The sequence below is a fragment of the Dromiciops gliroides genome, chromosome 2 (assembly GCF_019393635.1).
Source record: "Dromiciops gliroides isolate mDroGli1 chromosome 2, mDroGli1.pri, whole genome shotgun sequence".
NCBI classification, from domain to species: Eukaryota; Metazoa; Chordata; class Mammalia; order Microbiotheria; family Microbiotheriidae; genus Dromiciops; species Dromiciops gliroides.
Genome location: NC_057862.1, coordinates 31,464,543 through 31,524,314, shown reverse-complemented (window position 1 = coordinate 31,524,314; position 59,772 = coordinate 31,464,543). Strand labels below are relative to the sequence as shown.

General features: G+C 41.5%; 1 protein-coding gene and 1 non-coding gene across 2 annotated transcripts; both read right to left on the bottom strand.

Moving 5' to 3' along the window:
- Positions 1-8,156: 8,156 nt before the first annotated feature.
- CCAR1 (cell division cycle and apoptosis regulator 1) lies at positions 8,157-59,380 on the bottom strand. The gene is given in 28 exon segments (XM_043984102.1): positions 8,157-9,559; positions 12,662-12,867; positions 13,824-14,009; positions 14,634-14,754; positions 15,016-15,162; positions 15,638-15,720; positions 16,881-16,989; positions 17,327-17,447; positions 17,449-17,564; positions 20,368-20,559; positions 22,011-22,039; positions 22,042-22,159; positions 22,162-22,197; positions 26,086-26,169; positions 26,992-27,202; positions 27,942-28,108; positions 28,603-28,716; positions 29,280-29,505; positions 32,827-32,988; positions 33,120-33,249; positions 35,266-35,458; positions 35,548-35,662; positions 38,266-38,459; positions 39,706-39,738; positions 41,104-41,148; positions 41,992-42,164; positions 57,956-58,072; positions 59,251-59,380. Coding segments are annotated over 28 exon segments (3,522 nt in total). The 5' UTR covers positions 59,285-59,380; the 3' UTR covers positions 8,157-9,499.
- Positions 28,259-28,324, bottom strand: LOC122745117. Its single transcript, XR_006355404.1, has one exon. It is a non-coding gene; the product is annotated as a small nucleolar RNA SNORD98 (small nucleolar RNA).
- Positions 59,381-59,772: the final 392 nt, after the last annotated feature.

Below are 59,772 nucleotides of genomic sequence, written 5' to 3'. Positions count from 1 at the left end.
TTTGGCTGGGAGACATCACCATGGTGAGAGAGAACTTCAGAAGTGGGAGATTAGGAAGGCTAGGATTGCAAGGTTATAGGAAATCTGTTCTCAATCTTTCTCGTTCTTTTACTATCTTTCAATAAACCCTTAAAAAAACCTAAACTTGTTTATCAGTGATTTTAGTCAGTTTCCCCCCAAAACTGGGGGGACAGATTAGAACCTAAATTTAGAAATTTTAATTACACACATTTAACCAAAAAGGAAACCTAGACCCTGATCGGGAAGTGACTTGCCGAACGTCATACAGGTGCCAACCATCAGAACTGGAATTCAAATCCAGAGGGTTTTTCTGCAACATAATAGTCACCACCACTGCGATTTCTGGAGCACCCTAAGGTGTGCAAAGTTTCTTCGTCTCATTTGATGCATGACAATTCTTTGGTAGTCCCATTTATGATAAACAGAGTCTATGACAGCTTGGTGGCACCATAGTACACAGAGTGCTGGGCCTGGAGTCAGGAAGACTCATCTTCCAGATTCAAATCTACGATCAGATGGTTACTAGCTGTGTGACCCTGGGCAAGTCACATAACCCTGTTTGCCTCAGTTTCCTCATCTGTAAAATGAGCTTGAGAAGGAGATGGCAAGCCAGTCCAGAATCTCTGCCAAGAGATCGAACACAACTGAAATAACAACAAACAGATGCTCGAGAGGCCAAGAAATTGAACAAGTTATCTCCTTACTACAACTCTTTCTAACTCCCACTTAGCCTTTCTAGAAAACACCAACTCCTTTCTGCTCTAGGCCCTCCCAAAAAATTCCAGAGCAGCCTCACAGTTCTGCCTAATGCTCTTCTCTCCAATTCTTCCTTCCCATAGATGCCGTCCTAGCACACAGTACAGCTCTAACCCGAGTGTTCCTCTTTACAAACCATCTGCAGTTCCCTCTGATAAAAGAGGCTCCACCCAGCATTTGAGGGCTCGCTCCTAGGAACTGGGTGCCAGTCTCCCATTGTAGGTTTATGGCATTCCATTCTCATCCACCTACTATATTCTAGGCAAACCATAACATTTCCATGTTCCTCGGGTCTGTCCAGGTCTTTCCTGGCCCTGAGCTTTCACCTGGGTCATTCTCAATGCCTGCAATAAATTTTCCCCATAGCTGGGCCTGTTGAAATCCTCCTCTCCTCTCCGTGGAGGCCCAGAAGCAGCACCGGTTCCATCTTCGGCCTGATGCCAACCCTCCCCCCCCCCAAGCTGAAAGTGATCTCTCCTTTGCATAGATCACATTCTGCTCTTTTCATGATGTCTGTGAACACATGGACACAGGATTGATTGCAAGACTTGGAAGTGAATGAGACCTCAGAGGTAAGTGAATGGAAAAGGGCTATGTACCAGGCATTATATTAAGTACTGGGGATACAGACTCAAAATGGAAAACAATCTTTGTCCTCAAGGTGCTTATATATATATATATATATATATATATATATATATATATTTTTTTTTTTTCAGGGCAATGGGGGTTAAGTGACTTGCCCAGGGTCACACAGCTAAGTAAGTGTCAAGCGTCTGAGGCCAGATTTGAACTCAGGTACTCCTGAATCCAGGGCAGGTGCTTTATCCACTGCACCACCTAGCTGCCCCAAGGCACTTATATTTTAATAGGGGAAGGCAACACCAATAAGGCTAATTTTTATATAGAGCTTACCATGTGCCAGGCACTGTACTAAGTGCTTTACAATGAACTCATTTGATCTTCACAATTCTGTGAGGCAGGTGCTATCATCTCCGTTTTACAGATGGGGGAACTGAGGCAGATGTAAAGTGACCTGCCCGGGGTCACGCAGATAGTAACGGTCTGAGGCTGGACTTGAACTCAGGTCTGTTTGCATCCGTTTTCTCATCTGTAAAATGAGCTGGAGAAATGTCCAAACAAGCCAGCATCTTTGCCAAGAAAACGCCCAACAGAAAACTGACTACAAATTCCTAACTCTAGAGAGAACGCTCTATCCACTGCACCACTTCCCTGTCCTTGCCAGGAATGGTAGTGACCTAAATCTCTATCCCAGAACAAGAGGCGGAAGGGTGGTAGCAAGACACGTCATGGCATTACGATGCCTGGAATAGCCCTTCAGCTCCCTCATTTTAGAGGTGAGGAAACCGGCCTTTGCTATTGATTCCAGCTCAGCTCAGCTTTGAGAACAAAGAACGTCTCTTGGCATCTGTTAACAGGAGGGCATTTTGGAGGGCACTCAAATGAGCTGGGTTTTAAATCCCACTCAAGAACTTAAACATTTACATGAGTGGGCAAGTCATTTCATCTGGAAATGTGGATTTCAGTCATCGTAAGAGTCAGACTACTTGCTCTCTGAGCGCTCTTCTAGCTCTGCAATCTGTGGTCTCATGAAGCACAGAAAAATTCCTCAAAGTGTCTGGGGCATGTGTTCAGTAACAGAAACATGTGTCACGATTTTATGAAGTAGCATCCATAGAATGTAGCATGTGGAACCCACCAGAGATAGGTTTCTTTAACCTAATTTACTTTCCTGCTAAAGTGTAGCATACCCAATTCTGCTGGAGGTGGTGATAATTAAGACAATCACAGGGACCTAGGGAGGAGTGAGTGGGAGTGCTCAGCCCCTACTGAGAAGAGGGGAAGATCTCAACCAGGGAAGCAACTAATCCTAAAATCAAGGCCAGTACTGAGGTAGGAGCAGGGATTTTCTCTGGAGGACTAAAATCCACCAGCTGAGATGAGACAGGGGTCCAGGTCCAAGAGCAGAGATGAAAGCTAGGGAGATCATCCCTTCCTCTCCTTTTGTGGTGTGGGTGGTAGGGAGGTCCATGGGCAGGGAGCATGGGATATAATATATTGACCTGTTTTTCTATAAAAACAAAAATAGGAATAAAATCTATTTTTGTTGTTGGTTTTGTTTTTGATTTTTGCTGGGCAATTGGGGTTAAGTGACTTGCCCAAGGTCACACAGGTAGTACATGCCAAGTGTCTGAGGACAGATTTGAACTCAGGTCCTCCTGAATCCAGGGCCGGTGCTCTATCTACCAGCTATTTTTTAAAAATAGATTTTAAGCGCAGTAGATAGAGCACCGGCCCTGGATTCAGGAGAACCTGAATTCAAATCCATCCTCAGACTCTTGACAATTACTAGCTGTGTGACCCTGGGCAAGTCACTTAACCTTCATTGCTCCGAAAAAAAAAAAAGTTAATTAAAAAAAAAAATAGCTGGGAAGGTCAGGTTTGGATGGGGAGACAAGATAGGAGTGCTGGTGACCTAACAGGTAGACTAAAGCTCTGAGAATTTCCCGTCTCTGTCCCCTGCCCTTAGGTATCAGTATGGTCACTTGGCAAGATCCAGTGCCACCCGTTCAAGGCTTTCAGTCACACCAGCAAGGCTGGGAGTTTGCACAAAGAACGACCCAAGTATGCCCAAGAAACCCCTCAGTTATTAAATACTGTTTAAAACTGGTGATGGGAGGTGGGGAAAAAAGAGGGGAGGTTCCCCAGCCTCTTTTCTCTAAATCGGCTCTAAAAATACATCCCAATCCACCAAGTCACTGTTAGTTATGAGTAGCCCAAGAGAATTTCCCACAGCATCCATAGCACAGCTGACCTAGAGAAGTGGCTTAAAAACCAGAGCTGCTTTCTCTTCTCTGGCCAGATCACTGCTTCATTTCCTCAGAGGGAAGAAACAGCTTTACTTATTTCTAAGATACACTTACCCCAACTGCCCACAGGTGCAGATGGCCAGAGACCCAACTGTGGATACTCCTTTCCCCTGGCTTTCCCCACACAGAACTACATGGGCAGACCTGCCCAGCCTGAACTCTCTCCAGCTCAGCATCATGATTAGGTGCACATCTCCTCATTAATGAGGTGGCAGGGAGGCCCTTTGGAAGGACTGACTCAACCGTATAAATATGGCCTTTGACTTAGTATCCCCTGTACCCACGGACACCCCTGGGTAAAAACTGTCAGAGGGGACACCACAGATGTCTAAATCTATATCTTCCTTCAAGCAAGCCCAAGTCTTGCTTCCGCTAAGGCATTTTAAGGGGTCGCAGCACCAAGCGTTGGGATGCCCACTGGTTATGTGGCCCTGGGCGTGACCTAACCTCTCAGTGTGTTTGGCAACCAAGGCTTTCAGATGTAAAGGTGCCGACCAGCTGCTGCTGGAGGGAGTTTCCCTGTAACAATGAAATCACAGGCTTAGGCCCTATCCTGAAAATACCAAGAGCACATGGGTAACAGGCAGGAAACAAGCAGGCAAATGAAGCGTCCTACCTCTCACAAGCAGACCTCTGCAGAAGAGCTATGATATGGAAGCTCCCAAGTCAACCGGTCATTTTTTTTCTTTTACACAACTCCAGCTAGTAAATGGCTATTTAAGGGCAGGACTTCAGACCCTAGAGAGCTGAGCTCTCCCTGATCCCGAGAGCACTTCCTTAAGCAGCCCTGGATCTGGTCCAGTCTTCTTGGGCTCAGTTATTACCTGGAGTCAGACCTCCTGGGGACCCAAGTAGACAACCAGTCAGCCAGTAATTATCTGTTTCCCAAAGGGTAATCACAGACCTGCTAGAGATTTGCCAACAATTCTACTACAGTGATTAGGGAGATCCATTATCTTCTGACAAATGGTGGCTTTGCCTTTTACCTAGGACTTTTATGCACACACATCCTGAACTTGAGTGTCACCCCTGAATTCTGGTGTTCTAGGTTGTCACCACCATGGTAGTCTTAAAAGAGTCCCCTGGGGCAGCTAGATGGTGCAGTGGATAGTGTACCAGCCCTGGAGTTAGGAGGACCTGAGTTCAAATCTGGCTTTACTTGACATTTACTAGCTGTGTGACCTTGGGCAAATCACTTAACCCCAATTGCCTGCCTCTGTTCTCTAATGAGGTCTCCCAGGTCAGTTCTATGCTTTTGATCCTGAGACTAGACCTATGCATGAACATGGCAGTTTCAATGCTAAGTCCCCAAAGCAGTTTGACATAAATATGAGGTGGCAGAGGGAAATCATTCCCAGGATGGCTTCAGCTCCTCCATCTCTGAAGGACTGAACACATGATGGGTACCTATCCTTAAAATGCAGGTGTCTGAACACACAGCACAATACTAACCTTCAACATGGCTCTTGGAATTTGCTGCTCTTTTCAGAAAACCCTGTCCTGTTGGCAGCTGGTCTGCCCTGCCAGTCTTCCTGTTCCATGATCTTCAAATCCAGGAGGCACAATGTCTTGCCACAGCACCCCCATACTCATTAAAATGATAGCCATAGGGGGCAGCTAGGTGGCGCAGTGGATAAAGCACCGGCCTTGGATTCAGAAGGACCTGAGTTCAAATCCAGCCTCGGACACTTGACACTTACTGTGTGACCTTGGGCAAGTCACTTATAACCCTTATTGCCCCACAAAAACAAAAAACAAAACAATGATAGCCATCATTGCCCCATTATCATTTTTTTTTTTTAGTGAGGCAATTGGAGTTAAGTGACTTGCCCAGGGTCACACAGCTAGTAAGTGTCAAATGTCTGAGGCTGGATTTGAACTCAGCTACTCCTGACTCTAGGGCTGGTGCTCTATCCACTGCGCCACCTAGCTTCCCGAACCCCCATTGTCATTTTCAGTGGTTTAAAAAGGGGGAGGGGGTGAAGGGAAGTCCTTTCCTATGTTCTGGTTAGTACTGAAGACCAAAAGTAGCTGTGATGCAGTGGCGGGGGAGCCTCCCAGCAGGGGGGGAATTCACCTCAGTGACAATGTTTTATGACTGGCTGCCAGGCTCTTTATGTGAAACAGTGGATGCTTTGTTCATCACTACCTACCAGTAGCCAAGAAAGGTAATAGATTCTGGGGTTTTCCTGCATTTATCTTCTAAACAGATGGCCTTAATAGGGTCAAACAGTGTACCTCAGATAAAAGAGGCCCCCTAAATATTCAGAAGTAACCTACTTTTGAACTAAGTGCTCCGTGAATGGTGCACACACAATTAACTCTGGGCCATCTTCAGCATCAAACTAAAGCATCCCTTTTTTTAGCTAGTGGCTTTCGGATTTCTTATGTTTCACCAAGTCTTCCTTCAGAGGTCAAAGGTAAAGCAAATTCATCAACTTTTAGCATTAGATATGCAAGTCCTAAATTATGAAGTTTGTACCTTGGGGACAGGGGGGAAAAATCCCTCCTAGACTTGTCACTGTAGAGTACAGATAGGATCAACATTAAGGTAATCCTAGGGGCAGCTATGTGGTGCAGTGGATAAAGCACCGGCCCTGGATTCAGGAGGACCTGACTTCAAATCTGGCCTCAGACACTTGACACTTACTAGCTGTGTGACCCCAGGTAAGTCACTTACCCCTCATTGTCCCGCCCCCCCATAAAAGGTAATCCTAGCAACCTGAGGGAGCCAGAGAGATAGCCTTACCAGACCCGTCACCATTGGGTATCCCAACACTTGGTGCTGTAAGTCCCATAAAATGCCTTACTGAAGTAAGCCTTGGGCTTCTATGTGAAGGAAGACATAGATTTAGACATCCTTGGTTCCCTCTGACACAGTTTTTATCATCAGTGTGTGGAGGTCCTGGTGTGGAACTACCTCTATGAGTGCAGGATGGCACCTCAAAGAGCATTAGACAGTTGGCTGGGCACTAAGATGACAGGTGACTAGCCCAGGGCCACACAGCTAATGCCTATCAGAGACAGAATGTGCCCAGGCCTTTTTGACTGTGAGGTGTAAGATATAATGGGCTTAGAGGCAGCTAGGTGGTGCAGTGGATAGAGCACCAGCCCTGGAGCCAGGAGGATCTGAGTTCAAATCTGACCTCAGATAGTTGACACTTACTAGCTGTGTGACCCTGAGCAAGTCACTTAACCCCAATTGCCTCACCAAAAAAAGATATAATAAATAGGCTTTTTGTCAACGCCCAAAGAACCCAACTAGAGGAGATTAATCTAGACTAATTGAATTAAGTGAGACTGACTAACTGCTGATTAACTCACTTAAAGTTGACTTGACTAAAACCACACCTGCCTGACTCCTGAGAGGGAGTGTTCTCAGAGGCTGTGGACCAGACATCAATACCAGACCACCCTCAATCAATCAGCTTGAAGGACCACCCCTTCTGGGGGAGGGAGACAGGCTGGCTCCCTGGGTCCATCTCTTTTGGGTCTGGGACCTTGAGTTGGTGGCTTTAGAGAAGGAGTCCAGTCTGAACCCTAGGGTAGATAGGCTTTGCTATCTTGCTGAACTCCACGTGTTCTCTCTTTACTAATCCCTAATATACTTTAATAAATGCTTAATGCCTAAACTGTTGCTGAAGCTTCTAATTTATAAGTAAATCCTAGCTAGTTCCCCCACACACACACACTGGGGACAGAAAAAGGCGACCACACACACATTAGATTTTACTCGTCACAGAGGCCAACTCTCTAACCACCAAGCAATATTGCCTGTGTCACAATGACTAGAAACTGATCAGGTGTGTACATGTCAGCCTAGTGGACAACAGATGGATGATCCCAATTTACTGCCATTTTCACTGATGATTTGGGTGCCTTTGTGAACTGGCCATCATCACAAAGGTGCCATGAAAATGAAAAAGAACAAAAGGGGGTTTAAGCCTCTGCTGAACTGTAACAATTCTTTTTTTACATGTCTGCCTGAGAGTTTCTGTGCCTAGGCTTGGCATCAGTTTGGTCCACCCCCTTTTGGTCTCTAAGAAAGGTTATTAAAAAAAGAACAAACAAAAACTTTTGAGTAAGAATCTGATGGTCTGGGGCAGCTAGGTGGCACAATGGATAGAGCGCCGGCCCTGGAGTCAGGAAGAACTGAGTTCAAATCCGGCCTCAGACACTTAACACTTACTAGCTGTGTGACCCTGGGCAAGTCACTTAAACCCAATTGCCTCACCAAAAAAAAAAAAAAAAAAAAAGAAAAAAAAAGAATCTTATGGTCTAAACTTCATTTTCCCTTGCTTTATTCTTGTTTTTATTTTACCTAGAAAACTAGAAGCCTGACACACCTCCAGCTTTTCTCATTGGTTCTGAGACACATTTTCATAAATAAACATGAAGTTTGATGTTTATACAGAGACGAGAGGATAAGAGTTAGAAACAGTAACTTAATGTTCAAGAACTACAGCATTAACTTCTTGAGTCAAAAGCTCATCTTCTTTTAAAAAATTATTTTAATTAAAAAATAAAGAAGAACATTTTTCACCTACACTCTATGTTGTTTAATCTCTGCTCAGAGAGAAAGAAAACATTTCTGTACATGAGCTGGTCTTTCAGAGAATCCCAAACAAACACAACATTCAGCAACTTCAGACAAAAACAGATTGGAACAGAACAGTCTGGGGGCACTGGAACCCGTCTCTGGGGAGTGAGAGCCACTGTGTGGCTCCCCTTTGGAGCACTGGTGTTCTCACAGTCTATCACCTGGGACATCAAGACTAAAAATTCGTCGTTCTAGCAAAAAAGAAAACTGCAAAGATCTCATTAAAATTTTTTTTTTCCTGGAAATATGCATCACTAAGTATTTTTAAACTTAAAACAGGCCTTTTTGTTTAAGATGGTAAATCATCTCATGGCTTTGTAACAGATTTAACCTACTTTTTACAATTAAGAGCTTATCAGATCCTAAACATCCAGTAACACTCTGAAGGAACTAGAGGAAAAACTATTTTTTAAAAAATCAATCCTAATTTAAGGAGTTTAATTTAAATTACAGTATTTTTTTTCCTTGTAAGGCATTATGCTGACATCTACTGGCCTCAAATTGAACTATACATTTCAATCACTGTGTTTTTACATTATAAACACTCTTGAGGAAAGCAGGACTCTTGATAAAAGAGCACAATGAACACATTCAAATAAGCTCAACTTCATTTTCATGTAAACCCCATCAAGTTACCCCAAGAATAATGGTGGCTTACTATTGCTTTCCGAGTATTTGATGGGGCTTGAATTTTAATAAGCAGTTTGAGAGGAGGAATATGATTAGAAGGAGGAAGAAGCTTTTTGTGGTGAGTAAAAAATTTTGGGTTCCCCAAAAAACTTGCAAAATTATGTAGCATGCTATTTTATGATTTACACTGGATTTTTTAAAAAGATGGACTGAATTCAAAATAAAAACCTAATAATGATAATTCTATAAATAAAGAAATTTCGACTTTACTAGACCTTTTTTTTATGAAAGACATTTGGTAATTAAATACTTGCTACTATCCATTAAATTGATGAACTTTATTAGGGTTAAAACTATAACAAAGTTCATCCTAAAACATTCTGCAAAATTATTTCACTCAAAGAGTGTCTAATAAATTGAATGCTATGAATTACAAGCAATTTTCAAAAGCAGAGACTCACATTCATAAAACTTTATACATCTTTCAAACTAAACAGATATTTATACTACTAAAATCAAACATGCGTCACTTTCAAACATTCTGGTATCATGATTTATATATTACATTATGTAACACCATTCTTCTCAAAAACAAATTTTATCATACATTTGCACCATTTTCTTTGGATTTTTGATCTCTGTCTTCATTCTTCATATTATCCTACAAAGAACAAGGAAAGATGCATTTATTTCACTGAAGTTTTCCTTAAATATAATTTTCAAAAAGTGAACTATAAAGGAAAAGCAGATGCACCTGAACACGGCACTCATTCACTTTCTTTGTATTTTTGGTGAAACAATGAGGGTTAAGTGACTTGCCCAGGCTCACACAGCTAGTAAGTGTTAAGTGTCTGAGGCCAAATTTGAACTCAGTTCCTCCTGACTCCAGGGCTGGTGCTCTATCCACTGCGCCACCTAGCTGCCCTGCTCATTCCGTTTTTAAAAACACATGTGGCCATGCTGGAAAACGCTTTTATTTTATTTTTATTTAGTATTTCTTTTGATAAAACAAAACAAAACCAAACCTGAAATATCAAAGGGAGCCACTTGGGAATGATGAACACCAAATACATTAAAAAACCCAAAACTATTTTCACAGTGGCAGGAAATGACTCAATAATACAGACGCTGGATGTCGTTGCATCAACCTGGGAGTCAACCACAAGAGTTTGGTATGAATCTTTTCCGGGTGCCCGTCTAAGAGTAAAAGGGGCAGTGCCAGGGATTTCCGGCCAAGATGGCGCTTGTATGGAGACCGACTTCCCAGCTCCTGTGGCATACGTACTCCCATAAAAACCTGACAACCATGCCAGACTGGATAATGATCAAGAAGTCCAATGAGCAGGTGACTTCTTCCACACCAGAACTGTGCAGTCGTCAGGAAGGGGATGGCCACGGAAGCCATAGCTAGTTCAAACAGTAAAGGGGAAGCCTCCCGATCAGCGTGGCACTGTAGGCCCAGGCTGAGGCACTCTTGAGTCTCCTGACCCTGAAGAGGCAGTCTTCTGAGCCTCAACAATACAAGAGGGCCTAAGCTAGGCAGGTGTAGGTCAATGGAGTGTCAACCATCCCATACAAAAGTGCACCGAGGAGCAGAGCCCTAGTGAAGGCATCAGTGATGGAGATGAGTAACCAAAGACCAATTTAAAATATTTCAGATGACAAGACCAGAGCTGAGTAGGAGTTTTGAAATCCAAACACACAAGAGTCAAGTGAAATCTAGAAAAGTAAACTTGTTTAAGCAATTGGAAGGAGCTAGGTGATACTAAAGGGGGAAAACACAAACAAATCTCCCCTCACAAAGGGTTTTGAGAAAGTTAAGTTATTAGAAGTACATGAGATTATACAGACAAGGAGGATGGGGTGGGAAGGGAAGACACTGGATGAAACTTTGATATAAGAATACCAAATGAACAAAGAAGGGTTGAACAACATACAATCTGATGTGAAAATGCATTAAAATCAATGAAGGGGGCAGCTAGGTGGCACAGTTAATAGAGCACCGACCAGCGATTCAGGAGGACCTGAGTTCAAATCTGACCCCAGACACTTGACACTTACTAGCTGTGTGACCTTGGGCAAGTCACTTAACCCCAACTGCCTCATACCCCCCCAAAAATCAACAAAGAAACATGAGGAAAGGAAGGAGTAGGTCAAGAGGGAGGATAATAAGGGGTGGGGGGGAATACTCACAATAAAAACAAAATGCCTGATCCTGAAGGGGGGAATTAAAAGGAAAAAGAATTAGAATCTAAGGGGCTGCCCATTGATTTGGGGAATGGCTGAACAAATGGTGAAAAATGAATGTAATGGATACTATTGTGTCATAAAAAATGATGAAAAGGGGGCAGCTAGGTGGGCAGTGGATAGAGTACCGGCCCTGGATTTAGGAGGACCTGAGTTCAAATCTGGTCTCAGACACTTGCTAGCTGTGTGACCTTGGGCAAGTCACCTAACCCCAACTGCCTCAAACACACCCCCCCATTAAAAAAAAAAATTTTAAATGATGAAACTCAGAATATTAGGCTGTATGAACTAATACAGTTAAGCAGAATCAGGAGAAAAATTTGTACAAAAGCTGCAAGAGTATAAAGCAAAACAACTTTGAAGGACTTAAGAACACTGGTCAAGGTCAATGACCAACCATGTACTCCAGAGGCCCTCTAAACAAGCATTTGCCCAGGTCTTGACAGCTAGGTGATGGATACAGGGTACAGAGTAACACATTTTGGGACATGGTTGCTGGGTAAATTAATTTTGCTTGACTATTCTTGTTACAAAAAGGTCATTTTTCTTCTCATTTTTAAGGTGATTGAGTTAATAATAGTGATGCCAAAAAAGAGGTCCACTGAAATTTTTCAAAAAATGCACAGAAGAGAACATAAGGAAGCACGGACATGGACATGGTCAGCTTTGGATATAACACAGGATTTATTACATTTCTAAAATCTGTGGTGCTATATGAACTAAAAAGTTTTGCAAGCATTGTTCATTTGCAGCTACTCTTCCTGGACTTTGAGAAACTGAAGACCCAGGTAGGGACCAAATTGGAAGGGACCTCACATGTTATCCAAGCCTAACTCTCCAATCAGACTGAAATCTCATCTCCAGGAAATGATCAGCTCACATTTCCTAGAAGAACTCTAATGACTGGCACCCCTGAACAGCCCCTTCCCTTTAAAGCAACCCACTCTCATTGGTAGCCAGTTTCTTTCGCTCAGGGTGGTTTATTTCTTCTTGATTTGAGTGAGATGGTTTATAGGGTACAACTCACTGCTTGGTTATTGAGCTTGAAAATTTTACAAGCAGTTTTTATGTGCCACAATAATGAGAAATATCAGCATGTTATCCACACTATAAAATTTAGCACTTAATTATATTGCCTTTAATTGTTCATTGTGTGTAAATCTCATTACTTAACCCAGCAATAACTATGTTGGGGAGGACAAGGACCACCTTCATGTTTCTTGTCTCCTAACATTACTGAGCACATTATAACAAGAAGAATGGAGATGGGTCTGGGGGGAATGTGGAGAAGGGGAGGGGCAACAGATGTATTTGCCTTATATGTGCTACCTAGGAAAGATTAATCTGAAGGGTCCCTCCTGATGGGCCCTGTGATGGGCTGGTATGAGAGCATTAGAATAGTAGCCAGAGCACCACAACACACAAAAATATACACCAACCAAGAGATGACAAAAATGCAGCAAAGTACAAAAACTGCAATAAACTACAGAAAGGAGAAAAGTAAAAAACTCCTCACCTTCTTAAGAACAGTATGAATCTCATCCATAACTGTGGATAAATTTTTGACTGTCTTATTAAGTTGGTTCTCATATTGCAAATTTGCATTTTCTGAAGTCTTCAGGTTTTCTTGTAGTTGACTAAGGTCCCTTTTGACTTCTCTGAGTTCACAAGTTAGGCTTTTGTTAGAATTTTCCAAATGTAAAATAGTCTTCTCGTCCTCACCTGCAAATAAATAAGGCATTCCAAATGATCAATCAATCATCACCTGCAATTTCTTTCTTTCTTTCTTTCTTTTTTTTGGTGAGGTAATTGGGATTAAGTGACTTGCCCAGGGTCACACAGCTAGAAAGTGTCAAATGTCTGAGGCCGGATTTAAACTCAGGTCCTCCAGAGTCCAGGGCCAGTGCTCTATCCACTGAAGCACCTAGCTGCCCCTATCACCTGCAATTTCACTAGGAAGCATAAGCACTCATTTGTAAAGCTGCAAGAGTTTAATACAGTGTGTTAAAGTGGTGATAAGTGGTCACACTTAGTAAGTAGGGAAGGGAAGAGAAGGGATTGTGTATATTGGGAGGGGTCTATGCAAAAAGAGGAGTTGGAGCTGGGAGACCTGGGAAAGTGCCTGCACCTCAGTTTCTTTAACTGTCCACAGGGACTGTAACAGTACCCAACTCCCCTGGTTGTAGTAAGGATTAAAGATGAGAACAATCACAAGTGCTTAGGAATGTATCTGGCACCTAGCTTAATAAATGCCTGCTGAGTCCCTTTCTTTCAGTTTCACAGGCATGACCTTGAGCAAGTCACTTGATGTCTCTCTTGGTCTCAGTTTTTCTCATCTGTAATGAGTGGGTTTGGACTATATCCACCTAAGTTTTATTTCTAGCTCTAAATCACTAAACCAAGTAGGCAGCATTTCTAAACCATGTACAGCAACAGAAGAGGTTATAAGGCAAACCCTTATCTTTTGATGGTGTCAAGAACTGTTCCAAGTAACTTTGTGTTCTAGATTATAAGAGATCATAGTTTTAGTAGACAAGAGCCCCACACCCCTGTGTGTGAAGCCCGTACAGATGTCAGAGGGGCCGAGCATAAGGACTAAATCAACCCACAAAGTTCTCCCTACATTTATACAAACACCAAACTGTGAAAGGGGGAGACACACTGACTTTCTTTCTCACCTGTTTTATCCTCTAGTAACTGGAGCTTCTGCTCAATTTCAGCTCTGACTTTTTCACTCTTCTCCAGTTTTTGCAAGAGACTCCCCACATCCACCATCGCTCCATTGTACACGATCAGGCCAACATTTTCTTCCACAACCTTTGACTCCTGTTTTACTGTTGGTGTTGGGAGCAGCAATCTGTTTCCTATATTACAATTAAAACATACAAATTTAAAAGTTTTTAGTTATTCACCCTTTTGCCCCCAAACATTTTTTAAAAACCAACTACACTAGGGGCAGCTAGGTGGCGCAGTGGATAAAGCACTGGCCTTGGATTCAGGAGGACCTGAGTTCAAATCCAGCCTCAGACACTTGAAACTGACTGTGTGACCCTGGGCAAGTCACTTAACCCTCATTGCCCCACAAAACAAAACAAAACAAAAAAAACAAACCAACTACACAGTCTGAAGACCCAAACTTTGAAATAAAGTATTTTCCCCCCGTTACATGTAAAGATAGTTCTCAACTTTTGTTTATACAAGCTTTCCAATTTCAGATTTTTCTCCCTCCTTTCCCCCTCCCCCAGACAGCAGGTAATCTGATATAGGGGTGTGTGTGTGTGTGTGTGTATATATGTATATGTGGTTAATGAATGTATATGTATATATATATATATACACACACACACACACACACATATATATATACACACATATACATACATATATACATACACACATACATAACATATATATGTATATGTGTGCGTATATATATATACACACACATACATAATAACATTAATCATGAAATATTGAACTTTTATTACCTAGCATATCTTCCTGCAATGCTTCTGAGTCTTCATGGTTTTCTTCGTCTTTTGAGGTATCTGTTAATTTTCTGTAAAAGCAGGACTCTCGGAGTACTACTTTATTAAGTAGTTTTTTAACCTGTTAGTTAAAAAAAAAAAAGAAATACTGGCATGACATTGCAAGAAAGATAAATTTCTGCAAGATTTGCTATGAGAATCACTTTGCATGATCTATTACTACAAACTGAATCTTTAATTTGGCTAAAGAGAGTCAGGCTATTTGTTCAACTAACACTCCAAGATGTGGAACATGTACAAAAATGTTTACAAGAGTCCCTTAAAAACATTTCTGAATGTCAGCCAAGTAGATATATTGTTAAATATTTCTAGAACAAATTACCTGAGCCCGGGAAAGATGAAGCCCGAGAGTATATAGTATTTCTTCCATATCCTTCTCAAGCAGGTAACCACAGTGGCTTTGATCAAAATAAACAAATGCCATCAAAAGATCCCTGTTAACTGTAATCATCTGTGTCTTGTCTTTTTCCTAAAGAAGAGGAAGGACAAGTGAAGGTGGCAGTAGATACCTGTTTTGCTTCGCAATGTTACGAAATGAGTGTTAACGAGAAAATCCTTTCCTTAACATTCTGAAATCCTTTGGACATTCAATGCCCAAATTCTGCCTCAGTGCTTCAACATCAAAAGGGGTTTAAGGGTTGGGGGGGCTGCATAAAGTTCACCTAGGGTTCTTGGCTCCAACTACTGAGATGCTTCATGTAGTGCCCCCTAGGCCAGAGTGGCGGGGATGGCCACACATGTGGCCAGACAGCTGAGGAATGCCCTACTGATCTTTCAAGAGAAAGGTGATATTATAATTACAGAAAATTTTAAATGCAGCCAATAATCGAAATCTGCAAATGTTCAGGTTAGCATGTTCTGCTGAAGTGACAGCTGTATATAAAGACAAGATGACCTTGAAGCCAAACAATTTTTAAATGAGTACTGTACTCACTAAGAAGTACCTTATCTTTAGAAGCTCTCTCTTTGCCATATCGATTAACCTCTCTTTTGTCATCTCGTTTATTCATCTCTTCTTCATCCCGATCTATTAAGAAAAATCCAAACAAACATTAAAAGCAATCATAGCAAAAATGAAAGAATATTTAACAGTAGGATTAGAAATGACTTTTCTGTTTTCCAAATATTAAATTAGAAATCATTTTCAAAAAGATCAACTATGTAGAAATATGATATTGATGATTTCTTTGGAATAACATGGTACCAGATTATTCCTTTTAGTAAAAACACTGGGAAGATAAATAGGAAGACATGCTTGCAATGGGGAATGAGAAATACAGCATCAAAAAATGCATAAGAAAAATTTTGTATTCAATGTAAAATTACTTAATCCACATAAACCATTTGATGAAGATATTTAAAAAGCAAGAAATTTATCATAGCAAATAGTCAAAAAGAGATTTCAGAATTTTAAAAGTTCACTACAAATTAGGGTCAAATACCTATAATAAAAGAAACAATAATTTTTCTAAGCCAAGATGTGATTTATCTATTCCAGATACTGACATAAAAATCACCAGTGGAAAGACCTAGGCTCTGGTGCCAGAGGACAGAGGATAAACCATGTCTCTGGTTCTCAGTGTCCTGAAAAGGAAGAGGTTTGATGAAAAGGTTTCTCCAGCTCTAAGACTTATGAACCTAATAATTTTAGGAAGAGTCAGAAAACCTGTGTTCTGATATTGGCCACATGATTGAATACTGGTGTGATGTTGTATGAGTCTAATAGAACTGCTCTGAGGTTTAGTTTCATTGGCAAATCACAGGCTGTTTCTAATTGTTATATAGTCAGTAGAAGGAGAGTTTATTTTACATAAAGGTAATCTAATGTATAGGCATTTATTTAAAGTATCATTCATTTGTGCTATTAATCTTTCCAGGAAGTAAAGTATAATATGGGAGCTAAAAAGTAAACAATATGAAGAATATAGAATCAAATTTATGGAAGCTCTTTCTTGTGCAGCAAGGATTTCTGTGATAAACTTCCTATAATCTAATCAGTTTTTCAAGACAGATTTTTTCTCATTATGGATAAGGAAAAAATTATATGTAAAATATGACTTTACACAAATAATCTTTGCCATACATTATGAAATCTAAAATACAGAATTTGCGTATAGTCCCTTAAAAACATGCAGAAAATATTTAAATACTGAAATTAATTAGAAATGGATAAAGAAGTGACCATACCATCCTCTTCATCTTCAGCATCTTCGGCTTCCAGCGGGTCATATTCTTCTTGGTTATTATCTTCTTCAGTTTCATCATCATCTTTATCATCTTTCCTTTTATCTTCTTTCTATAATTAAAATGCTTTAAAATTAAACAAAGGGCATCTTTCCAAATCCTAAACAAGTTACTATTTTACTTGGGGAAGAAAAGCATTCTTTTCCTAATAAATTTTAGGGGACAATACAAATAAATATACTAAGAAATCAAGATAAGATTGTTAGGTGAAAGAACAGCAGTAAATATATTTTTAATAAGATGTTCTGAAATTTTCTACATTATAAAAAATATAGGAAGAAAGCAAAATAAAAAGTTTTCAAGATCCTGAAAAAGATACATTGGACAGGAAGAAGTGCACAATAGGAATGCATGAACATGTTTTGCTAATTCTGGAATAGATGACAGACCTTTCTGTCTTCTCGGTCATCTTTTCTATCTTTATCATCTCCCGATTTTCTCCTTTTTGGTTTTGGCTCGTCAATTTCATCATCCCTGTCTTCCTTTTTCTCTTTTCTCTCTTCCTTTTGCTTTTCTTATCCTTTTCTTTTTATCCTCTTTTTCGGGAAGGGATATTAAGGATTTATATATCCGGACACCAAAGTCTCTTTGAAGCATTTCATTGAAGAGCTCTGCAAATAATGAAACCTACACAAAGACATAAAAAATAAAATACCTTTAAAATGTCTTCTCTTTTGGACATTAAAACAAAGAATATTCAACTAAAAAGAGAATAATCTTAGTTTTCAGCATAGTAATACCTGCTCATCCAAGAGTCTATCAAAAATAAATCCTCATAATCTAGTTCTTTCCAACACATCAATTTCAATGACAGCTGATTATGAATATGACCTTATGATCTTGAGATTAGATATGTTTCATTGTACAATTCTTTTCAAGAATTCAAATATTATTCAAAGGTTTTTAAATTATTTGGACACTGGAGATCTAGCTACAAACATGGAACTCATAACAACATCTGATTAGCCAGAATGTCTATCCTCCCATAACAGAGAATTTAATAAAATAAAAAGAAATCTAATGTATCAGTTAAAATCTAAAGAGAGAACATATATTCTAAGTTCATTAACCACAAATAAGGCCTATACAAGCTACAAATACCTTATTTACATGAAGAGAAACCAGCATTAACCACAAAAAAAGAATGGTTAAGCATGATAAGCACGAAGTAAATGTATCTGAGAACTGGATTAATGTGGTTTCTCCTTCAATGATGAAGCACTTATGGGGCAGCTAGGTGGTGCAGTGGATAGAGCACCGGCCCTGGAGTCAGGAGTTCCTGAGTTCAAATCCGGCCTCAGACACTTAACACTTACTAGCTGTGTGACCCAGGGCAAGTCACTTAACCCCAATTGCCTCACTAAAAAAAAAAAAAAAAGATGAAGCACTTAAAGGAGATGCAGCATGTTTTAATATTAAAGTGACCAAGACTATGACACTTATAGCTAATTTTGTGGTATGACACTGGTCATTTTTAGTTGGAGTAATTTGTTTGACTTATCCCAGTAATGGGATTTCAAAATAACCAGGATTTATCAAATTTAAAACCCCTCAAAAGTAGGAGTTGGTATCCAAGGGGAATGTAGAAGAGATCAGACATCTCTTTTTTTCTATTCTATTAGAAGATGAATTCACGGGGGCAGCTAGGTGGCGCAGTGGATAAAGCACCAACCCTGGAGTCAGGAGGACCTGAGTTCAAATCCAGCCTCAGACACTTGACACTTACTAGCTGTGTGACCCTGGGCAAGTCACTTAACCCTCATTGCCCAGCAAAAAAAAGAAGAAGAAGAAGAAGAAGATAAATTCACATGGTCATAAGATTTAGAGTGGAAAGAAGCTTAGAGATCATAATGAAATCCAGAAGTCAAATGACTTGCCATTGGCCATAATGGATGTTTCCCACTTTGCCATGATGAATGTATTCATCTTTGATCTTGGAACAGCTTCTAACAAAAGGGATCTTGGACATCTGTGATAAGAAATGCTATTAAGAAAGTAATCTGGGGCAGCTAGGTGGCGCAATGGATAGAGCACCGGCCCGGAGTCAGGAGTACCTGAGTTCAAATCCGGCCTCAGACACTTAACACTTACAAGCTGTGTGACCCTGGGCAAGTCACTTAACCCCAACTGCCTCCCCCCCCCCCCAAAAAAGTAATCTAATGGGGCAGCCAGGTGGCGCAGTGAATGGAGCACTGGCCCTGGATTCAGGAGGACCTGAGTTCAAATCTGGCCTCAGATACTTCACACTTACTAGCTGTGTGACCCTGGGCAAGTCACTTAACCTTCATTGCCCTGCCCCCCCAAAAAAAAAAACACAAAAAAAGAAAGTAATCTAACACTCTACAGCAAAATTGATATTCTCTCATTTTGATTCTTTCTTCTCCTTGAAGAATTCTCTATCAATTTGGAAAACAAGTTCCTTTTCTAGGTTTTTCCCTAATTGCCTCCATTCTGCCTGGTAGAACAAGATTCTTATAGTGGATCAAATACAAACATGGATGATGAAAGAGACGTTGTACAATAAAGACTTCTTTCTGGAGCTGATTCTGCCCAACGATGGATAACATCTCAGAATTCTGACCTTGTTGCTATTCCACAAATCCAAAATAGAAAACTACAGTGGTTGAGCACTTAGAGCAGAGGTGTCAAAACTTTCAGTTAATGGTACACCCCAAACTAGATTAAAATATAATTGGGAAATGTTCAACAAAGTAAACAAAAATATAATATAACATAAATGATGTTAAATTGAGGTTTTCTAAAGCCAATATATAGCCTGCGGGCACCCATTTCTATGTGAGTTGGATACCACTAACTTACAAGGACACTATACTTATGCCAAGAAGTCTGAGAATGTCATTCCATTTTGTTTTAATTAAGGAATACCATTCTAATTTAGGCATGAAAAATTTCAAATTCTAGAAAAAGGACGTATACTAAGTATTAAAGTTATGAGTGAATTTTTATGTTAAAAAAAGGATGGGGCGGCTAGGTGGCGCAGTGGATAGAGCACTGGCCCTGGATTCAGGAGGACCTGAGTTCAAATCCAGCCTCAGACACTTAACACTTACTAGCTGTGTGACCCTGGGCAAGTCACTTAACCCCAATTGCCTCACAAAAAACAAACAAATAAACAAAAAAAACATATGCAAGACACCTAATATTAAAGTTTTATAAGCTAAATCACATAACTGTACAATTCTTCAGCTCTGGTACTTCATTAGTAAAAACGAAACTGAATGTTACTAAGTTGTTTAGAATGACAAACAATGTAGGACAGTAAGAAATACTAGATACAGAGAAAAGCTAATAAAACCAACCCATCAGTACGAAAAGTTCTGTGTGTAGAGCAATAACAAAAACTTTTCTCCCCTCGACCTATTATCAAATAATGTCAGTTTTAAAAAGAACAAGATCAAAGTAAAATTACCTCAAATGAATGTTCTTTGTTATCCTCTAATCTGTAGTCCAAAAGTACGCTCAAAGACATGATGCTACAGTCAAACTTGCCACTCTTTGCAGCCCAGTTAGGGTGTACAATAATGGCTGGCTCATCGGGTAAAATATACCGCCTTTCTCGGCGCTGGCGCTCCATTTCTTCCTGACGTTTCCTTTCTTCTTCCTACATGTTTCAAATTTCAAACCGTGTTTGTAAACTTATTTTATTTTTAAAAGCCAAACATGCAATTATGTAACAAATGAATGTTACCCAAAAAGCCAGTCTTTAGGAAAAAAACTTCATGAGCCAAATGACCCCAAAAGACAAAATGTAATTTTCTTATTATTCTCTGTTGTGACCAAACCAACAGTTTGCTATGGGAAACCAACTCACAGGAGAGACTAACAAAAGATAGCAGTTATCACAGTTCTCCTATATTTCTCCAGCCAAACAAATCAGCCAGCTTCTAGATTTCCCCACCTATTTCAGTTTCACTCTTTTTGCTGGTGTTTTGGTGTACATCTCACTTCCCATACATGAAAACCTGTATTAATTAATCAAGGCTAAGCGGCAGGTACTACTCTACACAGTGCTAGGGAGACAAAGGCCAAATGAAACAGTCTTTACCCTCAAGGAGCTTACACTCTGCATTGGGAAATAACACGTATACAGAAGAAGAATCAAGGGATTCAAAGTCACTTTCAAGAAGGAAGACAGGAGATGAGAAACCATCAGCTAGAGGGAAAGGTCTTGTGCAGGAGGGGGATGAGCTGAACTTTGGAGAAGGGAAAGGGTTCTAATAGGCAGAGAACAGAAGATGGGAAGTCTCCCAGGCACAGGAGACAACCTGTGCCAAAGCATGGAAGATGGAAGATGGAGCAGGTCAGAAGGTTGAGCCGAACGAGAATGTGTGAGGGGGAATAATGAGGACTGTCTAGAAATGTAGGCCAGAGTGAGATGGTGAAGAAAAGACTTAAGAGACTAAATAGGGAAACCTGTACTGCATTCTAGAGGCAATAGGGAGTTACTGGAACTTCCTGAGCAGGACTGCATAGTACAACCTAAATCACAAATTCAAGATAATGGAAACCAACCAAAATTATTTCTCAAAAGCCATATTTGTATAAGAGTTCGATTGTCTTGCCATGTTTTATTGAAGTATCACTAAGGTTGAGAGGGCCTGACCACACTCCCCTGTAGACCCAATCTAATCTCCTTATTACAATATAATCAAAGGCAATGAAGACTGGAGTGGAACCCACTCCCTGAGAGGGCAGGTGGGTGGTAGGTGGGTGGGACAAAAGCTCTCCATGATTAGCCTTCTACCCCTGAATTTGACAAATCCTAGATCTTGGCCTGGGAACCTAAGGTTCTGCCAGCACAGCCCAAGCCCTGTTGTTTCCTTCTCAAGCAGAGACTCTGCCTACTCCAGGCTCAGCCTCGATATATGTGGGGAGGCTCATCACCAAAAGACTGGCTACCAAGAGATGCCCTAGCGTGACACTTCTTCATCAATGACACCAAGAAACAGCAAGGATTAGAAATAAATGCAGGAGTGTACAATCCTCTTGGAGCACCTAGGGAGTGGATGGACACACACACCCTAGACCCCAACACTGCACCATGGCCCATACCTCTTTATCGTCTTCAGATTTCCTGTCTCCTCTTCTTCCTCTTCTTTTTCAGATTTCTCCAACTCCTTCTGTTCCTCTTTCGGTTCTTCTACTTTAAGCTGTTTTGTCAGGCGGGCTATCAACTGGGATTTTAATCCTTTAGAAACTAAGAGCCTCGGCTTTCTAATTCTTTACGGAGGTCATTTACCTAAATGAGCATATATTAAGCATATAAATTAACACAATCTAAAAGCATAAAATCAAAGTATGGAACCAACTCAATAAAGGTCTAGAGTTTAGTAAAAACAGAAACAAAAACAAAACAAAAAAACCAAGCAACTAAACAGTGAAACAAGTGAATAAAATCATAGTCTTAACTTACTTAAAATAAAACTGATTAACTGGAACTCAATTATCTGAAATCAATTGATTTTTTAAAAAAACACACTAGTATTCTCACTTTTGAAATGGTGGTGGGAGACCAGTGATTTCACTGGTGAGGAAACACTGTAGGTCAGCACGGGTTTCTGAAGCCTATTCGGACTTGCTCAGGGACACACAGCCAGTTCTCTATCCACTACCAATGCTGTCTTCCATTTTATAAGAAATAAGTCCCAAGGGATGAGATTAAACTCCTGTTCTTCAAAGTTCCTCATTCCGTTTATGCGTTGAAGCTGCTCACACCCACAAGGCATTTCTCCGGGACCTATTTGTGCTATTTTTTAATTCTTCAGAGATTGGTGTATTCCATATCTTGCTGCCAAGTACAATATGGGCCTTAAGATGAACTGTAGTTTCCATGGGAAGAATGGAATCCTTAAGAGGAGCTCTGCAATTTCCTCAAGGTAAATTCAGCCTGTTTTCCTGCTATTCAATTTGATGAGACCCAGTCATTGTCTATCTGTTTCATCTGTCATAACTTATGGACAAATGGGGAACTTCAAAGAAGAGGTAAAAGAATGGGATCAAAGCAATGTGTGAGGAAGGGCAGATGGGCTGGTTCCATGGTACCCTTTTGAAGTCAAAAGAAAGTGAGGCCTCCAGCAGGCTGGGTGTACCCTGGGTAGCACATTTATGGACATGGACAAGAGGGGTCTAGCTCTACATAGTTGTAGAGAGCTTCCAAGTGAATAAGGTCAGAGATCCACTGGAGAAATGAGTGATGGTTTTTTTTTTTTAAAGAATCGTATTTAGTCCCTTCTGTAAACTAAAAGACCTGATGGGTGAAGATGATGAAGCAAGGAAGCTGCAGAATTATAATGGGACATGTAACAAAATGGGAAGAAGCCCTGGCTCTTTTCCCCCTAAACCTGCTCTTCGAAATCTTGATGGCAGCACCATTCATCCACAATCAATGCTCCTGTGAGCCATCTATGGCTACCCCCTCCTCAACTTGCTTGCACAGCATGTACTCAATATCTTCACTGTCTCTAAATACCGCCTCCCCTCCTCCCCCTTTCACTGCCACCACCTTTATTACCGTCTCCCTATGGATTGTAAGAAGAGTTCCAGCTCTAGACTCACCATCGCATCATCCATACCTTAGAGGAAGCACTTTCACTTTTCATCTCTACAAGTCGTGCCATGAAGCCTCAGTCATCCACTCCATTTAGACCTGGCTCCAGTCACCCTTCTTCACTTCCTCCAAACCTTCACCCTCCCTAATCAAATCAACTCTGTCGTTCACTCTGGTCTTTACTATCCCTGTACCTTTCCAAGCCAAAATCCTCATTCCTGGCCTGCACTTCTCAATGAGTGGGCGGCTCTCCCTATCTGAACACAAGCTCCTTAGGATATGGGACTGTCTTTGCTTGTTGTTATTTGTAGTCCAAGCAAGTAAACACACACGTCCATTCATTCATGTTCCAACTCACTTTGCACACCACTGTTAATATTCCTTAATGTTTATTCCAATACTTTTTTTCCTCCTATGACTGTGCCAATCCTTGTCAAAGACCAGGAGTGGCCTTTGATATGAAGTAATACACTTCTTTCCTCAAATTTATGGCCCTCTCTAAGTCAACTCTATTCATATACTCTAAGCTATAACCAAACCTGGACCTTTGCCCTTCAAACAGGTTCCACTATAGTATACTTTTTGGTCCTATGCTCATGGATCCTTCCAGATCCAGCTCTCAAGGAAGCTCATACTGATCACCTCAACCGAAATCAGCTCCCTCATCCAATCTTGTCTCACTCCTGGATCCCTCTTATTGCATGACCATGTTCTAAATCTGTATTATATTTATTTACCTGTGTATGTTTCTTACCAGGACTAAGAATTTTTTATCTTTCTATCTCATCTCAGAAGCTAGCACATGGTGAACCCATTCATTAATAAATATTGGCTTGCTAAAAGACGCTTTATAGATACACTCTACTGAAATAAGATAGCCAAGGGGGCTATGACACTTAAGGAAAATTATAGAAAACAAAGATTAAAACAAAACAAAACAAAAAAAGGTTTGCTTAATTTTTCACTTAGCCAGTAATATAAACTAACCAGTACATCTCCTTCAAAGGCAAAGCGATGGTTTTTAGGTGTTGCTAATTTCTACTTACAGAGTGTGTCCAAAGTCTTGGTGTAGTAGTTTGAAGTTATTAGAGACTTAAAGTTAAGACTTTTGGGGCACCTTAGGTTTTTTAATTAAGAAGTTTGTAGTGTCAGTTCATTACTATGGCCACTAACTCGTTCAATGTTGGGGAGAAAGAGCCAGACCCCGAGGATTAGAGAAACCATGCCAGCTAACTAACAATTATCAAGATTTGCTCCTTTTTGTATTATTTCATTTTCATTTGGATGTTCTTTTGTTCCTATTTGTTCCTATGATCTGTGCAAAGGGCACTATATTATTTGCCTGGAAAGAAATGTAGGAAAAAAACCCTTAAAATGTTTAGGATCCAATAGAAATTTCAAGGGCAATTTACCTGCTGTTATCTAGGAGTTGGTCTGTTTGTTCTTCAAGACCAAAGGTATTCTCAAATAAACTAGAATGACTGAAGCCAATTTCAAATATAAAGGTACCTAACCCTTATCTCTTCTATTCTTCTGCATAAAACCTCATCTTTATGGGCCTCAATTTCATCATTAAGTAGAATGAGTGCACTGAATTACATGACCTAAGGTCCCTTCAAGCTCTAAAACAAAATCTGTTTCTATGAAGATATTTCAAATTTTAGCAAATTCCATAATCTCCCCAAAATGTAAACAGATCACAGAGATCACATTATCAAAATTTGTTTTCACTCTATCACGTCCAACTGCCTCTAATGTGCCAGGTGGTGCCTGAGTTAGTGCTCATTTTCCCCTTTGGTCGGGGTACAGCATTTGTCCTCTACAGCAGCTTTCTTTCCACAGCTCAAGACCAAGAGTGCCCAGTAGGACAAGTCTGATTGGGGCTGAGGCAGGAGGTGGTGATGGAAGCTAGCAAATGGGGAGTGGGAGATGCCAAAATCTCACTGCTGGAGTCCTTGGACTTTCTAAACAGATGGCCCTGCTCCTCTCATTGGAGTTTTCCTGATCCTTGGGCTTTTTACTTCTATTTCTGTTTGAATCTGGGAATACCTGAAGCTATGTATCTTCTGAAGAGGAGGTTATGATTTTCCCAGAACACAAGCTTATGACGTGGCAGCTTGGTTAGGGCCCATGCCCAGGAATAATATATTTTTTGAAATGGGCAGGGAGATTTAGAAAGAAAAATAAAGGTCTAACTTGAACATGACCATAATTTTGTTTTATATAGAAAATGTAAAGACAAATAAAATGATGAGCACATGATCGACTTTTGCTTAATTTGTGTTCAAAGTTACACCTTAAAGTGGTGTCTCTTTCTTTAGATCTTGAACTTGCCTGCCCATCTTACCTTTCTTAGATCCTAAGATCTTTGGGCAACCCCATTCTTTTCTTTGTATCTAACAGAATTTAGATTCTAACAAGAGACTATGATGAAATGGCTAATCAAGAGCATTTTCTAGTAAACCTCCCCCATGGCTTTCTTCCTAAGTGGCGTTCCATCCAGATATTATCTTATCAGTAAAGGCCCTTCAAGGCCTTGGGTGCCAAGATCCAAGCCAAGTCCCACCTTCAGAAAGTTACCTTCATTGTCTTTGGATCAAGTTTAGACCAATGGGTGGGTGTGGAGATTTCTTTCGCCTCACCGTCATCCTTCTCTTCTTCATCCTGACATACAAAGTTAAGAGTATAATTATTATTCTGAAGCCATGAAAAATATGAATTTACTCTTAAAATTCTGTTGCTGATCTGTGCAAGGTCACAAGTGTTTCAGATTGTCTTCTCCTAAAGTTATTGTTTAGGCAAGTCCACGTACACACATTCTACCACTTTAACTGACCACAAAGACACCCATCAGCCAATCAAAGCCAGATCTGTGAAACACAAAAGGGTGATAAATTACAACACAAAAGGATATCAGGGATGCACAGACACTGATGGTCTCCACTAACCACACAGTGTGTGATCTTGCCCCAATTTTCAAGCCACCCAAAGTTAATCTCGATTTAGTCAGACCTTTAAAATGTACCAAAGACGTTGCCACATAGCCTGAAATTTCAAAGTTCTCAGACTTGTGGTTGTCCAATTTCAAATATCCATGATTAGAACTGATGACCGTGAAAAAGAAAATTTTTTATAATTTTAGAAAATGGCAAAATGTTTAAAATGGCTTAATACTGAATCTCGCTCAACAACTGGTCCCAGATTCCAGCAACTAGACCTATGATGAAAACAAAGCTTTGTGCAATTGAAGCACAATTTACTTTCCTCTGTGGTCTCAGCATAATTGACGAATTGGTATTGGTATTGGTTTTGGGTTTTTAGAGAGGACGGAGCGTACAACTACTCTGCTGAAAGCTGGATTGCCAGTCGCTGTTACCAGTTATGTTCCTCCGTGTGTGTTTATCGTGTAGCATGTGATATGCATTTGTGCCTGTGTTCCTGTGCCTGTGAGAAGCGGAAATAGAAAAAGGGATTAGCGTTCAGTGCCTGTTCTCCATCAGCCTCCTTGCGTTCACCCTGTAGCTTCTCGGCCAGCTGCTGCTTGTATCCTCGGGAGAGGGTTTCCCACTCTGAGCGGGTGGGAAGGCAATGCCAAACATCCGGGAAAAATAAAACCACTGTCTCCACATGAGCTGGAACCGTACGCCCCTTGTGGGTCTCCTCAGGGCGATGGTAGCGAATCTCTGCAAAACGGTACCTGTTGCAAGGGAAGAAGCATGTTGGAAAAAAAATTCTAAAATACACTTTAAAGACCCTAGTTCACTTGTAGCACATCAAGTAAAGAACTTTTGCTGCCAGAACCTCAGGCTGGTCTAAAGAAAAAAAAATTACAGAAGCCATAGTTGCTCTTTGGTGCGCTTGTCCAACTTGGCTCCCTTCCATGGAGTGGAGCAGGCTCACGGACAGTGGTGAGGCCCCGGGCCTGCGTGCTCGATTAGTCACCGACACTCCTGGGCACCTTCGGAGAAGGCGCGCAAATCGAGTGTGGGAAGTGAGAGCTTTTTCAAATTAGGTCTGAACAATAGTACAAGACGCACAAGACAAATTAGCCTCAAGAGAAAATATGGCTGGGCAGTGAGTCAGCAACTACAGCGTTTACTTTATGACAAAAGAATTATAATGAAAGAAGTTCTCTCTTGTCGGTCTTCTCCAGCTACGCATGAAATGAAAAACATTTCCAACATACATTCCCTGCAGAAGTACAGCGTAACAAAACACAGTTCAGTTTGCAATTCATCATGATTAGTCCTGAACACTTTTGGCACCAAACAAGTTTTTGCTACAAATGGGGCTTTCCTTTGAGTAGTTTACCTGCATCACCAAAGCTCGCTGAATGAATGAGATGGGGGGGAAAAAGGCTGGTTGACAGACACATCTAAATAAGCTATTAGCACATTTCTAGTCATGCCAGTCATATGGAGAAGATTGGTACTTACCATTGAGTGCACACACTTAAATCAATGCCTGTCAGAGCCTTACAACAACGAATAGCAGTCTTTATCAACACAGAGGGATCTTTCTCTGGGTCTGGTCCATCCAGTGAAGGAGACCAGTGGCCTCCAATAGCCATGGCCTCATCCTTGCCTTTCATGCCCACTAAAAACTAAGTCAAAGACAAAGAACGGATTAAATGTTTTGTTACATTGCTTGTGTTCCAAATGTCAGATGATGCAAGTGCCTGAAAAGGAAACGTGCACACACCCCCTTCACAAAATCCACTTCACTATCCCTCGTGGGTCTACAGGCCAAGGAAGAGCTCAGTACATCATGTTCCACACTGTATTTCAGCAATGGAATAGGATTTTACTCATCACAACTCTTCTTTGAAAAAAATCTCATATCAGATTTATTCTCAATTATAAACTCAAGGTACAACTTTAATGATGTGAAAATACATTCCATTTCATCACCACTGTTAACATGCCGCACACAACTCTATGTACCAACACCTTCACATTCTACAAACAACATGATGATGCCAAGTATGCTATGTAAACTCTGGAAACACCCAAAATTAAAACCTGGTTTTTCCCTTTTACATATGGGAAATTGTAATTAAACAAAAACAAAACCCTCGTCAATGGATAGCCATTTTACCTTAACAAGTCTAGCAGGATGTTGGAATCCATCTCGAAGTTCTTGTGGATCTTCAGCAAGAGCGCATGATTTGTGATATAAATCTTCCATACTAGGGCTAGCCATCAGCATTACCTATTACATAGTCAAATAATTCAATCCTGTCAAAATAGTCTAAAGTGGTAAGAAAGAAAATGAAAGTGGCAAAACTACATACACCCTCAACTTTTAGATATGCAAATTAGTATCTGAACTCCAATATACAAAGGCACCCCCCACAGCATGAGCTACCACAATGGTAGTGAATCATAAATACCTTACATTTGTATCGATTTCATCTTTTTTCGAGGGATGCTATTAATAGTGTTTTGCAAATATTACAAAGCCATGTGCAGTAACCAGTGTCCCAACTGCTCCCCCTGACGACCATTGGCCAAGAGGTGGGCGCCCTCAAGTTTCATTTCTGGGGCCCTGAAGGCAGAGACCCAGCAGCGCCTTTCTTTCTTCTAGGCGCGTCATGATGTCATAACTGATAGCATTTCTTTCATCTTCAGATTTCTCCAAACTATGTAAGGGACAAGCATTTGCCTCCCCAATTTGAGAGTAGAAGAATGAAGGGCAAAGAGAGGCTACTTAAAAACCATCATCTCTTTCTTTCTGATCCAAATAACTGTCCAAGTCCCCAGTGGAATACAAACCTTGGCACTATACAAGTGATCGGCATCAGGCGGGTCAAGAATAGCCACATTTTTCTCCAAAGGATCTACCTCTCTGTGCATGACATAGAAGTTACAGTAGTTTCCCAGTTGGAATGGTCTTGACAAAGGAAAAGCATCAACCCACATAAACTGAGCATCAAAGAAGTCACTAGGGATGTATAGATTCTGATAACGACGTCTTAGTTCCATCATGTCACAACTAGGGCTGCAAAACAGAAACAAAGGATGAATAAAGTAGCAAGGTGAGTATGGACATGGTGTAGAGTCACACAATACTGGAGAACAAATGCCAACCTCAACACAGTTAAATCCACATGGTTACTGACACAGTAACAGATTGAAATAATGCTTTTAAGTTTAGTAATAGTTACACCTTCTAAAAGGAGAGGAGAAAAAGCACTTTCTAGAAGGGGAGAAGTTGGATGTACTGAGAAATAACCTGCTGTAAAAAAAAAAGAATCACCAATTTTGACAAGTTACTTGCTACCTCAGCAATCCCTCCACTGCGTTCTTCGCCTGGAAGCCTACAGTGCATAAGGGAAGTTCCTTTTGAAACCAAAGCCATTAAATAAGGTCCTTCTCCCTCCATCCTAGTTGGAGATACTAAGAATTGTATCAGAACTGGTCTGAGAAAAAAGCTATTTTCTGTATTGCAATCTTCGAAAGGAGATGAGCAAAGTGAATAAGAAAAGTACGCAGTTCCTGAGCTCCTCAATCAGATTATTACATAATCAAATTCAACCTTTAGTCTGCAGTGAATTCTCAAAAAAAATTAGATACTTTCATATTCAAGTAATTAAGTACAACAATCTATTCCAAAGTAAAATATCCATACCTTAGCTCCCCTAATCAACCAGAAATCAATGAACGGTGAATATATATGATGACACTAAGTAGAAGAGGTATATATAGTTATACAAGGCTTATTAATTTACCAAATTTATCTTCAAAGTAGGCTATATTTGAAAAAAGTTTCAAAGGGTGAGAAAGTATTGCCTACCCCCTATACCAGCAGAACTCTATAAGTGCCCATATCAGTACCACAGATTTAGGAAAGTACAGAACTCTACTGGGAAATACTATTTGTCCAAACTTGCAGCAAGAAAAAAAAAAAGGAATCTGACATTAAGCACAGGGGACTATCACAGGATGGCAAAGACAAGTATAAATGTAGAAATGCATCTTGCGGTGAAGAAAAAATGTAGAACTAAGGTCAAGAGTAATAAATGTGAAGAAACAGATATTCATGAATGGGGTCATCTATATCTCAGGGCTTCTTAAACTTTTTCCATTTGAGATGTCTTCACCTGAGAAACTTTTACCTAACCCCAGGTATGTATAATTTTTAACTGTTGCCAAATTTTTCATGATCCCCATATGGGGTTGGGGCCCACAGTTTAAGAAGCTAGGATCTGCCTGGAAGGAAAGCTATGGCAAATCAGGACAACATACTAAAAAACAGAGACGCCATCTTTCTAACAAAGGTTCATGTAGCCAAAGCGATAATTTTTCCAATAGCAATGCATGGCTGTGAGAGCTAGACTATAAGGAAAGTTGAAAGCCACAGAACTGATGCTTTCAAATTGTGGTGCTAGAAGACTTTTTTTTTGTGGGTCAACTGAGGTTAAGTGACTGGCCCAGGGTCACACAACTAGTGGGTGTCAAGTGTCTGAGACTGGATTTGAACTCAGGTCCTCCTGACTCCACTGTGCCACCTAGCTGCCCCTAGAGAAGACTTTTGATAGTCCCTTGAACAGCAAGGAGATTGTGAACTTGAACAGACTTTGAAAGATACAGGGGGGATAAAAGGGCCTGGTGTGCAATGGTCCATGGGGTCAAAAAGAGTCAGACATGACTGAACAACAACAAAAAAGTAGGGATAATAAAAACCTGCCTTCCAGGTTGGTTTAAAAAAAAAAAAGAAGCAGCAGGTAGGATCTGTTTAAGGCCTATCAAGGCCTTTTGTTTTCGCACCAATCATTGACCAGTAAAAATCCTATCTTACAACAAAAATTAGTTCAGCAAAAACAACAGCCCCTGGTGCTGTGCTCATAATCCCCACCCTGCTACAGAGAAGAGTTCCTCATGAAAACTAAGAGTTTACCAATCAATGACTAACATTACTGCAGAGGGCTCAGGCTGCCCATCTCCTCTAACAGAGATGGGGCAGATACACTCAGGGTGCAGAGTAAGAAATAGCTGTTTTTGTCACCACAATTTTTTTTCCTCTCTTTTTCAATGGAAGGGTGTGTGGAGGGAAGGAGGTAGGAGAGTAAGTAAGAAGGTGTATTTTTACATGGATACACTTGCACAAAATAATGAAGAACAAAATGAGCAGAACCAAAAAAACGTATACTATAACAGTAATATTGCTTTAAGAACAACTCTGTGAATAAGTCATTTTGACTATTGTAAGTATTTAAATTAACTACAAAGTACTTATGAAGATGTATCCTGAGAAAGAACTAATAAATGAAAGTATGTTTAGAATGATATTACATACATTCATATAAGTGTGCATACATATTTGTGTCTAATGGTAGCCATCTCTAGGGTGCAGGTAGAGGGAAGAAAAAACAAGGAAAAACTATGTAACTTTATATGTAAAAGAGCAGCAAGTTTTACATGACAGATTTGCAGTTTCATATGCTAGTATCTTTTTAAAAAAATTATACTGTTATGGAAATGCTTGTTTTATTTCATAATCTAAAAATAAACATTTAAAAAGTGAAAAAAAATGGATTTTTGTTAATTAAAAAAAACGGAATTCAACTGCTTTTCACTGTTGCTTTTGTTTATCTTAGTCACTGTCTATACAGTTCTCCTGGTTCTGCTTATTTCACTACATCAGCTCATATAAGTCTTTTTATATTTCTCTGAATGCTTCAGATATTTTGTTTCTTACAAAGCACACTAAGTAAATGCTTACTGGAATTTATATGCCACCAGTTATTTAGACTTTTTTTTTTTGGTGCTGGGTAATAAGGGTTAAGTGATTTGCTCAGGGTCACACAGCTAGTAAGTGTCAAGTGAGACTGGATTTGAAAGCAGGCCCTTCTGAATCCAGGGCCGGTGCTTTATCCACTGCGCCACCTAGCTGCCCCCCTAGTAAGCTTTTAACAGCCAAAGCCTCTCTCCTCCTCTCCTGTGAGGCTCCTGCCCATCAGGCCCAGGCCTTACTGAGCTCTGCATCACAAAGCCCTATACAACAAAGGCTCTCACCTTAAGAAACAGACTTTTACACAGGAGCATCGGATCAGGAAAATCAATACCACTATTTTCTGAATCAACTGCACATTGTCCAGTGATGTGCAGTGTTTAGAAGGTGGCAAATGCAGAAGTAACAGGGTTACATCATACCATCAATCCTTCAACAAATTCTAATAGTGCTGTACTCTATACAACCAAATTAAATTTAAAAACAATCTTAGCATGCAAAAGTCTGGCCAATTATGGTAATAGGGTCTGTTATAATAAAGATTCTTAATAGCTCAATATTGAAAAGACCAATAAAGGAAGGACCTACCAATCAAGTGAAAACTTTGAGAACTGAACAGTGTAACGAGGAACCACACGCCGGGGCCTTCGAGGTGATCGTTCCCTCTCTCTTCGGGGAGATCTCTCCCTGGAACGCTTTCTCTGAGGTGATCTTTCCCGAGATCTACGTCTCTCTCGTTCCCTTTCACGACTTAAAGGAAAGTTTAGTAAAAATTACTTTTGTTTCTGGCATGAGAGAACAAATCTTTAAAGATAAACATTTTAACAGGTCAAAAGAAGCAACAACCAAGAGTCCCTGCCACGGTTCCTGAGACACCGTACCTTCTGTCATCTTTTCTGTTAGGAACTGGGTCCCCTCTGTCATTTCTCCCTGAAAATCTGGACGGTGGATCTAACCTTCGTGCTGGTTGTGGCTGTGAAACTATACGGACAGGGGGCTGTAACAAACCAGCTTAAAGAGATACAGACACACTTTAGGATATATTTTTACAAATGACAAAACCATCACCTAGCTCAATTTTCTATATAGTTACCTACATATATACAGAATAATTATGAATTGTTAAATGGGTAAAAAGAAAGGCATCATCAACATAATAATTCAGTGTTAAACACTAAATATTTTCTGGATGATAGTCTTCATAGATTGGTGAAGAACCGAAAACCATAAAAATAGCCATTAAAAACCTATTTTGAGCCCAAAACACATACTATTCAAATAAGAAATGCTTTTGTTACAATGCAGACATTTATAAACTTGAACTGTGGATATAGGGAATTCAACTCTTGCACCTCAACTAAATAAAATCACAAAAACAAAGACAATCCCTCTTCATAGACCAGAGAGATTTCAAATTTTTCTTTTTTCCAATTAATAGCACAGGCCAAACAGTACCAGGCAAAATTTACTGGCCTTGAAATATTTGTACTATGTGTTCAGGGCTAAAAGAACCTTATTCATATTATTGAAAGAAGAGATGAATGTATCTAACATTTGAAAACCCTAATTATAAGTTGGTTTTACAATCATTAGTTCTCGACCACAGTGGAACTATGAGAAGGAGGAATCAAGAGTATCAAATTTTTGCAATTTCAAGATATGAAGTGATGAGCATGGAAAAGCAGGAATCTTAGTCAGGGTTTGGCAAAAAGCATTCAATTCCAGCCTTGCTGGTGGTTCAAGATACATGGGAAACTTGCCAGTCCTGACCAGGGCCATGCTTTTTTGAAACTAGTCTATGATGGATATAGTAAATTACAGACTAATGCATATACTGTTAACTTCAATTATATCTCTCTAGTGTCTAGGCTGTAGTGAAAAAGCAAGTCAACACCAATCTTGCAAAAACACTCATATGACAAATTAGTGCTAGGGTCACATGCAGTCTTTCATTAAGAACACAAGTTAGAGGGAGTGGGTGGCTTGTATGGAATGTTAGCTTATCATCAGAACTCCCTTAAAATATGAGCACAAGGAAACCCCAATTTACCCTCAAATAGGAATGGCCCAAGGACTCAACTATCTGGGTGAGAGAGAAACATCTCAGCCTCCCTTTCCAGAGCACCCGCCTGCTCAGTGCAACATGGACACACTGCCTTCTTGGCTGGGGTAGCAGACTATCTTCTAGAGATTAGGACTGAGGCTCTGGACTGAAATTTGGTACCCATTTCCCCATTAAAACATTAAGAAAAACCAAACTATAATTCAGCTATATTATGGAGTCCACGTATACCTAGAGACCAAGTGGGAACCATCACCATAAAATATTGTCTCTATAGGAAAATAGGTTGCAAGTTTTTGGTATACCTCAAATAGAAAAATTTTAATATGGAAAAAAACTGTCCAAAGCTTTGGGAAATTTAAGTAATAATTATCACATTGCATTTAAGGGGCAATTCATTAATTAAGCACAACTCTAGAACTAATTCAGAAGCTGGAATGATAAAAAGTGGTGCTATAGCTAGCTTCAAAAGGTACACTAGAGCTTACTGTTTAAACATTTTGTCTTTGTCTATCTAAATGTTACGTCACAGAAAAGCAGTGGCTTTTCTCTCAAAGGTAAATAGTAAGCACAACTACATACCTTAAATCACACTCAGAAAGTACAGGTGGATACAATCTCATTTAAATCAGCACAAAATAGTAGGCAAACGCTTAAATAAGGAAATGTCATTTCATGAGTCCGTTAGGAAAGGCAAATCAATATAAGCCATGGTTTGCACTATGAAATCATTTCTGATGAAGAAGTGGTGAGTTGTGAAGCCTGGCTGGGATTTACTGAGGAGTAGAAGAAATTTAAGGAAAAAAGAGTGTCTTTTCAGTTCCTCTGCTTGAGTCGGTTCAAAGCAAACACAAACGTTCCCTGTCCTTTTACAATGAGCTGCACGTTTCTGGTGCTGGCTCTTTAAATAATGCATTACTAGTTTGAACCATTCCCAAAGGAGACAGATCTCTTTAACATGATACCTTTCTGTTGCGGCTGCTGTAATAAAGGCTGCGGCTGAGTCTGAAGCAAAGGTGTAATTGATGCTGCTGAAATCTGGGCTTGCAACAGTGACTGTGGTTGAGGCTGAGCCTGAACACCAAACGCAGTAGGCTGGGCAAGTGGCTGGAGCACAGCCGGGGGCGTCTTCAGTAAAGGCTGGGTCTGAGACTGATTCTAGAAAAAAACGAAAAGAAACCCTCAGGAGCTGAAGATATCTGTTACGGCATCCCAACTGTCCTTTTGCAGTCCATCTGCACACATACCTGATTTGGCAGGGTCTGAATTCTTTGTGCATTCCATTTGAAAGGCATGCTGGGGTTGTAGGTGGCTTCCACCAACACTCTGTCCCCTACTTGCGGGGTTTTCCCCTTGACAGCGCTGCAAACAAAAAGCAAACTGAGACCTCCAACTAGAAAGCCATTCCCTAGAAGCAGATCCAAGTGCTTGAAGGCAGGCTATTATCTACTATTGGACTGGTGATGTCATTAGCATAGGGCACTCCTGATGAGGAAACTCCCTCTCTCAATGCTGAGGGGTACAAGTTCCACACCAGAGTCCTGAGGAGCAGCCTGGGTTCTATACATCCCCTCTAAAACACTACACTGACATTTAAAGAATGCAGAAGACTAATGTCAAATGTCGAAGGTGACTATGGGGAAAGAAACAGCAATAGCTCTGATTTTTACTCCTACAACGATCCTCATTGTATTGCTCTGGGGCATCCTCTTTTCCAGTTCATCCCCCCAATATTTGTGTCTCTGCTCTTAAAAGAGATGAGAACAGAATGAGGGCTGGAGGGGTTGTGGTGAGGCTGACTGCAAACCAACCAAAGGACACAAAAATGAAGTTCTCTCCCTGGCTTTTCACATTAAAATATTGATTACATGTGATCACCCATCATAAAAGTGAATACATTAGTATTCTCAAACTCACAAAGTGAGTCTGAATTGACCAATTTGTACCTGTTCTGAGGTCACAAATCAGTCACTGTGTTATGATCTTGATGGATAGTTTATTGCATTTCCATATTACTTATTCTGATTTCCTCTCACCCCAAACAAAAGATCTGACATGTCTACTCCCTAATCTCACTGCAAGGCAGTCCATTAATATAGTTAAACTGTCAATTAACTGGGCAGCTAGGTGGCGCAGTGGATAATGCACCAGCCCTGGATTCAGGAGGACCCGAGTTCAAATCCAGCCTCAGACACTTGACACTTACTAGCTATGTGACCCTGGGCAAGTCACTTGACCCTCATTGCTCCGCAAAAACAAACAAACAAAAAAAACCCTGTCAATTAACTACTGAAGAATCTAATACTAGTAGTTGACTAGAAGTGAGTTAACAAGCTTCTTGAACATTTACTAGGACATATTTCATTCTCAGAATGTCTGGTTCCAGTCTAACTTTCTAAGATCACTGTATTTCTCCCCTTCCTGCACTCGAAGTTCCATCCAAAACAGCCTACTGTCCATGACAATGCATCTCCCACCTCCACACCTTTACACAAGCTGTGCCCTCTGCCTGGAGTACTCTCTCCCCTTATAATAGCAGATCCCTGCTAGTCATACTGTATTTTTGTCCCTCTTTTGTGTTTACTCCCTCCAGCAGAAAGTCAACTCCCTGAGATCACCTCTTTGTTTTTGCCCTTGTAGCCCTCGTGCTAAACACAAGGCCTGTTAGAGCTCGGGTGCTTGCTCAGTGTCTGCTGAATGAAATGCACTATTCTACCATTATTAAGTTTAATGGGCAGAAATCCAGTTCAATAGGTGGCACAACGGATGATCACGATTACTTGTCTCTCATCCCCAGCTGCCTCTCAGACATGTCCAAAACAGGACTTTTTCTTTTCCCCCCAAACGCACCCCCACACACACACACACCTTCCCTATCACTGTAATGGGGACCATCACCCTCCCAGCCACCTGGGCTCTCTCACAGCCTAGGAATCATCCTGGGTCTTCACTACCTCTCACGTGTTGCCAAAGCTGACTTCCCCTTCGTAACATCTCTTGAATAAACCCCCTTTTCTCCTCTGACACAGCCCCCACCCTGACGTAGCCCCTCAGCCCTTCACACCTGGACAATTGCAATAGCGGCTGGTAGTTCTGCCTGCCTCAGTCTCTCCCCGTGGCAGGCCTTCTTCCATTCAGACTCCAGTGGCTCCCCCTCCTGTTGCCTCCAGGATCAAATACAGAATCCTGTTTGGTGTAAAAAGCCCTTCTGGACCTGGCTCCCCTCTGCCTTTCTAGACTTTCCCCTTACTTCTAGACTTCGCTCACCTCACTCACCTCCATGTACTCAGAGACATAGTGACACTGAACTCCCTGCTTTTCTCTATCTCAGATCCTGGCGTTTTTTGCTGGCTTCCCGAATGCCTGGATGGCCCCCTCTGGCTCATTTCTGTTTAACTGCCCTCACATCCCAGGTAAAAATCCCACCTTATTAGAAGCCTATCTATTCTGATCCCTCATAATGGTGGTGCCTTCCCTCCGTTGAGTCTCTCATTTTTCCTGTATATATTGTATGCACATAGTTATTTGCATGTTGTCTCCTCCCTTAGACTTTAAGCTCCCTGAAAGAAGGGCCTGTTTTGCCTTTCTCTAGCATAGTACCTGATACATAGTAGATATTTAAGAAGCTGACTGACTGACTGATAGACCTACTGGTCAGGAAGATCTGAGTTCTGGTTCTGCCTCCAACATTTACTAGCTGTGTCACCCTGAAAAAGTCACTTAATTGCTCTCTGCCTCAGTTTCCTCATTTGCAAAATGGGGATAACAGAACCTACCTCAGAGGGTGGTTGTTGTGAGATAACACATGGCTAAAGAACCTTCTAGAACTATATAAATTGTTAAGATAGGAAATAAAAAGAACTTCTTTTTATGCCCTGCATCAACAAAGGCAGCACTTAAATCCTGGTTTTCCTAGAGCTTGTGACAGGCGCTTGTTCACGGCCATGGCCGAGCACACAGCTTACCTGAGCTGAAAAAACACATCCTCATCCACAAAGCCGAACGTATCATGTAGCTTGGTAACAACGCCTGTGAAAACTCGCTGCTTCTGGGGCTGAGTTTGCGGCTGACTTGACCGCGGTGTTGGGTACGAGACAGTGATTTGTGCTGCTGGCTGAGGAGTGGACAGGCTCAGGCTCGTAGGCAAGGCGACAGCTGGCTACAAACAGAGAGACCCGCCCCCAAGTAAATTGTCTGGGGTGTGCCTTGTTCGGCCCCTTGGAACTGTGTCACGCCCTATCTGTCCTTTAAGATGGAGTGTGTGTGCTGACACGGTCACGGACTTTTTCCAAGTATAAGCCGGAGTAAAAACTATAGGAACGATTTAGAAATAAACAAAAAAGGTGATTTCCATCCCCAATGTTCCCCTTAACTGGACTGGAAGGATCGAGGCCCCACCCGGTTCCACTTCTCTCAGGATTCACAAAAGCCAAAAACAGCCCCCAGCACCGGAGGCAGACAGTCTGGGGTGGTCTGAACCATTTCTTCCCAAAAATTAAGTGAAAAAGGAAATAACCAGAGGAGCAGGGGCCCAGCTCAGGAGGATTGCTTGCTTTGGGAATGGAGAGCCACACTTCGTATGAAGAAATACAGTGAGGCAGGTCCACAAACATTGCTACTCCCATCTTGCAACTAAAAGCAAATGCAGTTTTGTGGAGTAGAAGTCTGGCAGACAAGGCCCAGTGAATGCATCTCTTTGAATGAGAGGACAATTTCTCTGCTAGAATTGTAATCTCCACCATGTGAAGACTGAAAGCCCTAAGATATTCCTCATGACCTGCAAAAGAAGGTAAAGTACAAAGAAGAGTCACATGCGGAGGATCTCTTCCACAGGGACTCTCTCATGCACTGGGACAGAAAGGGTAGGAGCCTGCTAGAAATGGGGGCATCAAAATTCCCTTGTCAGAGTACTCTTATCGGATTTTTGCGCTTTGATCTGGAATCGTCTCAATTCTAAGCACCTTGAGCACATGAAAAAACATGTAGCTTCTCTACTACACATGTTAGCTCTGTTGGATATTACTGCGTTTTCAACTTGCATCCCTTTAAAATGCAACTGACATATAAACTATGCACACAATCTACTACATCTCAACTACTTGTCCAAAAGAAATCCATTGAAAACAAAAATATAATACGGTGATAAGCTGCAAATACAACTAATTCCAGTACTTCCATGCAAAAGTGAAATAGATCTAAATCCTCTTTTTTTTTTTTTTACTGTTAGAATTAGACTAAAAAGATTTTCATCACCAGAAAACATTAGGTAATGAGATGACATATTTCTTTTTCTAGCATAATGGACATTATCCAACATCTATTTGTGTTAAGTATGGAATGAAAATAAAGGCTCATTTATTTGTCATTTTGACCTCTGAATAAAGGAAGAATGAAGCCAAACTAACCTGTGTTAACAAGGTCTGCTGAGGTTGCTGCAACTAAAAATAGAGGGAAAAAGTGAATCACATAGCTATAATAGATATATACATGTCTATGCAGCAAAGAGAAAAATCAAATGGTAGTGATATATACATATGTATGCCTTTAAAATGACAAAAAGTTTTACCCATGATTAAATTTTCATTTCCACTCCAGTCACAAACAACCCAAGTTCCTTACTATAAACTGCAACATACACGTGTCATATCTTTATATTCCTATGAGCTCTGTCTTACTGCTTCATCCAACAATTCTCGCTTAGTATCACTCACTAGCCCAGCCCCTTAGCACCCCTCCTCAGGGCAGTGTGACACTGTGGCATGCATAGCACATGTTGGACTTGGAGATAGCAGCACATGGGTTGTTCAAGGCTCACCTTTGACTCGTACTGGCTGAGGGACCATTTAACCTCACTCAGCCTGTTTCCTCATCTGTAAAATGGGTGTATTAATACTTGAAGCACCAACTTCATAGGATTGCTGTGAGTCTCCAATGAGATGTATGTTAGGTATTCTGAAAACTTTACTCACTCCATTGTTTGTGACAATTAAGTTCCAAAGAGCTCTGAATGGTTACTTTATCCTTCCAGTGAAAATACTAAAGAACAGACTATGCCAGAAGGATGAAGGGCCACAAAGTCATGTGCGGTGACAACAACTTAAGAGTCACCCGGGCATGAGCAAGGAATAAAGCAGTGGAATGGAGGTCAGCACTCAACCACTACAAACAGGAACTGAACATGGGGCAAGATAGGAACAGTCTCTTTGCAGAAATGGTTTGCACCCCTGAATTTAAATGGAAGGCCAGGGGGAATGTATATTAAGCATCAAATTCTGTTTTGTTTTTCTAACTGATGAAATTTGTCCATAGGTATTTCCATGATAAATCTTACCTTAGTTTAAGAATCAACCTGTTTGGGGCAGCTAGGTGACACAGTGGATAGAGCACCGGCCCTGGAGTCAGGAGTACCTGAGTTCAAATCTGGCCTCAGACACTTAACACTTACTAGCTGTGTGACCCTGGGCAAGTCATTAACCCCGATTGCCTCACCAAAAAAAAAAAAAAAAGAATCAACCTGCTCCATAACTTTAGTTGATTAAAATAATAACATTTCCCTATAATATATTCTGTTCATACCCCTCCCTCTAATCACCCCCAAAAGAGCTCAAAAAAAACCACTCAGGACCACGGAAAAGGTCACATAAGACACCTAATTCAATTCCTTCATTGTGCAGGTGAGCCCAGAAAAGAAAAGTGATTTTAGCAGGTGGAAATTAAAATGCTAATATATCAAATTTCAAACTACACAGCTATCTTTAAAAAGTCAAGTATATATACTTTTATGTAAGAAAAAAGGAACAAACCTGTTGCTGCACACTATATAGGGCCTGTTGAGGTTGTGAATATTGCTGGAAAAAGAATGAAAAACAACAATGTTCAAAGCAGTATCCAAAACTTTAACCAAATTTTGAGAAAATTCTACCCGAACTTTATATCTAGTAAGAATTACATTTAAAGAAACTGCAAATCTCACCATTCTCAAATGAAGAAAATGGTGATTGTTGATGTAGTAAAGACCTTCCATATGGGCTTGAATAACCAAAAAATCATTTTGTTAAAAACTTACTTCTGAACTTATGTATAGTGAAGAGAGCAGAACCAGGAAAACATTGTGCACAGAGACAGCAATACTGTTTGATGAAGAACTGTGAAAGACTTGGGATTGTCTCTGATAGTTAATCCCAAAGGACTGTCAATGAAGCATACTACCCACCTCCAAAGAAACAACTGATACTGATGGAACACAGTCTGAAGCACGCCATTTGTCAACTTTCATTTTTTCCCCTTTATTCCAGTTTTCATATACAAGATGGTAATGTTTTACCATCATGACTAAAATGGTAATATTTTACATAATTGTACATGCAAAACCTCTATCTGATTGATTACCACCTCAGGGAGGGAGGAGGGAGGATAAACATTGGAACCCAAAACTATAAATAAAAATGTTTATTCCTTAAAAAAATAAAAATAGAAAATAATTTAAAAAAAACCCATACCCTTAAAAAATAAAATAAAAACCATACACTTCTCAATTTTATTTAAATGATCATCTGTGACCTTGCCCTAAGAACCATTAAAACCATATCTGAATGTGTAAATCCCTCTTTTCTCATCACTCTCATTTTCTTTGGAGACTCAACTGGGCATTTTCCATTCTAAAGCAGCTACATTAACTGCTGAAGAGATACCTGTTGTAGGGCTGCGGCAGCAGCTGCTGCTTGTTGCTGCAAGGCTGCAGTCTGAGTGAGCTGATAGTTGGCAGGAGTGGGTGTAGTCAGGCCTGCCGCCGCCAGTGCTGTCTGCTGAGTGTAGATGGTAGGGGACGCTCCAAGTAATGAGGGCTGCTGAACTCCTAAAGCAGCTAGGAAAACAAAAAGAAAGCAGATGATTTAGGCTCCTTCTAGGAAATTTCCACGGGTGTATAGTTGGCCCCTCCTACCAGGGGAGTTGCTATGAGGAATTCCATAAGCTGTAAAGTCTCAGAGTATGTAAGCGTGGGGATTGGTGGCTGCTGGGGCTCACGGCTACACATCATTAGCTGGTAAACTAAAAGCAGAACCTTAGGGATTCACAAAGCATTTCAAGACCCCCAATGATTATAAATGCACAACTTTGTATTAAAGCAAGACATGGAACATTCAAGGCCACTGAAAGTAAAATGTCCCACTGTCAACCAGGCCAAATGCCTAAAATGACATTTATCACAAGGAAAGAAATGTGGAAGAGAAAGTCTAGACTCCTTTTATTAACTTGTACTTATTGCTTAAATCTTCAAACATCTGAAGGGGAATGAATGACATTTTAATCTACTATGGTCTGGAAGCACTACTGAGAAAAATCTTCCACTTCCACAGGATAATTTTTTTTTATCTTAAAAGTATTTTATTATTTTCCAGTCACATGTAACAGTTAAGAATTCTCTTCTATTTCTGTTTTACTTATGGCAAGTTTAACAAGAGTGCAAAATATGTGTATATCAGCACAGTAACTTAAAATTACAACAAATTTTAGAGATTTTAGTGCTCTGCTATAGGAAGAATGAGAAATAAGAGGAATCACCTAGTATCCAGAGCTTTGTTTTTTATTTTGCTGATTTTCCCAAGTTAGATGACAGATTTATATATATTTAACATTTATAATATTAGAGGATGTTGAAATGAGAGATTGCCTGCCTGGAAATAAAAAGGTACCAGAGCTAGGGTTCATTAAGAACCAAAAAAAGAGAATTACAAAGCAATGTAAGCTTTTGTGCAAGTCTATTAAATGCATACAATTAATAAATGAAATAATCAGCTTAAAGAATATAAGACACAAAATCTTTCACAACTACCATCGTGATGGTCCCAAGGGATAAGCATCATGTCATACTGATGTTCTATACAGGATACAAACACAGACCATGTCAGAAGCTCCACAATCTAATGCAGTGCTTCTGAGATTAGGATCACCAGACCTTTGAAAACTAGTTCTACATTTACACAGCTTACAATGGTTGCTGAAGAGTATTGCTTTTTCATGTTAAAAAGTGGCAAATACTATTTGAAATGTTCATAAATTCCAATTGACCTCTCTGATGTGGAAGGAATGGTTGATTGCTGCACTTCAGGCCAGAATTGTTTGGAGGGATTTTTTTAATTTTTCTGGACAGAAGGGTTAAAAACAGGAATAAGGGGAAAATACAACCCAAGACAAGCCCAAAACTTACAGTCTTATAAGAACTGCAAGGACTTTTAAACTGTCCATTTTTTAAAATGTCCATTCCTTTTTATTCTGCTTTCATGTTAAGTCAGAAGCCTCGGATGAGTAAGAAGTAGATGTGCCTGCCTAGGATGGAATGTCTATGTCTCCCATAAGGTTCAAGAAAAGGCTAGTGTATGTCAGGGGGTTGGGAGGTACAGCTTGGCACTCAAGCCAGGCACTGTGAAAGCCTTGGGAATACAAAGACAAAAAACAATGCTCTCAAAGAGGTTACATTTTGTTGGGTGAAAAGCAGGGACACATGCGCATATACAAAACGATACAAGATAACTTTGAGCACTAGCAACAAAGGGTTCCAGAAAAAGCCTCTTGCAAGAGGTGGTGACTGAGTTGAGTCTCAAAGGAAATCAAGCAGTCAGGGTTCTAATTGGGGACTGTGCACTCTAGGCACAGGGGACAGTGAGGCTGAGGCTGGTATGTAAGGGCACCAAGGCAAGAGGCCAGTTTGGATGAACTGTGTAGAGTGTGTGAAGGGGGGAAATCTGTAATAAAATAGAAAAGGGAATGAGGAACCAGGTCCAGACTCTCAAATGTTGAACAGAGTAAAATTGAGTACCTGATCCCAAAGTAACAGGGAGTCCCCCTGATCCTAACACAGTTAGGCCGGCACTCTAGCAGTTATTTTGGCAATGGCAAACCATTAAAAATAATAATGATGAAGTCTCTGTTCTGTTTGTCCCCTTTCCAATACAATGTTGGGGGCCAAGTGGTGGGAAAGGAGGCAGAGGGTGCTAAGAATCACATGGTTTTTAGACTAGAGGTGTCAAACAAACAACACTCCCAAGGGTGACCTGGCCCTCATTAAAATAGAGTCCCTATATGTTTTGCATGATGGCAACATGCATAACCTATATCAAACTGCTTACCATCTCAGGGAAGGGGGCAAAGAGAGAAAATTTAGAACTCAAAATCTTAATAAATGAATGTTTAAAATTGTTTTTACATGTAATTGGAGAAAAAATTAAATATTGAAAAATATAGTTTGTCTTGATTTTAATTTTTTAAAAATACATTAAAATGTATTGTCTTCTAAATCAGGATCTTTATGTACAGTTGGGTGACCCCTGTTTTTATTTGAGCTTGACACCACTGTTTTAGACAATCTATAAATTTTACCTTGGCTATTATTAGCACTCTAAGTATGAGGTTTGTTTAATGACAGACAACATACAACTGGAAAAACCTAATCATATCGAACTTAACATTCTTGCTATAAATGAAAACTGATCACACGATATGAACAAAGGATAACTTATGGATAGCCCTTGTGCTCGACCGATAGCCCTGACACGTCAAAAGGAAGCAAAAAAGGCTCCTAACATGTGGAGTGGACCACTGTACTGAACTTAGGGGAGCATGTGGATGAGAGTCTCATAAAATAGGCACGGATGGGCAACTTCTGATTTGCATGAAAGGAATAACCACATGGATGAGACCATGGTTAACTGAATCCTGAAGTGAGATGCTTTTTTTTTGAGCCTCCTTTCTAAGGTTGTCAATGTTTTCTTTATTTGTCTGTTCTAGATACATATACAATTATTAAAGGCCTTAAGCTTATTTCAAAGAGGAACGCAATGATATGAAAAATGGACACATGCCAGGATATTGCAGGTGAACCAGTGAAATAGCCCCTTACTAGTCTGACATGATCTGTATTGGTAACATTCATTTTTCTTAAATTACTACTACTTCAGGGGGCAGCTAGGTGGTGCAGTGGATAAAGCACTGGCCCTGAATTCAGGAGTTCCTGAGTTCAAATCCGGCCTCAGACACTTGACACTAGCTGTGTGACCCTGGGCAAGTCACTTAACCCCTCATTGCCTTGCAAGAAAAAAAATACTACTACTTTCCATTTGTCCAGAAAAAGTTATTTTGTGCACTCAAATTCATTAGCAAATATTCAAAACCAGTATAATAGGCAAACACAAAAGGAGAAAAAAATCTTTAATTCAAGGACATGATCTCTTCCGCCTGATGTTTGTGTACTTGTCTACTTTATTTTTTTTTTTAAATTAAGATGATCAGTCTAAAGGATGGGTTTCTTCTACTGCCAATAACTAATTAAAGCCTCAAAATAATTAAATAAAATAAGCGCTATTTTCAATCTTAGCAAATGCTAACCTTAGTGATTCAGAGGTCAGTAGAAAGGTATATGGTGGATGTATATAGGTAGAACTAGGTGACCAATAATGATCTGTACATGATAAATAATGTAAATGACATTACAAAGGATTTTTAGGACCAAAAAAGGAAGAAGGGCAATCATGTAGCAAGAGATACAGTAAGTGAACAGTCTAAGTGCTACTTGGTATCCTTAAGGTATTAAAGGAACAAAGGAAAAGCCTTACCTAGTAAGCACTGAGTGGATTTTTTTATGAAGACTTTTAAAAGACATTTATGAGGGGGCAGCTAGGTGGCGCAGTGGATAAAGCACTAGCCCTGCATTCAGGAGGACCTGAGTTCAAATCCGACCTCAGACACTTGACACATACTAGCTGTGCGACCCTGGGCAAGTCACTTAGCCCCCATTGCACCGCCAAAAAAAAAAAAAAGACATATATGAGAGAAGCTTTATAAGGATTATGATCTGCACTGAATGTATTTTCCAAACTAAAATGACAGATACACAAGAGCAGGCTGTCAAACAATTCAAGCACTGTAGCCTGTAACACTTCTGAGTCAAGTCTAAGCAGATTAAAATATAATTGGGAAATATTTAACAAAATAAATAAAACTACAATAGAACATAGAGCTTGTTAATATGTGGTTTTCTAAGTCAATTAGCAGGCCTACCCCCTGCACAAGAAAGTCCAGATGTCAAACTGGAGTTGAAAACTTCATTAATCTAATGAGAAGAGCTCACATTAAAGAAGGGGAATGTTTCCCTGCAAAAGACCACTGCTTCACTACTGCTGCCCAAGATCTGAGGTCATGAGCAAACATATAACACAGTCTCTCTTTTCCTCATAATCAAGAAATCATGGCCAGAGTATTAGCCCATTTATACAACCAATAAATGGAAATAGTCAGTGACACTCATTTAAAGAACAAGAAAGCAAAAAGGATGTCTTTAATATCTTTTTTTTTTTTGGTGAGGCAATGAGTGTTAAATGACTTGCTCAGGGTCACACAGACAGTAAGTGTCAAGCATCTGAGGCCACATTTGAACTCAGGTCCTCCTGAATCCAGGGCTGGTGCTTTATCCACTGCGCCACCTAGCTGCCCCATAGGATGTCTTTAATATCACATCTTCTAGGAGTGGGTAGCGTTTCTAAGTGGCAATGCCAGGATTCAATAACTCATTCTAATCTAAAGCCTCATGCGCCAGTACTTTCTTCACTCGCCAAATTTGTGTAGATTGGGAACTATTATGTTTGTTGGAGGACAGAGGAATTTCAGTATAATTGTATTCTGTACAGGCATACCATGTTTTATTGCACCACTTTTCTAACAGCATCATGTCTGTCTCCTATTTTGGCAAAAATAATATTTTTAGCTTTTTCATTCTATCTGTTATGTGATCTGTGATCACTGATCGTTGGTGTTCCTATTGTAATTGTTTTGGGGTACCCCAAACTGCACCCTCCCTATAAGACCCAAAACTTCAACTAATGTGTGTTCTGAAGGCTACTACCCACGTCTCTCCCTTTCCTTAGGCCTCCCTATTCCCTGAGACAACAATATTGAAGAATATTACATACGCTTGGTATGTAAGCAGCAACAGGGTTTGAGAGGATTGACTCCAATTTTAAAAGAAGTTCCAACAGCATCACATGCTATACGGACTTTTTTTTTTTAGTGAGGCAATTGGGGTTAAGTGACTTGCCCAGGGTCACACAGCTAGTAAGTGTTAAGTGTCTGAGGCCGGATTTGAACTCAGGTACTCCCGACTCCAGGGCCAGTGCTCCATCCACTGCGCCACCTAGCTGCCCAGACATTTTTCAAGAAAGGAAGAGTCAATCCATGCGACAAAACTTCATTGTTGTCTTATTTTAAGAAATTGAAGGGCAGCTAGGTGGCGCAGTGGATAAAGCACAGATCCTGAATTCAGGAGGACCTGAGTTCAAATCCGACCTCAGACTCTTGACAATTACTAGCTGTGTGACCCTGGGCAAGTCACTTAACCCTCATTGCCCCAGGAAAAAAAAATTGCCACAGCCCCTCCAAGCTTCAGCAATCACCACCCTGATCAGTCAGCAGCCATCAATTCCGAGGCAAGACTCGGCACCAGCAAAAAGATTACAACTCAGTGAAGGCTCAGATGATGGTTAACATTTTTTAAGCAATAAAGTATTTTTTACTGAAGGTATATACACTGTTCTTAGACATATTATTGTGTACTTAATAGGCTATAATGTGATATAAAAATAACTTTTATATGCATTGAGGAACCAAAAAATTTGTGTGACTCCCTTTACTGTGATACCCACCATATCTCTGAGGTATGCCTGTATGTTATTTTTCTGAAGGCCTGGAAAATACCACTCTGCCATTCAGGAACAAGAAAAGAGGCAGGGGCTGAGAAATTAAGGACTTTCCTAGAGCAGTTAGATAAACTCTGGGTTCATAGGTTGAGGAAGAAATAAACCTGGCAGCCGGAAGAGACTAAAGTTGAATAACCTTGAGGGTCAAGAAGAAGGAAAGAAACTCTCCTCTTCTCCTGCCCTGAGACTCAGAACTCAAAGTGGCCGTTCTTTCCTTTCCAGTATACACTGACAGCTCAGGAAGAACAATTCAACTACAATTCCCAAATCATCTACATCACAGTAGCCACCTAATCATGAAAGATCATCTTGTCACAGAACAATCAGATATCCGATATTTACAGTACTAACTCCATATGCCTCACCAGGACTACTGCAATAGCATCCTAAGTGATCTTCCTGCTGCTAGCATTTGTACAGCACTCTACATACATACAAGGGCCACCTCTTCCAGGGAGCTTTTCCTGATCTTCCAAGTGGCTAATGTCTTCTTCCATAAAACCCGTCCTGTGTTTATTTTGTATATAATTGTTTACATAGACATCTACATGGGGATGTGTGCATATCTGGGTCTCCTCCAAGAGAATAAGCTTCTTGAGGGCAGGATCTTCTTCCTGGCCCAGAGAGAACACTTAATAAATGCTTATTGATTATTATGAGCCAGTGCATTTTTGCTACGGAAGTCCTGAGCCTCCTGTTTCCCCTCTGTGGAGGCTCAGGCCAGGCCACTGTCTCGGAGGGCCCCAGTCCCCCAGACTTCTCTCCCTGCTCTTCCACCATCTCCTAGTGCAACTTAAGGAGTCCATTTGTGGTTTTTGGACTTTGTCTACACATGAGAATTCAATTTCAACTCAACCAATCTCCATTAGGTGCCACTTAGCTACATGCTGTGGTGAAAAGATGTCCAGCCTCTGCCCACAGGGAGCTACAGTCTGGCAGGGGGAGTAACCGACACCCATACAAGGATCATGCTACACAATACCACCTAATTCCACAGAGAGATGCACTACGTGCTACATCAATTTGGGGGAATCAAGCAAGGTATCATGGAAGGGGCAGCATTTGAGATGGATGAAGGAGAATATCAAGGAACAGCAGCAACCAAAGCAAGAAAGCAGGACAGCAGATTGCTAATGCACTTCCAGTACTATGAGGATGGCCAGAAAAAAGGAAAGGTGCATTTATTAGGCTGCTACCATGTGCCAGGCTTTGTGCCAAGCCCTTTGGAAAGCACTGTCTCATTTCACCCTCACCACAACCCTCTGAGGTGGGTACTATGATTATCCCCATTTTGCAGCTGAGCAAATTGGTTAAGTAGAAGCTCCTGTTATGTGCCAGGCACTGGGATGGGCACTTTACAATTACTGTACTCACTATCTCTCACAATCCAAGCCTTTGAGGTTGGTGCTAGTACAATCCTCATTTTAACAGTTAATGGAAACTAAAGCAAATAGAGGATAGGTGACTTGCCCAGGGTCACACAGATACTAAGTGTCTGAGCAAATTTTAGCGTCTGTCTTCCTGACTCCAAGGCCCAGCAGTCTACTTTGCCACCTAGCTGCATTTCTTCTTTGATACCAATGCCATAACTGACGTCTGCCCCAAAGGGTTCTTACTTTATAATTAGTTTGAAGAAGCATCAGCATGTTACCGCTGAACAATAAAGGACTAAACAACTAAGTAGCACTAACTATAAGGCAGGGTGGGACAGCAGTAGGACTTGAAGTCGAGTTCAAAACGTGGCTGTTATTTAAAAGCAGGGTGACCTTAGGCGAGCCACCTCTCTCTGGAGCTTGGGCTCTCCAAACCTAAAACAAGGAAGATGGATCAGGACTGTAGCTACCATCTCAGCTCTAAATTCTACAGATCTGGTATATCTACTAGTAATAGTCCAGAAAAACTTCCCAGAGGCTTTGGGCCTTGCAAGATGAGTAGAATCGGGTTATGGGTAGAGACTATGGGCATTCTACTCTGGGGAGAAGGGGGTAAAGTTATAAACAAAGGTGGACATAGAAGGGGATTGGGAATTCATTTGCTAGGTGCCTACAAAGTGGTAGGTTTCTATGCTAAACTTTGATGGAATATAAAGAAGAAAGATGAGTAAGAGACCGGCCTTCAAACTTAGTCTATGAAGTCTCAAGGCAGACCATGACAAAGAGCCAGAAAAGGAATGCCAAATTGCTCTAGGGGCTCAGAGGGAGAATTCAGGTCAATTCACTTCAATTTTGTGCTCCACCCTGGCTTACAAAAACTATCCCCTTATCTGACTAGAAAAACCAGGGTATCAGAAGGGAGGGCAATTGAGCTTACTGTGTGGGGTGGGCAGGGCTTGGATAGGAGACATGGGGAATGCACCTGAGTCGGAAGGGACCAAGAGGGAAGAAGCACAGGAAATGTTCAATTACCAGCCAGCTGTTACTTCTGGTTAGGATGGCAATGGATAGGATGCAAGGCTCTGGGGGCAGACCCAGTTTGCCTGAGGAATGCCTATGAGAAAATGAACACACACACAACGGACACCAAATAAAAATTTCAAACTGAAGAACGACCTCCATTTCATAAAGAGCAACACAAGGAGTTGGAAAAGAATGGAAGCCAGAGCTGCTCCATGGAGTCCTGTATTACAGAGGAGGACAGAAAAAAGGAAACTGGGCCCAAGGATAGCTTGCCTTGTGGGGTCTAGGGACATGCTGGGGGACATCAGCCTACAACCAGGGCCCAACTCTGGTAGGGGTAGTTCCAGGGTGAAGGACCAAACCAAAGTTCCTCAGGTGTAAGACTATCCAAGTAGGTGATCACGAAGGGAAACCTGTTAGAACTAGTCAAACATGGGTCAGGAAACTCTTCAAGGTGACCAGACTACAGCCAGCAGAGCTGAGTTGGAAGCAGAGCCCCAAATCCCTGGGCTCAAGATGCCCAGTACTTGAAGCCCCATGATCCGGATAGAAGCCTACAGGCTGGCACTGGGTGGAGTGTGGTACCAATGCTATATTCCTGCTAGCTCCAGGCAAGTCCCTGGAAGAAAGGCAGGGCCTGGACCTGGCACTTTCCCACTCACAGACTACAGGGGAAACAACACCCAGACAGAATCCAGATTGGGTGCAACATGGCCAATCTATGAGACTTGGCTGGGAGACAATACATGGGCTTACCCACCCCATGAAGGGACATAGCCTGGCCCTGGGACAAAGTCCTAAATGCAAGTAACAGCAAGGAGGGCTGCAGGCTGTGCGAAGTTGAAGTGATAGATAACTAAGGCTGGAAAGGTAGGTGGGGGCAGAGGACAGGTGGTGGCGAGTCTGAGCGCCAAATGGGAGGAGCTTATATTGTTTACCTCGGGAGTAGTGGGTAGGTAGGGACCCCAGTAGTTGGCCAAGGAGGAGAATGGCCATAATTAGACTTGTACCTAAAGAAAACCACTTTGGCAGCCGTGTGGAAGGACTGAGTGAGGTGAGATGTGAAGCTGAGAAGCCAAGTGGAGAGCTGCTGCAAAAGTGCAGTTCAGGAGGTGATAAGGGCCTCAATGAGGGTACCGAGAAGGAGATAGATGGCAGAGAGGTGGTGGCTGTGGAATCAAGATGCTGAAACTGAATGTACAAGGGATGGGCAGAAGCAGGCTGAGGAGTTTAGGATACGATACGGTTGCACATCTGGGTGGTGGTGCCCCTGACAAGAAATATGGGATGTTTGAAGGCAGGCTGATTGGGGGGGGTGGGGGGTGAAAGTTTTGGACTTGTGAAATTGAGATGGCAATTAGGTTTGAAATGTCCATTAGGTGATAAGCAAAGAAGCTCAGGAGTGAGCTTTAGGGCTTGTTAGGCACCTGGGAGTTATCCCTAAAGATAATAATTAGAACTCTTGTGAGCTGATGGGATCAATGAATCAGCAGGTGTAGAGAGAGAATAGAAGAGGGACAAAGACATAGTCTTAGGGAACAACCACAATCAGGCAGCAATATATGAATGGTGAACCAGAACAGATATAAAGGGAAGTGTGACAAGAAAAAGGAGAGCATTGTCAAGAAAACCCAGGAGACAATATCTAAGTGGCGTGATCATGGGGTCCAATGCTACAGAGGTCAAAGATGAAGACTGAGAAAAGGCAACAGATTTGCTAAGAGAATCAGTGGTAATTTTGGAGAAGAGCAGTTTTCAGTTTGAGTGATATAGGTTGAAGCCAGACTGCAAAGGAGGTGAGAAGGGAGTGAAAGGAGAAAGGAAGAAATTAAGTGTAGAAGGCTTTCTTAAGAGAGTTTCCACAAAAGAGAGGCAAGATAGGTAGAATCAAGTGAAGTTTTTTTAAGACATAAGAGGCACTGAGTTTGTAGGCGATTGAGAGGGAGCCAGTAGACAGGGAAAGACTAAAAATTAGAGAAGATAATCTACTGGAGAAGATGAATGGGATGACAGGCATGTGTAGAGGGGTCTGCCTTGGCAAAAAATGGCCTTATCTTCATGTGAGATGGGTGAAGGAGGAGAGAGCAGGAAAAGGACAAAATGAACATGATGAAATTAAGAGGTGAGAAGACAGAACTTTTGGTGAATGGCCTGAGGAGGAAGTTGAGGGGATGAGTGTAGAAAGCATTTTTTTTAAAAAGAGTTTGGCTATGAAAGGGAAGAGAGATATAGAATGAGAGCTTGAGGGGGCAAGCACAGCTAATGGGGGGAGGGCACAGGTTATGCTTCATTCATTCATAAAAAGTGTTGATAACTAAAGCCACAAGGATGGGTATCTTTCAGAGAAAGAAATATAGAATAAGGCATTTTGGAAGAAACTTCACTAACTACTTTTTTCCTCAAAGGAAATGTCTGAAGTGGAAGAAAAACTCAGAATAACGTATTAATGTACAATGAGAAGGTCAACATATCTTAGATAGAATGCAAATGTGTATTGGAGAGTCATAATAGACCCTAGGGTGGAGGACAATGTGTGGAAGTCATGAATTCATGCAAAACAGCCTGGACTTTTACAGGGTAAACATGAGAAAGCCATTAAAGGCCTTTAAACAGGGACAAATGATGAAAGTTTGAAGGAAGAGTCTCTAGCATTATTGTTTAGAGAGGGGCTAGATGAAAGGGTAATTAACTGGGAAACACTAGAATAACAAGGTGTGAGGTGATAAAGGCAAAGCTAAGGGTGGCTGACAGCAGCTCCAGAAAAGAAATAATAAATCTCTAGCATTGTAAGGTTTGGCACATATTTTAGAATATGGCCATTGTCTATCCTTGAGGAGGATCTACTATTCTCATTTTACATTCTTCCCATTTAACCAGTCCTGAGACTTATCCTTGGTCATGCAACTAGCTAAGTAATGAGTGTGGAGACTGGATTCACACTCAGCTCTTTGAGGGCCAAGTCCAACACTGGTTTTAGTAACACTACACACTTCCCAAGGAGTGGGACAGAGATGTTTCAGACAAAAGGGCAAAACCTGATAACGAGACTGAATAGAAAGGACAAAAGAGAAGGTAGAGACTAGAACAAACTCTAAAATTATGTTTGATCTCAATCAAACCTTGAGAGGAAGCCTGGCCTCAGAACCATCCAACCTTTTTATCCTTTTGCTGATGGTGTAACCAGAGGAAAGTCACTTAACCTCCTCCCAGGCTAGTTTAGTAGAGCAACTCTCTAAGACTCTGTGCTTTAAGTAGAGGCGGTGCTGATCTGCGCTAGTGGAGGGAGTTTCTTCATCCAGGAAATCCCCTCCATGGGTGAACTCCCAGGGCCAGGTCTTAATCCTATCTATCTCACCAAAGAGAGGAGGCAACAGGGGCTTCTACCTCCTTTCTCCCACTCTAAACTCTCTGGCTTCTGACCTCATTCAACTGAAACTGCTTTCTCCAAAGGCACAAATGATCTCTTAAGGGGCAGCTTCTTAAACTGTGGGTCTCGACCCCAGACGGGGGCGTCACATAACTGAATGTGGAGCTCACAAAAAATTTGGCAAGAGTAAAAGATTCTATAAACCTGTTTTATATATCTATATACCTAACATAACATAAAAAATTCCTCGGGTGAAAAAGGGTCCCAAGTGCAAAATCTGAAGAAGCCATGTCTTGAATTGGCAAATCTAATGTCACTTTCTCAGTCCTCATCCTCCTTGGCCTTTCTGTAGCCTCTGACACTGCCCAATGCCCTCTTCTCCCGGAAGCTCTCTTCTCTCCTGGTTCTCCTACTGCCTATTCACTTGTTCCTTCTTCAGTCTCCTTGGCTGGATACTCACCCAGGTCCAAGCCTGCTAACGCCTGGGTGTCCCACAGGGGCAGGGTTCTGTCCTGGGGGCTCATCTCCTCTTCTCCCTCTCTAGCTTCGCTTGATGATCTCATTAGCTCCCATGGATTCATGATTATCTCTAGCGTTGATTCTCCAATCAACTTATCCAGTCCTAGACATCCAGCATCGAATCCCCAAGTACCTACACTCACATCTCACACTGGATGTCACAAACATCCCAAACCGAACTCATTTTCTCCAAATGCTTTTCCTTCTTCTTATCTCTACTATTATCGTTAAGGGCACTGCTGTTCTCCCATTCTCAGCCTGTACCCTAGGTGCCATCCTGACTCCTCACTCTCACCCCCCATACCCCCTTATCCAATTAGATTTCAAGTCTTGTTGTTTTGACCTTTTGTCCCATCTCTCATATATGCCCCCCTCTCTCCTCTGACAGAGCCACCACCCTGGTGTAGGATCTCGCAATATCCTTTTGGTTGGTCTCCAATCCATCCTCCACTCAGCTGGCAAACTGATCTTAATATATATATATATATATATATATTTTAGTGAGGCAATTGGGGTTAAGTGACTTGCCTAGGGTCACATATCTAGTAAGTGTCAAGTGTCTGAGAGCAGATTTGAATTCAGGTCCTCCTGACTCCAGGGCGGGTGCTCTATCCACTGCGCCACCTAGCTCCACCCTCACCTCACCCCAATTCAATGCACTTCCAGGATCAAATGTAAAAGCATCTGTTTAGCATTCCAGGCCCCCCATGCTACGTCTCCAGTCTTCTTACACTTTGCTCGTCTCTGCATACTGCCATCCAGTGACCCAGACTTCCCAGCTGCTCCTCAAGCAGGACTCACCATCTCCCGATGATGCTTTCACTGCCTTTCTTCTGTGTGTATCATGTTCTTCTTCATCTCCACTTCACCGGTTCTCTAGCTTCCTTTAACTCTCAACCAAAGTCCCACCTTCTAGGAAGCCCCTCCCCTCCTGTCCCCCCACCCCCCCTTTGTATCCCTAGCACCTGCCACAGTTCCTGGCACATTTTAAGGCTAGATGACTGCCTAACTGATACAAAGATAAAAGGTTATGGGAATTTTTTTTAAAATTCCACACAAAGCAATCAAGTTGATAAAGTACATATTTACTAAAACATTTGGGATCTATTCTAAAATATTCATTAGTATATACAATTAGTCATACGATTTTTATATTTCTGCTAGCAAATCATTTATTAACTTAAATAAAAAAGAAAAGAGGGGGGCAGCTAGGTGGAACAGTGGATAAAGCACTGGCCCTGGATTCAGGAGGACGTGAGTTCAGATCCAGCCTAAGACACTTGACACTTACTAGCTGTGTGACCCTGGACAAGTCACTTAACCCTCATTGCCCTGCCCTTCCCCCCCCAAAAAAAAACATATACAAGGGGGAAAAAAAACAAAAACAAAAACAAAAGAAAAATCTTTCATTCCAGTTGGACACATTCAGTAAAGGTGCTTTTTTGTGGTTTGAACATTAAATCTGTCTTCTGCCTTTGACACACAAAATACAAACCCAGTATGTGCCTGAAGCATTTGGCAAGATGCTATAATAGTTTTTCTCCTGGACAAACTACAAACCTTGCACTTCAACACATGGGAAGTTCTTCAAAGTTTCCTTGATTCTCTTCTATTTGAAACTTTGACATGAAAATCTAAGAAGCCAGTGGCAGGTGGATAACGTATGGTTACACTGTTCTCTCAAATCAGAGGTGAAAGTTAAGTCTTATTGGCATTTCATTTAAAATCGACCTAAAAATGAAATCAATTTGACTCTACATCAATCCCCGAGAGGTAATGATGCCAAAAAGAACTTTCAAACAAGGCTCTATGAGGATACATTTCTCAAAGCTGCCCAGAATGCTGCTTCCTGAAATTACAGAATATTTTAGGTAAACCGACATTAAACAGCTCTCTATGAAAACTTGTCGCTGGGTTTTTTTAGGTCGAAAGCTGTGGCTAAATCATGACAAAGAAACTTGCTGTCTTAATTTAAACAGTTTGTATTAGTAAAAAAGCAATTAGTTTTTGATAACTTTTGGTACAGAATATTTCTGGTTAATAACACACTAAAAGGAAGCTTTAAGAAAATTATTAAAGGATTAATGCAAAATGCTGTACATACTACTTGCATAAATCCCATTAATATTTGGAATCCCAATTGCCCTGAAGCCAAGAATGCAGCTGGTAGAACTACACTCAGTGTTGGCTGGTTGTGTTTGACAAGTTCATAAATCACGGTGTTTTCTTCTTCCATCTTTAATAGGGTAATACCATTTCCCATTCGGAGGGGAATGGAATTAATTCAAGTCACCAAAACCAATAAGACAATGTTAAGCGGTATATCTGTTACATTAAGATTTTTTGTTAAGAGTACAGAAATGCACCAGGTTTTAGTTATTACTTGAACCCATGTACAGGCTATCAAAGAACAGTTTGGGCATGTAGCAGATGCCTTGATAAACTCTTGTAAAGCTTAAGAGAAGTCCAGGAAAGGTCATTTTTCTTACTGTAATTAGTATTTATGAAAATTACTTAGGCCAGAATTAAAGACATAATAAGGTTATTGGTGCCAAAGGCTAACATTTGTATGAAAGTTTATTAATTTGTTACAAGCCTCCTCCCAAGTTAAACCAATTTCACCCAATTTCAATGCTTCCCACTCTCTGCAGAAAAGTCTTCCAATGACCTGAATGACAAGGAACTTAGGTGCTCATTTCATTCTGATGCAAAGACAATGGCCTGACTCACACTTGGTCTCTTTGGAGCTAACCTAGAATTAGGTTTCTGATATTAACAAACCCAGATTTGAAGCTAGCAATGGAGTAAAAAATGGAACAGTTTTCAAAGAAGACTCTCAACTTGAAAAGGACTCCAAGAATCAGACAGCTCCTTTCCTTATGCCTTACAGGCAATGTCTTAACCTAGTCAGTCCAGTTCACTGGTTTATTCTAGTCCTTGAATGATGCTGCTAAGCCATGCTTAACTGAGGAATTGTCAAAATGATCCCTTAACATTTGATATCAAGAAAAAGAGTTAAAGACTTGAGATCTCACTGATAAGTTTAAAGGAAAAGCAAAAGAATTGTTCCTGCATGAGGGGAAGGAGAGAATGATATTGAATAAAAGTATATAAGTTCAAAAGGGTCATAATTTTTCATTTGCTTCATATTTATCTTGTTCCTGATCACAAATTTATGTTTATGTCAATCAGCAAGCATTTATTATCAAGGTCTCATATAAGGGCGTAATCTGTTTCTCCCCACTAAATTTATGTAGAACTCAAAGCCATTATCCTCTGAAAAAAAAAATTAAGCCTACAATAGCATCTAGTTTAAATGGGAAATCTATCATAAAATGATCTATGATGACATGCAAATGCACTCACAAATATCTTAGAGAAAATTAGTTACTTAATAGCTTAGAGCTTTGTCAAAGTCCCATTCTAACAAACTCACCTATTCTCAGTCTTTAAACATTCTAAAAATGTCTGTCTAGCTAAACTCAAGTTGCTTATCTGCTTATATATTTTTGAAGGCGACTTGCCACTTCAATGTAAAAGATCCTAATACTTTCCAACAAATTCCTCGACAGCCTCTTTCTATAATTGAAAATAACACGACCCCCCAAAAATGTACAAACAAGCTGACCTGGCTGTGAAACTGCAGTGGCAGTAACTGAGTAGCCCATGGTGGATTCTTCTGTCTCCAAATTGAGCCATGGTGTAAGACAAAAGCCTCTGGTTGGTTTTCTTCTACAATAGTGATCTATTAAGAAAAAGAAAATTAAACCTTGTTTAAATTTCCAACTGAGAACACGACAATCATTCCCCAAGTTTGGGGGGGGGGGGGGTTCCTAGAGCACAACTTGGAAGAGTAGACTTTCAACCGCAAGTGAAATGATATACAATGTTTGCTGTCAAGTAGAACACAATAATCTTGTTAAAGCGCACCTAGAGAATGCCCAGCGTGGGAATTCCCCTCCCCAAATACGGCTCGAAGGACTCAGGATTGGCATGAGGGGCACCAGAGGTTGCCCCGGGACACAAAACTACTAAGTGTCAAGGGATTTGAAGCCAGGGTTTCCTGACTTCCCAAGTTCTAAATAAGCACTCAACGCCCTCCCACCCTCACCTCCACCAACCATGGTCTGGAAACCCACTTTTCCAACGAGCAGGATGAGCAAGAAACCACACTGCCTCCCACTTCCCACCAAGAGCACGAAGACAGTTCAGTGCCCACTCCAGCAGCCAGCGAGGGGGGGGGATCCCCCCATGCCCTAGCCGAAGCCTGAGGAGCGGAGCGGGGTCTTCAGTCAGGGTCAAAGGGGTAAGGACTCCCGGGATGCCCGAGCTCTGTACCCGGACGCTCGTAGGTAGCCGGCCCCCCACCGGACCCAAGGACAATGCGGAGCATCACCCCCCCGAACCCCAAGTCAAGGCTGGGGCTGAGTCCGGGCCCCGAGGACGCCGGCGGCCGCCCTGCGGAACGCGGACACCCGCTGACCCGGCCGGGGTCCGACCTAAACGGCCCCCTCGGCTCCGCGCGGGCGGAGGAGCCTCCGGGATCTTCCAAGCGCCGCCCCAGTCGGCCGGCTCTGCCCACGAGGGCCGGTGGGGAGGGGATCGGAGGTCAGTCCTTCCGCCGGCCGGCCCGGGGCCACCACCCGCCCGTCCCCCGAGTCCCGGACCCGATCCCCTGGCGTAGCCCCCCGCCCCGAGGGCCCAAGGGGGAGGCCCAAGAGAGGCCGGGCCTGTGCCTGCCGCTAGCCGCCCGGCACAAAAGAGGCCGCCTCCCTCCCGCCATCGCGCCCCGGGCCGCGACCAGGCCCTGTGGCCGCCCGGAGGCCGCCAGGCCGCGGCCTCCTTACGGCCCCGAGGCGTCCGAGCCTCGGCCCAGACCCCCGTAGCCGGCCGGTCCCCGACCCCCCCGGACCGGACGTTCACCTGAGCCGGGTCGCCGCCAGAGCTGAAGAGCCATTTTCAAAACCCGTCAAGCGTCTGCGCATGCGCCGACTCCCCCCTCGTCCAGGCCCCGCCCGGCTCGCCGAGGGACGCACCGTGTTTACGTTCGGGCGGGCGCGCTCCCGGAGCCTCCTTGTCACGCTTCGACGCCGGCCCCGGTTCGCTCCAACTCGAAAGCGCGTTGGGGCCTCGCTCGGAGGCGGAGGCAAAACCAATGGGTCCGTGCGACGCTCGCGCGTGCGCGCTACGGCCTCCCTCGGAGTAGCAGGCTTAGCGGAAGAGCGGACGGGGCGGGCCGAACACGTCACATGATGGAGCGCTTGCTGCCGGCCATTCCTTCTTGTAAGGTCTCCTTTAAACCTGTAGGCTGGTTGACTGCGTGCGGGCCGCGATGGACCCGTGGCCTAAATCATCCCCGAATACCTCTATATCAGAAGCTCGTTATCCGCGCCCTCCCAAGGAATGCAGGAGAAAACCACGTGACACGCCAAGCACTTGAACTTG